This window comes from Musca autumnalis, unplaced genomic scaffold, assembly GCF_047663935.1.
Source record: "Musca autumnalis isolate F117 unplaced genomic scaffold, ASM4766393v1 scaffold_2, whole genome shotgun sequence".
Lineage (NCBI taxonomy): Eukaryota > Metazoa > Arthropoda > Insecta > Diptera > Muscidae > Musca > Musca autumnalis.
Genome location: NW_027411755.1, coordinates 134,837,861 through 134,901,933, shown reverse-complemented (window position 1 = coordinate 134,901,933; position 64,073 = coordinate 134,837,861). Strand labels below are relative to the sequence as shown.

The 64,073-nt window shown below is 32.1% G+C and overlaps 1 protein-coding gene across 1 annotated transcript; it reads right to left on the bottom strand.

Moving 5' to 3' along the window:
- Positions 1-31,596: 31,596 nt before the first annotated feature.
- On the bottom strand, positions 31,597-55,194 carry chinmo (Chronologically inappropriate morphogenesis). Its single transcript, XM_073969413.1, is given in 7 exon segments — positions 31,597-32,683; positions 32,836-33,070; positions 33,702-33,855; positions 33,937-34,607; positions 34,671-34,888; positions 54,284-54,458; positions 55,130-55,194. Coding segments are annotated over 6 exon segments (2,313 nt in total). The 5' UTR covers positions 54,402-54,458; positions 55,130-55,194; the 3' UTR covers positions 31,597-31,766.
- Positions 55,195-64,073: the final 8,879 nt, after the last annotated feature.

Sequence of the window (64,073 nt, the reverse complement as noted above, 5' to 3'; positions counted from 1 at the left end):
AAAAACGATAGCTTATGCTGACGACGTGGTCATAGCGAACTGCGGGAAGTTGCCACAGACACGATCGGAACTCGTGCACAGAGCTCTATTGTGATAGGAACACCACAATTGCCTTGGAGTGAACCCACTACTCCTAATCACCGGAGCCATAAAAAGCACTCTACAGGCTGCCCTCAATGTACTATTTGACCCTCACCCGTTGAATCTTGTACTGCAGGAGCTGGCAGCCAAGAGTGCTCTCCGACTTAAGAAGATAAAATCATGGCGCAAATCCAAGTATGGTCATGCTTCAATTTTACGACGATCGGGGCTACCAGTGGGACAGGATGTAATCAGTGTTTATATATAACCACAATTACATTTCGATGAGATTAATGTACAAATACCCCAACGAAGTGCCTCTACCCGGTATAGAGATATATAGCGACTGCTCCAATATGGAAATGGGAACAGGAGCAGGCGTCAACTTACGTCTGTCATACAAGTAAAAGGAAAATTGTAGTGTCTTCCAAAATGCGTACTTTTCAATAAAAAAAAAACAGCAGAGTTGATAAGTAACATGAAAAGGGCTCTTAACTTGCTTAGACGCGGCTCTTAAATCGCTTAAATCCCACTTTATCAGCTCTGCAGCGGACAACTCATCAAAGCCACCTATGTACCATTTCATGCGGCAGTTGGAACAAAGATATCGAGGCAATGCTAGCCAGATTTGGTTCAACGAACCTAGCTGTAAGGTATCCAAGGCTATCTGGCCCATCTTCAAACGAAGAAATACATTTGTGCTTTTCATGAAGAAGTCCGACCTGAAATTAACGTTGGGAATAATCACAGGTCACTGCAGAATAAGATCAATGTCTTGCAAATGCGAAAGTGATGATACTGTTGACTACTGCCGGTTATGCGCTATCCACTCCTCACGACCCGGATACTGCGAATCATGGGCGAACATACGATTCAATCTCTGACAACCTTCTGCCAAACCGAGCCAACAAGTCAGCATTGCAAAGGTTCTGAAGTGGCTTTAGGAAGAACAAAATAATGTGCCATAAAATGGCGAACTCTCTATCTCTCTCTTCTCTACACCTAAAATCTACAATATATTGTAAATATCTCTCAAATCTCTGTTATATATCCTTCATCAGGATAAATACAATGGAATACAAGGTCTCCCATTGAAGCAATCGTCTTCTATGACATCTTCACCCACTTTAACCTAAGTTAAACTATGGTCTGTGGATCTACATTTAGAATGACAAGTCACTATATAGAAAATTTATGATCAGTCAGTTATTGAGTCACTCATCACCAAAGAATTTTATAGATATAGATATTTAAGGCTGTTTAGTGTCCTTCCAGTTCGAATTTCCCAAAACAGAGCACTTCGTACCAACAGTTACCCTTACGAGAAATTTCAAAATCTTAGCTTCAGCAGTTTTTTCTGGCATTTATGATCAGTCAGTTATTGAGTCACTCATCACCAAAGAATTTTATAGATATAGATATTTAAGGCTGTTTAGTGCCCTTCCAGGTCGAATTACCCAACACACTGCACTTCGTACTAACAGTGACCCTCAAAATAGATTAAGCATTTTTCCTTGGGGTCGATAATTAATTGGTCAGTCATTGAGTCACTCATCCCCAAAAGAATTTATAAATATAGATGTTTATGGTCATCAGGTACCTAGCCAATTTCAAAATTCCAGCTTGAACCATCTTTTCCTGTGCGTTGGTGATTAGCCAATGATTTCATAACCAAACATATTATATGTTGATATTTTTAATTATTTCTTATCCTTTCAGGATGTATGTATTTTCAGAAACACCTTGTGTGACACTTTCGCACAGTGACGCTTATGAGAAATTTTAAGATTCTATTTTCATGCAAACAGTGAATCACTCATCACCAAACAATTTTACAGATATATGAATATTATATTGAGCAATGTTGTGCCAATATATATATATATATATATATATATATATATATATATATATATATATATATATATATATATATATATATATATATAAATAGATAAAATATATTTTAAAAACTATTAGTAATTGTTTTATTAAAAATATTTTTCACAAATGTTTTGTATAAAAGCAATGTTTTTATAAGAGATGTTATAAAAAATATTAATAAAAACTTAAGAGATGTGTTTCAAATTAAAACTCACTACTTACTTTTTATACTGACCAACTGACTTTTTTGTCTCTCTGGCTTTCAGTTTTTTTTATAACCATACATTTGCCTTTTATTTTATTACTTGTTATTACATACATATGAACTTTCCTTTCTGGAGTTGTTTTGTTTTACGGTTGACCGGCTCTGATTTTTGTTTTTCTGTCATACAAACATTAGTTGCTATTTACGTATATTTTGTTTTATTTTATTTTGTAATATATTGCACAATTATCGAAAAATGTTATTTCAATTTTTTTCTTATTTTTTAATATTTATTTGTTTGCTTGATAGAAATTTTATTTCTATTTGTTATTACTATTTTATTTTTATTTTGTTCTAAAATTTAATACCTGAGAAGTTCATATTCGTTTTATATATTAATTATTTTTTAATATAAAAATTAAAAAAAAAAAAAAAACAGATAAACAATAACTGAAGGAAAAGAAAAAGGAAATAATATAAATTTATAAATGCTTGTATATAAGTGTTGTTGTGTATTTGTTGTGGTTTTTTAGATTATTTAATTATTATTATATTTATTTATTATTCTTATGAGTCTTTAATATGCCCTGAGTTTGCAATATTATAGAATATTTTATATGTATTTTGTAAGAAAAAAATATATAAATTTAAAACAAATAATGTAAAAAAAGAATATTTAATAGGGTGCCACGAATATCAAAGAAACATGTATTTAGGCAATGATTTCAAATTCATTTCCAATATTTACCCCATATGGAAAGTAAAAATTTTATCTAAGGGTGTATCCCATTCAGAAATAGAATTTTATTGTTATCTGGTAACATCAGTTCCTCCTCTAGATATTTAAATACATGTTTCTAGTTTAACGTGGCACCTTTAAATTATAAAACAAAACAATTAATCCTTTTATTATATTCCCATTCTTCATATGTATTTTTTTATATGCCAACTTCCTGTTTGTTTTTTCTTCTGGTAAATTTTGTTTACTCAGCAGTTCAGAACATTCTTGTAATTGAAATAAATTTATTTAATTTTACTCTGATAGCAATGTGTAACTCAAGTTCCTTTGGTCTAATATATTGGACATAATAGTATATAAATTATAACTAATAATATAGAAAAGAAGAAAAATAATTAAAAATTAATCTTTCTTATAGTATATTCCTTTTTTGGCGGCGTATCATTGTAATTCTATTTAAAACAGTCACACTCTTAAAAATTACTATATTGATTGGATGTATCGTAGTAGTAGTAATTCACAATGGTATATACACTCGAAATGAGATGTGTTTTAGGTATAAATTTAGATACATTTAAAAAAATTGATGTTACTTGTATTCCTGAAAATTTTGTACTCATTTTAATCCGAAAATTGTGTTGCATGGTAAATGTTTTATTTTTCGTTATACCTTAATATTTTAGTGCGTGTGTGACTTAAAATTAAAAACAAAAATTATCAATTTAATTAAAATGTAATGTAATGCCATATTAATAGTTTTGGGTAGTTTTTATAAGCCAATATATTTGTAAATTACAAATCAAAAAATTTGTACTTTTTCATGGGGTTGTATATTATTAAATATTTAAGGATTTACACACAACTTGATTTACACATTTTGGGGGTTTATTATCGTTTATCTTTATTTAAACCAATATTAAATTTAATTAATTATTAAAATTTTTTTTTGTATTTAAATTTAATTGCTATAAAAATTGTTCTGAACTCTTCGTAATTGTTTAGGCCTAAAAGTTGTAGTTTCTTTATTTTATTTTTTAATAATTATATAAGGGCTATAAAGAAATGATATTCTAGGTCCGGGCCAATATTATTGTTATTCTTTATTACATTTTTGTTGTGTCATTGTCATCACCAGGGGAATAGATGGTAAAAAATTAAATATAAATGATGGCAATAAGCTACCAAAAATGTAACAAGAGTGATTGCTTGGTTTGGCCTTTCTCTTCAACATAAATAATTATTAAAATGATTATTACTTGTCTTTATATAATACTTTTTTTTTTAAATAATACTGAGGAAGAATAACACAAAAGGCTAAGTAAAGATGATAACATGGAATTCGTGGATTTCTTTCTTCTATCTACAGAAGGACATGAAAATGGTACTGAAACACCGAACATGCTTGGAGTTTAGAATCGAAAATTCTCTAGAAGCAAGTCCCTAGCCGAAGATCATTGTAGCCTAAGATATATCATTGGTCGTTTGCAATTTCCTTCTTTCCTGAATGTTTAAATCACACCTACGTATACACACAGAGAAAAGATATAATAGTGTATTTTAAAAATCTAAAAATATATATTGTTGGTGCAACAATATACTTCGTGAAATTATGTTTCCTGACACAAAATATATTTTTGAAACCACAATATATATTTTTTAGACTTTTAAAATACAGAATATGATTGCTCCCTAAAAAAAGGAAAAGTTATCGTACTAAAAATTAGTAGCTTCTTGCGGGTTCTGAAACAGACGTGATGATAAACTATCGATATACGCATCATTAGAGAGTTACGATATTTCCATTTTAAACTATCGAAACTATCGCTCATGTATGTACAATTGACTTAATTTTTACAGTGTCTTATTATCTTACTTTGTTTCATGCCTGTTTAGTTCAAATCTACTAGTAACAGTTGCAGTTGGCCAATCGAACTAAAACTTTGCACACTATTCAGATTTGGATGACAATACACGAACATGAAACCAAAGCCAATGTGGGTCAATTTGTTCCTATAGCTCAACATATAACGGTACCACCCGATTTTAGGTATTTTGAGGATTTTATCTTCTTTCTTAGCCCAAATTGGCTGTAACTTGGACATAGGCCCATGTTTTGGTACAGCCCCCATATAACGGTACCACCCGATTTCAGGCATTTTAACGTTTTTATCTACATTTTCAAGCCAACATTGGCTGTATTTGGTTGTGGTAAACTGTATTTACTATAAAGTAAAAAATATACAAGTAGGAAAAGCGTTAAGTTCGGTCGGGCGGAACTTTTTATACCCTCCACCACAAATTTTAGCCATTTCGGTGGATTAATGTGGCCACAACCTTCAAAATACCGAATATCGGAAGGTACTGTTTTATGGGAGCTATATGATGGCGTGGACCTATACCTACAAATTTCTGGGGGAAAGTTTTATACCCCCAACGAAGACAAAATACCAAATTTCAGCCATCTCGGTGTGATAATGAGGCCAAAACCTTCAAAATACCGAAAATCGGGAGATATCGTCCTATGTTGTCAAATGGGACTAATACATTCAAAATATATTAAAATGACGCGTACTTTATATGGGGCGTTATATGGGGGCTATACCATAACGTGGACCTATATAAACCTTTTTGGCCTCTGGAGACACAAAATACCAAATTACAACTAATTCGGTAGTAAAATAGGACAAATATCTTAAAAATTCCCTAAAACGACGACGCGTCACGCGTCATTTTGTATGGGGGCTATACGAAAGCGTGGACCTACATAGCCCGCTTTCAATACCAAAAGTCCTACGTACATACAACAGATTTTCCCAAAATTTCATCCACCTACGTCAATCCGTTCGGACGCTAGAGTGATTTCCACAGAAGGACATAAGGACGGACATGGCTATATCGATGTAGAATTGCACGCTGATCAATAATATACATATGTATATAGTTTGTGGGATCTACAATGATTATTTCGAGTAGTTACAAACGGAATGACAAACTTAATATACCCCCATCCTATTAAGCTACAGTGTTTTATTTATAAATGCACTAAACGCTAGAAAGTTCAATATTCTTCCTCATGATGGAATCTTTCAAATAAAACGCTTAAAAATGAAGACAAAAGCGTTTTATTTCAGTGAATCCATGATGAAGAAAACTATACTACTTTATGCTATGCAAAAAATTCTTTTCTATCCTTTAGTGCATTTATACATAAAACACTGTAGCTTAATTTTTAAATTATTTTTTTTTTCTCACAGTCAATCGCAGTTGGGCTGATGTCAAAAGGACAGTGACAAAAATAATAAGATACAGAGGGTTGGGCGATCTGACTCCGACACGATTCTTTAATGTGATGTTGTGGAGCCGACAGAAATCAAACTTTTCCGATTAACTACCAGTAGTGCGATTCTCTAAAGGCTGCCTCGCCTGCTTTCCTTGCTTTTCTGCTTCATTTCAGACATAACAAAAATAAAAGAATAAAGAAGGCCGAGCCAATATCGGACTAGATTGCCCTTTTCTTTTCAATTCTTTTATCAGAAGCAAGCAAGGCAAGCAGGCGAGGCAGCTTATGTACCCACACCTTTACTCATTTTTTTAGTTACCGACAATTGTCGGTAAAATTAAAATGCTTATAATTTCGGTAATTGGTAATTTTAGTTTAACCGATTTTTGTTGGTAACTCAAAAAATGTGTTAGAGAATCGCACTAGAGAAGGCAATGCCAAATGAGCAACCACGCCGGATCCTGAACCCAGATAGGAACCCAAACAATTTACTATTTTCACTTAGAGATCCGGTCAAGGCAGCCTGGTCCTAGTAATAAGTTGTCATCCCGACCTATTTACGGATGAAATATCACAGACAAGCCATAAAGCAGAATTCCAATTTAAAATCTGTGAACTGGGTAATAGTTAGCTCTATCACCAAGAATGAAGGTCTGACCATCAGAGTATCAGCAGACCCAGAATTACACGCTTTGTTCAATCTAATTAATTCCTTTGAAAAAAGTGAAGTGACTGTATCTTATCTGCCATAAAATCGTGTGAATGACTAAAGATTAATTGAAATAAACCAGCTAACATGAGCTGAGGAGTTTGTATTGAAAAAGAAAAAATGTTGACGAATTCACTTTTTCAACACAAACTCCTCAGTTCATGTTAGCTCGATTAATTCAATTAATTAAAAACTTTCAAATTTGCTATAATGTCCGCATGAATAGAAGTTATCAAACTCCGCCTTTGTCTTCTTGCTATTCACATCCGATTTGCCTGATGAGCTGAATAGCCACCAGCGAAACGGTCGTGGATATTAGTTGGGTGTGTGGGACTTTCCTAGAATTCACTTTTTCAATACAAACTCCTCAGGTCATGTTAGCTCGATTAATTCAATTAATTAAAAACTTTCATAAATAATGGCCTTCGTCCTAATAAGACAACACTAAATAAAAGACTAAAGTTTAAGGTCAATGAAAAACTGGGTCATATTACCGCTGTTTTAAACCTGGCAAATCCAACGTTGACCGGATATTCACCTTCTGAAAAATCACATATATTACCTTATTGTTGGGTAGTCAAAAATATTCATTGTCTGTATTTGATATTCCCGCAAAGCTCATTCAAAGATATCATTAACTGACACGCGGTGCTTAGTGAAAATAGAAAAGAATCACGCCAACAATAAGATAATCTGCTGAAAAAAGTTATTCGAGATGCGAAAGTTAAAAAAAAATGTCGCAATATACACACAAATTCACATATTAGCCGGACCATAGAGGATTAATTCGATAAATAAAGAGGGTCTAGGATTCTGTAAGATGGAAATACGAGGAGGCTGTTTAGTGATGTGTGGGTGGATATTAGGGTTAGACTTTTTTTTTATTACAATCTTATATCCCTGTATCATAGCGTGATGAGTTTCTACATAAGATTACATAAAATCTTAATTATAAAGTGATTCGCCAAAAAAGCTTCCGCATAAAAAGCTTTTAAAGTTTTTATTTTTCAGAAATTTTGTCCCTTTTTTTGAAGTTACTATAAGCAGATATTTAACTGAAAACAAGGTATAGGAGCACACGAAATAACCGAAATGACATAACCGCTGGTTTTTCACTATTTTATCGTCGTATTATTACCCTTTTCAATATTTATGTGAAATAAAAGTTATTTTAGTCATTAATAGGCAAAAGGTCATTCATTCATTCGTGCAGAAGGAAATAATTTTTTGAGAAAGTTTTTGTTTCATTTCATAGTATTGAAAAAAAAAAACATTTTTTCAAAGTGGTTTGTGTGGAACCTTTTTTATAATAAAATGGAATGAATGTTATTTTAGGCATTAGTAGGCAAAAGTTCATTCATTCACACTACACGAAATCATTTTTAAGAAAACAAATGTCAAAAAGTCATAACCCTAGTGGATATTTCACTTCGTGGAATGTAGTATTATAAAACAACAAGTTAGAGAGGGCTATAGCCGGACGGGGCCGACCATGGGCAATGTTTTCTAGGGAAGTTATTTTATACGATTGCGACGCGTTGTGTTATTGATATAATTAATTGATATTTTTGCATCATTTATTATTGATATAATTTGCACCAAAGGAGAGGTGAAGAGTTGAATTTCAAGTATTGTGTTCGTAATTTGTCGGAATATGGCCCCAGAATTAAAAATTTGGACCAATAATTTAATTTGAACATATTTTTCCACAATGGTACATTTTAACCGCTAAATACTATCCGATCATTTTTAAAAATTATTAACATTTTCCATGACCAAACCTCTTACTACGTGCAAAAAACTTGTCAGTATTTAAATATAACAGCGACCCCTAGCGTGATTATGGTTACACTACATACAATTAAAACTGTGGGATCCCTGTATATACTAGGCTATCTACATCAGCATAATTGGCATCAATGGAAATCCTCTTTCAAATATAATAATATATATACATAATTGTTCCACAAACATCCCTGAAGGGACGAGGGAGACTTCTCTCATATCAATGAATGCACCCCGATTCATATTGGCTCAATGATATGGGACCTACTTTTTATTGCCGAGTCCGAACGGCGTGTCTTAAAACACCACTTGTAGAGAAATTTTTCATGGCTTAAATACTCAGGAAAATGTCGCCAACATTACTGAGGGGTATTTTGCCACCGTTGAAAATTTGATGTTGCCTGGCCTGGGAATCGAACCGCAGACCTTAAGCGTGCAAGGCGGGTGTGCATACCATTGCACCACGGTGGCACCCTTTTTCAAATATAAATTTTAAAAATTTTCACACAAAAGTTTTGGGCCATTTCACCTGTCAAATATCTGGGGGGTTACTCTCTATTGCGATGCGTAAGAAAAATGCGATGCGTAAGGAAATTAAATGCGTCTCTAATTCCTTTTCGTATGTCCTTTCGCAGCTATTTTTGTTCCTTTTTCCTTTCTGGCATCGCCGCAATCTGTAATACAAAAGCGTATGTCAAAATCGTGCGTTAATGCAAATATCTTGCGTTAACAAAATACCAAACGCAAACGCGTCGCAATACAGAGTAACCCCCCTGTAGTACGATTCTGCAATTCATTTTTTGGTTACCGACAAAAATTGGTAAAATTTAAACGCAAAATTATGAATGAAGTTTGATTAAAAGTTGACACTGTTGCTATTGGTAGACCTTAGCGACTACTTTATTTTCGTCGCTAACTTACCGAAAAATTTCGGTAAAATTATAAGTTATTGACATAAAAATTTTGTTTTGGTCCATTTCACCATCACCACCAAAGAACTTATCGTTTTTTTGACCCAAATCGACTACTTTATTTTCGTCGCTAACTTACCGAAAAAATTCGGTAAAATTATAAGTTATTAACATAAAAATTTTGTTTTGGTCCATTTCACCATCACCACCAAAGAACTTATCGTTTTTTGACCCAAATCAGTTGATCCCTTCAAAATTTATTGTGTGCACCATTTTATAGAGAAATTTGTTGTGGGGGATGTACCGAAAGGAGTAGACTAATATGGCAAATCTTCGAACTTGATGTAAGTTTGGACAAAATATTACGAGGTTGGTCCGTTCGAGAGACGGACGAGCAAGGTTAAGTGGAATCGAAATGGCCTGAAACGGATTTCATCAAACATACTTGGGATCAAAAACTATACAAAAGTGAGCATATGAAATAAATTTTATACCTTGCCTTTCCCAAAATTATTATTTTTAAGTTAAAGTATGTATGTAGTTGAAATGAATTCATCTAATTTTTACTAAGCAAAAATTTGTAGATTCTTACAGGTCCGGGAAAAAACCAAATAATAAAAATAAACAGGTTATTTTTAATGTTTGCCTTATTAAGGAGAAGGTTTTTAAGATAATTTAAAGATTTTTAATTAATTTAATTAATTGAGCTATACGACCTAAGGAGTTTTTATTGAAAAATTATATCTAGGGTCCCATACATCAACCTCTATGCTACGATCGTTTACGATCAGATGTGGCTAGAGAATTTTCGACATTTGGAACTCCTACTTATATGTACATATAGTATTTAAATTATGCATTTGCGAATTGAAATTAAAGCATTTTCTTCCCAAAGTTAAAGAATTCCAAGTCTCGAAAAATGCCCTGACGGAATCTCCATGGTAATGCTGAAACAGCTTTATGTGCCGGGAGTGGAGTATCTCACTAAAGTTCTCAACCTGTCGCTAGCCATCCTCATTGTTACCGAAGTCTGGAAAATGGGCAGGGTGATCCCGCTACTAAAAGAAAGCCAGGATCCCGGCAAAAGTGCATCTACAGACCGATTTAGCTTTTGTCGCCAGTAGCAAAGACCCATGAGACCTAAGTCCTGCCCAGGGTTAGGAATAGCTATCCGATTGCCGATCATCAGCATGGATTCCGTAAGCAGCACAGCACGACAACAGCGCTGTACGTCATCTCCACATGTATTTTTCGAGGATTCAACCAGGATAAACCGAGTGATAGAACAGTGATGGTGGCGCTTGATATATCGAAAGCCTTTGACACTGTCAGGAACTCCACGCTGTTTGAGGACATTGAGCAGATGTTGAATAATCGTATAGCCGTTTCTGATGTTAAACTAACCAGTTAACAAAACAATCGTCGGAAAATACCCATGGTATTCCCATGGGATTCGAAAATTATACCATGGAAATACCGATACCAATGTCACTATGATTGATATAGTTACAAGTTATATTCGTCAAAGCAAAATTGAAACATCCTGTGGCTACATTGTTGTAATTTGCACTATTTTACTTAATGAAGAGTTACCAGTGGACGGGATCGTAATTTGATTGATAGTGAGTATTGATTAGTCCCGTTCCACACTAGAGTGATTTTCATTAAGAAATTTTATGAAATTAGGCGTTCTTAGATTGAATTCCTCACTACAGCAATTTCATTATTTTACTCTACTATGGAATTCGATCTAGAAACGCATAATTTCATGAATCTTTTTCAATGAACAAACTCTAGTGTGGACCGGGACTTTTTGGAACTGATTAAAATTTTGTAGCTTTGAAAATTTTGAAAAAATAAATTAAATGCCAATTGGGTTTATTTTAAATAATCGTTTATTTCCATTTTATTTTTTAATCACATACATTTAGAACTAAACTAAAAAAAACTTGTATTTAAAAAGAATAAAATCTGGTGGTTTGGTATAAATATTTTCTTGAACAAACACACTAATATATTTATTTAAAGTTATTTTAAATAACTGAATACAACAAAAAAAGAAATACACTTGAAACTAATTGCAAATTTAATTAAATTGAAAACGAAAATATAAACTCTTTCTTTATTAAGTTTTTTATTTTATTATTTTTTTAATCTATGGTTCACCTGAGATTGTTGGGTTTATATTTCTAATTATTTTATTTATGAGCTATTTCTGTATGAATGTGTTTATATGCATGTCTATATGTATGTTTATGGACCGAATTTATATTATTTTACATGGTACGTATTATTCATCAGCAAGGATTCCCAAAAAAGAAAGTGTTATCAATGTCAAAAGGTCAAATAATAAATGCAATCTTTAGACATTGACAATTTTAATCTGGGTCCATGCAATAGAGTAACTTTGTGCAAATGTATGTATGTATGGCATTGTAGAAGTATCTTTTATTTATATGTATGTATGCCTTGGTGTGATGTAATGATGTCATGGAGTGATATTTGAATTAATACCAATAACAGCTTTGTCTATTCTTTTTGGACAAAAAATGAATTGTACCATTTCATATACGAGTATTACACTATGCAACATATTCAAGACATTTTTGTGCAAACAACTTCTAATCCGGTTTTGTTTCCTTAGATCAGGTTCGGCTTTTATGGCCTCATCTAAACATGGCTGAATATTGACTTTTTAGAGCAAATCGGAGCAAATCGGAGCAAAATCTCCGAAACCAATTGAAAACTTGTTTATACCTCTGAAGTAAACTTGTAGATAAGAGCATGAAGAACATATTTGCAAAAATAATCAATTCCAAAAACTGAATTTTTGCCTCAAAATGCATAATATATCTTAAAATTCCATACATAGCATATATTTCACACCATATCTCCAAAACTGATTTTTTTTTTTTATATATCCGCTGGAATGTAATACACCACTTTTCAGAACATTCCATTCGTGCAAAATGCTTCTATCACGCATTTTCTAGCATATTTTCCAAAAACAATTTGCTAAATATATCAACAATGCATTAAAATCCCAAATATAAGAATAAATAGCCTGTGTAAACATTGTTTGAAATAGGTTTTGTAGAAAGTATCAAAGCCTAAGTACCCATTACACGATATGTTTTTTTACATATGAGTTGCCACTTTGCATATACATTTTGTATGGGAGAAGTGACAACTCATATGTAAAAACAAACTGTGTAAAGTACCCATAAAGAAGATCGGCCATTCAGAGTTCTGTTAACAAATTTTGACAACAAACGTAATAGATTGTTTATTATTGTGATTTGATTTCCTTTGTATTTTACGTCACAATAATGTAAGCTTCGTTCCCGTACTTTTTAATAGTAAAACTCGCAAAAGAGAAAACTACAAAAAATTTGTTTTCACACACAAGTTTTTTGAAATAGTTCGGGAACGGAAAAATGGAAAATACGTCAAAAAAACTGGAACAAATGTCAAAGTCGGCGTATCAGCCAATCAGAATTTGTCGTGTAAAAAGTTTTTAAAGAGAGCGTCATTCAGCGCCATTTTTTGTTTAAAGAGAAGTGAACATTTTACAACTTTTTTGTGTACGGGAACGCTTTTTCGAGTAAAATGTGTAAAAGTCGTAAAAATTGTAAAAACTTTTTAGTTCTGGAACACAGCTGTAAATAGTCAGGGCTAACCAGATAGTCAGGGCTAACTAGTTTGGGCTGTGTCCGACTGTATAGACTGTGGAATGTATGATATGGAATAGCGCCTTACAGTAAGTTTACATTTTCGAAATCTACTCGATTTCAACTGTCAATTCCATTGCTTAAACGTCAAATGAAATCCAATGGATTTTAGATGAGTTTTCATTTGACGTTTACGCAAAGGAATTGACAGTTCACATAGAGTGGATTTCGTAAATGTAAACCAAGCATTAACAACATGAAACAAGTATTTTTGAGTTTAATAATTGGTCTGTTCCAGAACTGCAAGAATCTACTAATTTGTACTATTTTTCCCGATGACATAAAGGAAAAAATGTTATCGTAGTAAAAAATAGTAGATTCTTGCAGGTTCTGGAACAGAGCAAATGTTTTGAAGAATTGCTGAGCTTATTATTTGAAAAATGTTTTGAAAGGTTACTTGCTTCAACTCCCAATAATTTAGCTGGTACTGACCATGATTCCAAAAATGATGTAATCTGTCTTAACCCGATCTAATAAAAAGAAACCCAACTAGGGGTTTTGCAGGCTCAATATGTACTTTCAGAAAATGCCCACTAGTAGTTGTTTGCATTTTTAGTGTTGCACAGTGTTATTAAGCCTTTATCGAATTTTTCAAATAATTTGATTTTAATTTAGAATTTTCCGATCTCAGGGCACTTCGTCTAGGTAATTGTCATTTTTTAAAGCCATCTGTTGTCTTCAAACGAGGAAATTTAAAAATACCGATTTATTGAAAAAATTTACTGATCATTTAATTAGTATTTTTTCAATTGAAACATTTAAATTCCCTCGTTTAAAGCTAACATTTTTAGAAACTTCAAGGCTAAGAAATGCTGATCTGACAACAAATGAGAAAATAGAATCAGTTGAAGAGCATAAAAGAACTGTGGGTAACACTATGCAACACTGAAAATGCAAACAACTTCTAGTATGCATTTTTTGAAAGTACATATTTAGACTATAAAAACCCTAGTAGGGTTTCGGATTTTATGGCCTCATCTAAACCGGGCTAAATCAACACTTTTTTGCATTTATCAGGCCTTTATCTCAGAAACGAATAGGAATTTGGCCTTGCTGTCTTTAGCCATATTGTAGCCCTAAACTAGTAGAACTTATCTTTTGAAAAAACCACATAAGAAAAACTCCATCTAGGGCATCAAAATCTATAAAATATAGAAAATTTTACATAATTGCTGAAATTCTGGTCCGTATCGGCAAAACTATTGGGAGTTGAACGAAGTAGTCTTTAGCAAAAATCTTCCAAATAAAGTTCTCAACAATTCTTTAGAACATTCTGAAACTCTAAAATGCTTACTTAATGTTGTTTCAGTGGTAGTTTGCATCATATATTTTACAGCACGCATTTCAAACACAGTTCACACCAACAGTTTATTCTCGCATTTCGGATTTCACTACTTTATTGACATTTCTATTAAATCGTCATTTAAAAATTTAATGAAAACAACGGGATGGAGGCATTTTGCAACAATGACATGTTCTGAAGAGATGTGTATTACATTCCAGGGAATATTTTTCCAAAAGAAAATACGCAGAAAAATCTAACGGTTTTGGAGATACGGTGCGAAATGTATAAACATTTTTTAATTTTTGCATATATTGTGAAATTTGAGGCAATAAATGTAGTTTTTCGAGTTCATTACTTCTCCAAATATTTTATTCTTGTCCTAACCTACAAATTTGCTTCAGAGGTCAGAAGAAGATTCGCATTGGTTTCAGAGATATAGCCCCGAATTTCTTTAAAAACTCAATATTTAACCATGTTTAGATGGGGCCATAAAATCCGAGCTGGATCTGACACAACAAAACCCAACTAGGGTTTCTTGTCGTTTGGGTCTGTACTTTCAAAAAATCCTCAGTTCGAATTGTTTGCACAAGATCACCTTAAAAATGTTGCACAGTGTAATCTGGCGAACATTCCCTTTGATGTCATAATGATTCCTGCCTACTGACCTACTCAGGGTAAGAAATCCCAATCGGTATGGTGGACCAAGAAACTTGTCGAACTGAATCAGAGAACACGTGGGCGGACACTGTACAGACTTGAGACTCTAAACCTCTTAACGGGGACTGCCTTCCTAGATTGCAAGATCGTTTTTGATGAAGTGTCTGAGAATCGTGAACTACGATGCAATGTGTCCAAAAATCATTTGGTCAACTTCGGCAAGGAATAGAACAAAATCACTTAACTTCTGCAAACCAGAAATTAGGCTGATGATAGAAGTCTTGACCGGGCAAAACCAGCTGATTATCATTTTAGTTGTCAAAATGCATTATTGTGAATAATAGTACGTTTTATATAAGCGGATTTAACAAACCCACTGGGTTTCAAATGTCAATTCCTTTACGTATACGTTAAGTAAATCCTTACTAAGAAGATTAACCCTGCAAAAGGCTATAATATAAACATGGCCTAAAATCACATAAAAAACGTAAACATGCTATTCACAGTAGCTTTGTTCCTTTACGTTAAAGTTTCTTCAAGTTTTACCATTTTTACCCTTTTTAACTGAGAAAGTGTTACTTAACCTCTAAAAGGTGTAAAACTGGAAGCAATTTTTAAGAGAGTGAGAGAGGAGAGAAGGCCAAAATTGCTTTCTCTTTTACTATTTTCTGCTCGACAAATTTCGTTGTGTAAAAAGTGGAAAATCTGTCAAACTGCTGATTTGAAATTTATCTGACAATTAAGGAAAAAGGAAAAAATAAAACTAAAGCGCGTAGTCAAAGCAAAATAAAAAGAAATAAAATAAAATAATAAAAATTAAGCCAGTGAAATAAAAAAATAAAAAACAGTGGAATTTATTTTGTTTGTTATTTTTTTTTAAGCAGCCATGTTTGTTTTTTTGTCATTGCTGCCAGATCTACTATTTTTCCGTTTCATTACTTTTGTGCAAAACTTGTTACGTGAGAGCAATTTCCACAGTTTTCTGAGAGAAGAGAGAACTTCTCTCTTTTGCTACTTTTACTATTAAAAAAGTAAAGGAACAAAGCTAGTAATGCGTTATCGTGAACAAATTTTGACGTTTGGTGTGATTTTGACCATTCCATTATGGCTCAAGTCTCACCTTTTACTCAATCATGGATCCCGTTACCATTAACCATATTATCATGAATTCGACATGGCTGGGACGGCGTAACCTGGAAATGTGAACTGCTTCTCTAATGGATGTATACTAGCACTACTCCTATGTACTTTCAATACCCTTCCTTTTTCTATGTTTTCTTCTCTGTTTCTTCTATTTTTTATTAACAGATACCCAGTTTATTTCCTTTCTCAATATGGATGAATGGACCGAAAAGTTTCTGAGTGTAGTCACATAAGTGACAACACATTCATCCTAAGTTAACATACTTATTGAGCTCACGAAAATGAATGATGTTTGATGCATCTGTTTCTCATGTCGATTTAACCAACTTACGCCACAAAAAATGGTTGCAGAAATTGATGTAAATCTCGGGTATTTTCGCATATTTTTGTGTGGTTTTTAGCATTTTGTTATAGCATTGACTGTTATCTATCATTCCACGCTTATAAAGCTTTATTCGGTCCATGCATTTCCACCCAATTAGCCTAAGACGCAAGCAATTTAGAAAAATCTACTTTTTTGTAATTTTCGACTTTTGATGAAAAATTTAAATATGCATTAAAAATTTAATCATAAATATTACATTCATATAAATTCAGGGATTTGTTAGAAATATAGTAAGAGTATTTTCTTCATCAAAGACCAAGGGATTGTCATGTAAGAATGCACAGATATTACCCTTCCTAGTTTTCGGCATTTTTAAAAGAAGCCCCATGGCAGGAAAACTTTGTTTTAGAAAAAAATATATATTTTAAAAAATGCTTAGTTAGAAAGCCTCAAAATATTCAGGTATGTGATGAAAATCGACTTCGATTTCAAAACGAGTCGAAAACGATTGTAGTTGTGATGCATGTACATTTTTCGATCTCGAATTGTTTTCGATATCGGTTTCATATTCCATTGTGTTCTATGGAAATTTGATCAAAAAAGGGTGTGATGAAATCCGATAATCGTTTGTTTTTCTCGTTTTGAAAACGGTCATATTTTTGTGGTCGATTTATAAACGATGTAATGATATTTGAGAGATTTTTAGGAGAAAAGGATTGAAATGTAAACTCGTTTAGAGAATAGATAAATTTCGATTTATTTTCCCTACTTTTGGCATATTTTTTTGAGTAAATTTTTGATATTTTGATAAAAAAAAAAACATAGAACAAAAAAAGTTCTTTTAACATCTGTGTTTTCTCCAAATTGGTGAAGGCACCAGCTTAATATGTTGTTATGCACTGTTTGTAGTTCTCATCATGTAATAGCACAAGAATTCCCTCACTAAGCTTCCATATAGGCCCATTTAAATAAGAACACACATTTATCTTATTTTTCAGTAAATTTATTTCGGTTTTTGCTTTCGCCACAACAAAAAAAAAGTATGCCGCTTTCATCTGAGGATTTGGGGTCACTAGTCTGTTTTTTGTTTGGGGGAATTTAATAAAATTGAAACAATGTGAAATTGAAATTCCATGCAGTTTCCGTCACATCTAAATACGATTCACTCGTTTTGTGCAAATCGTTTTTATCCCAAATCGATTCGGAATTCATCACATACCTGATTATTTTCATATAAAATTTTACGTTTTCACGCAAAACAATTTCGGCGCTATGTGGGTTAATAAAAATATGGTTTCATAGATGGGCATTTACCTCAAAGCTATGCCCCTTCTAAACGGAAAAATAGATTTAATGAAATTATACGCTCTTAGATCGAGTTCCATACTACAGTAATTTATTAAATTGGGAATGTTTTTAGTGCAATGTTCAGCGTGTGACAAACTATTAAGGGGTGAGTACATAAGCTGCCTTGCCTGCTTACCTTGCTTGCTTCTGATAAAAGGCAACCCAGTTCGAAATTTGCTCGGCCTTCTTCTATTTTTGTAATGTCAGAAATGAAGCAGAAAAGCAAGGCAACCAGGCAAGGCAGCTTATATACCCAGGCCTTTAGTCTGTGTTTATACATTCAAACTGGAATTGCAAATTTTCTTCTCAATTTCTTTTAAAATTTCCGTGCAGTTTAGACACCCAAATAATGTTTTTGTCAATTTTCTGATTCTTCACACTCATGTTCTCATTTGATCATTCAAAGGCAATACTAAGGCGATATTTCTTATAGAAATTAATGGGCCGATTCCGTACAGCGAGGCGAGTCGTGTCGCGTTGCCAGTTGCAATTTTTCCATTACGTATGGCAAAAGTAGCACGACGACGTCAAATTTTGTCGCCGTAATGTTCATTTTCCGGCGACAACAAATTAGCTGTTGCCGTTCATTTTTACTAACGAATAAAAATAAAATAAAAAAAAAAAAAATAACTTGTTATCGACGATTATTTTCTATCGCTGTACGTAGTGCATTTTTTAAATTTTGTCGCAGAGACGATAGACGACGCGACATGACTCGCCTCGCTGTACGGAATCGGCCCATAAATTAAATTTAATTAAAAATTAAATAAATACATATGTATGTATATTAGGCCGGGGCGATTTGTGTGGAAGGAAAAAACCTTAATAGGCCCTTCGCGTTTCTGATTCCTGGGATTAAACTGAGCAAAAAAGTTTACTGGACCATATGTCTACGATGAAAATCGAGCCTCCCGATTTTGACTTTAAGTTTTTTATCTACGTTTTTTGACCTCTTGGCATATAACAGCCAAACCATACACAGCCAAACCATTGTGTTCCATTGCCAACACAAAGGCAAAAATTGTAGCCAAGACAGTAATTAAGATCTCTCTAATACATCGCAAAAGCATTGGAACGCTTTTTCAGGCAGTTTTGGTATTAAGAAGGTGCAAACTTTTCGGAAAATGTGAATAAATGGCACTGTACTACAAAAGTTGACTAGAAAAATATTCAAGCGTTCTGATGCAAAATTCCATCGTGTTGGGATCCTTGGCGAACGAAAATGCCTTTAGTTCGTTTGGGTGACTTCGTTTTATTTTTTTATAACGGTAAAAGTAGTGAAAATCTGTGTTTTTTACATTTTCAAATTTAAACGGACACATCTTATTTTTTCCACAACGGATTTCTTTTGACCCTTCTTCCTTTTAAAGGGGTGAATAATATCTTGAATGAAAAAAAAACTATGTACTATAAAGTTTAGTAGTTTAAGTTAGCTTTTTATCGTCTAGTCTGAATGGCGTATCCAAAGACATCAATTGAAGAGAAGCTTTCCATGGCTGAAAAATAATCAACTATATGCCTTACTGGGAGATTTTTCATTACCAATGTTTAATAATTTTTAGTTTGTCTTTCCTAAGAATCGATCCTAACGGGCAAGGCGGCATGCTAAGCATTGAAATTCTATAGCTTCATATCGGAAGCATAAAAAACTTTATCCTATATTGATTCATTTTTGCGCATTGATATTTTCTATCCAGCGAGAGACCAATCAATATGCGTTCTTAGATCGAGTTCCCGATGAAATGACTCTAGTGTGGACCGGGACTAAGATATCGTACTCCTCAGTTATTCAGTTGGTGGTGGCAAAATTTTTTAACGTCTGTGGGGGAGGTACTGCCCGAAGGTGTGGACCGATATGATCAGACAAAATATTACGAGGTGCAAAGTTTGAACCATGTAAGTTGATCCGTTCAAGAGATATAGTGTGATTCAGCCAGCCAAAAAACAGACGTATGAAGAGGGCTAAATCGACTACAAATTATCTAAACAGGATTTCGTGCAAACATAACCATTATTTCAAGGAGGAACATTTGCATAAATGCAGTGAAGGTTTCAATGTGTGTCCTTTACATCTTCCACTTAACATTAACGTTATATTATATAAAAATATTGAAATATCGAGCCAAAAAACCAGAATTCTTCAAGTTTATTAAAATCTGACTGTTTGATTTTAACTTGCGGGTAATTTTTCATTGGTTTTGGCGTAGCATATTCTCGGGGGCACTTTTAATTTTGAAAGGAACACAAAGTTCCTTTTTATCTGACACTTATTATTAGAGGAAACTTGTAAGAATAAAAACGGGTTATCTGCCCGACACCGGCCAACATTTAACTACATAAGGATGTAATAACGGGCCTTAATATTTACAAATCGATCTCGACTTTTGAGAAGATCAAAACATCGGTTATCGGCGTTTAGACTGATTTCGTACCCTAAGCATGTGAATAGAGCGAAACACAATCCAATACAGGTTTAAGGGTATTTCCTTGGATATTGTCTTCAAAGGAAACAGGATTTTTGTGGAATTATTTATAGGTAATTGAAGAATTATTTATTTATTTTAGCATTGATCTTAGCCAATCCAAATAGCTAAAAATTTAGGAATATGTATTTACGACAAAGGCAAAAATGGATTTCGTTTTTTATCCGATATCATATTTAAAATTGAAGCCAATTTAATGTTGCAATTAAGAACATCAGTTAAAAAAATAGACAAAGCTCTTGTTGGTGTATTTTTTTCTATGAAAATTTATTTAAAAAATAAACAAAAAATAATAATATTTGGGGTTTTGTATTTATTTCTTTTTCATTTTAACAAATATTCAGCATGATAAAATTTCATGTTTACACTGGGTTTTTTTTTTGAATTTTCAATATAGTTTTAAATTAACAAAAATGTTGCTTAAATTTTATTTAAATTTTGTGGATTTTTGTTTTTAGTGTTTGTAATTTTGTAAGTTTTTTTATTTTGAAAAATTTTTAATTTTATTTTGTACGTATCTTGTTTGTGTTTCTATGTTATAATATATGTTTTGTTTTAATTTTTTTAGATAAGAGTTTTAACAAAAATATATATAATTACTTAAAATTAAAAAAAATAAACAAAAAAATCATATATATATATAGATTAAAATTAATTAAAAACTAATTTTTACAACATATAAACATGGTAAATATAATATATATAAACAATTATTATTTAAGATAAAAATTAGCGTATTGAAAGGAAAAAAGAATATTTAATAATAATTATAAAAAAATAAACATTTACAAAAGTAATGGTTGTTGGTTGGTAGGAAGAATAGTGTGTGGTTAAATTCTTAAAAACAAAAAAATTAGTTTTACTATATTTATGTATATATTTTTGTATATGTTATGAAGAACTTAAAATAAAAAAACTAAATTATTGAATTTTGTTGTTCAATTAATGGGGGAGGAGGTGGTGGGTATTTTTTTTTTTGTAATTTTTCTTATAGAGTTTTTCGGTAGTTGTTATAAGCAAAATGGCGACATTTTTTCTTTTGCTGTTTGTTTTTTAAATGGTTGTTATTTTTTATTGTTTTACAAAGAAATTATTTTTAAGCCTTACAAAAAGAAAGAGTTTTGTTGTTTTTTTCTAAACACATTAATTTTGTATTATAATTTTGTTTTTTTTTTTGTTTTATTTTTTTGTATGGGATTTTTATACTTAGATTTGTTGTGTATTTTTGTTTAAATTTTACATTTAATGCCTAAATTTATATATCGTTTTTTGTTGGTTTTTGTGTTATACGTATATATATTTTTGTTTGTGGTAAGTTCTTGTTTTTTTTTAAGTAGATTTCCCATTTTAATGTTGTGTATAATAATATTTTTTATTATTTTTCGCCATTATTTATTTGTTGTTGTTTTTTTTAACCAATTTAGGTCGTTTTTTTATTATGTTTACTAAGGTTTAGAGCCTAAACATTTAAATTACTTTAAGATTTTAACTATTATTTATTTAAATTTTTGTTAAGTTATTTTCAATAAAAAATTTTGTTATAAACTTTCTTCAGGTCTGAAAATGTAAAGTAAATCTTTAACATCTGTAAGCCTAGAAAGTTTATAAAGATTAAAGAGCCAAAAATGTTGTTTGAGGAGGTTGTATAAAGAGTGTCAAAGAAATTGTTGTGGGTTTGTGTAAGAAAAAATATTTGTTTCACACAAGCATTTCAAAATTGGTTTGTTAGGGTTTGAATTCCCAAATTAAGGTTACATTGAGCCTTACTGTTTAAAATGTTAAAACTTGTATTTCTAAATATTTGTTATTTACACAAACTTCCATCAATTTCTTTTGGTTTTCGGTAAAATTTTGGAAATTTTGTTTAAAATTTTGCTATGGTTTCTTTGTAAACTTGCAACCTTTATTTTTAGTTTTCTTTTTGTTTTAGAAAATAAAAAATTGTAAAAAAAACTTATTACATGCTTTTTTGCATATAGCGTTAGTATACTTGATTTTTTGTTTGTTTTTAAACCGTATATTATAAATCATTAAATATTGGATTTTTACAAAAATGTTTGTCAACATTTGTTTTGTTTAATTTTTTAGGTTATGCTTAAATAATTTCTTTGTATGCTCCTTGAAATAGAAATGGTTTTGCTGTTATACCACTAAGGGGAGCTTTTGTTTATAACTGTATTATATATTTGTATTTGTTGTTTTTTTTTTTAGAAAAAAAGGGCCGGTCTAAGTGTTTAGTTTTCTTTTTCATCATTTCTTTTGAAATTAAAAATTTTGCCAAAAATATTTACAAAAACCTATCTAAATAAAACGCCTTTCTCTTGTCTGCCTAAACTGGGTATAGCCGAAATAATGTTTTTTTGTTTTTTTTTTCTTCTTTAGCTTAATTGTATTTTGTTGTTGTTTATACAATATTTTTTCTTTTTAATTTTTTTGTGTTTTAAATTAATTTTTGTTTTGTTTTTAATGTTATGCCTAAATATGTTTTGTAATTTTGTTTAAATGTTTAAATTTTTTGTTTTGTTGTTGTTTTAGCCAAAATGTTTTTTGTTTTTTAATAATTTTGTATAAAATCCAAAAATGTTTTTTTTATAAATGTCCAAAGTTTTTTAATTTTGTTTTAGCGATTTTCTTTACATTAGATCTTTGTAAATATTGTTGTTTAGTGTCAAGCCTAAAAGTTTTGGGGGGAGAGGGGTTGATTTTGGTTAGCAGTTGTAAGTTTTAAATTCAAAATTAGCATTTTTTCTTTTCTGGCCAAAATAAATGTTTTTGTTGGGGGGGTTTCTTCTTCTTTTCTTTTGAGTTTGTTGGGAAAGTTGTTTTTTTAGGTCACCACTTTACTGGGAAATTAAGAAAAAATATAATTAATTTTTAATTAAAAATGTTAAATTAATAAAAATCATTATTTTTATTTCAATAAAATTTTTTTAATTATTTTTTTATTTTTATTGTTGTTTTAGTCTCAACTATTGCATTGCATTTCTTTTTCCTGAGGTAGTTTAGTTACTATTGCAGTTTTTTTCTTTGTTTCTCTTTTAAAGAATTTCTTCTTTTTGTTGTCTTTTGTTTACTTTTTTGTTGTTGTTCTGGTTGTATTGTAATTATGCTATTGTATTAATAAATATTTGATGTTGTTGTAATATTGCTATTGTTTGTTTGATTTCGTTATATAATATTCATTGTTTTGATTTTGTAGATGTGTGAAGGAGGGGAGAATGTGTGGCGTTTCAATGAAAAGAAGAAATTATAAACAAATTAAATATTGTTAATAAAAAAAACAAACAAGTAGAACTAATCCAAAACTGACTCAGTTTGTGTGTGGGTGGATGGGAAAGTTGAAATTCACTTCTTATGATAACTTATTTTGTGTTGTTGATTACCATCTAAACAACTGTACAAGCCATGCTATGCCGTGTGACATCAATGACAAGTCAAATAAGTATTTATTTTAAAAATGTTCAAGACATAAAAGTCATAATCTGCTAATGGAAATACTGACTGGTGTGCTTGGCACATCTGAACGGGTGTATGCGAATTGTGTTTTATTTGACAATGTCTTGGTAAAGCCTTGGTGTCATTCAAGCTTAGGCAAATCCCAAGCGAAACACACAGTGTCTTACTTAGTACTTTTTTTTAATTTAAGAGCTAGAACACTCCTTGGCCCACTTTAGTTCTAGTACTTATTGCAAAGACTTTGTCATTTACCATTAGCTTTCAGGGCATTAGTGTAAACCATATTTCCTGTTGCATACTTTAGGGAGCTGTTACTGTTTATGACATAAACACATAAACTTTATGTGCATGGCTTGCATGGCTTTTAAATCAGCGTCAGGCACCATACTTTTCTATTGCATACTTTACGGGGCGTCATTGTGTGAGTGCATGTTTTTCAATGGGTTGAATTGTGTGTGTGGAGAGAGCAACGTTAAATGAGCGCACACGGGCTTGCCTGACCTGGTTTTAAATGAGTTAAATTGTGTGTGTTGGAGAGAGAAACTCACTCTCAGAGCACTTGTGGTTTTTTGCCGTATACATTTGACTAGTTAATTCCAACCAGTTCCATTTGTGCCTATGGTGAAATGTATGGAGTTTTTTGGGGTTTTTGTAATTAATACGAATTTTTATTAGCCTCTATATTATTTTTGTTGTAAATTCAAGTCAGTTGGATTAAGTTCTAATTTTTGTAGGACTTTTCTTCTTATTTTTTTGCAACTAAAATCTATTTAAAAATAATTATACTTAAATAAAATTATAAGCTAATAACATGCGTCTGAGGTATATGAGTTCCTGTGTGCGTATTCTTTTCTTTAATTAGGAAAAAAATAATAGTTTTGATTTGTTTTAAACAAAAAGTAAATCGTATAACTAAACTTAGTATTATAAAAAAAAAACTGTAACTAAATATAACAAATTATAAAGAAACAAAATTAACAAAATTAATGGTTATTTTAAAACAAATTTTTTAGATATTTTCTACAAAATCAAATTTTATTTATATTTTTAACTGTTTTGAATTGAAATACTGCAATATTATCTTAAAAATAATAAAAAATTCAGACTCCATTAACAACATTACAATACTACAATGGCAAAACAGTTTGAAAATATAAACAAACATTTTTAAGTAAAAAAAATCTAAAAAATATTTTTTAAGACGGAAATATGATGTGCAGTGAAAATTCTATTCCACTACACAAAATATTAAAATCAAGGAGGTAATTTAGCGGTTTTGTTGTTGGTGTTATTTTTTGGGATAAAAAATATTGCATTTAAAACAAATTCGAGTAAAACATAAATTAAATATGAAAAAATATTTGCGGTTTTGGGGGGGATTATTTGTTGCTAGTAGTGGTGTTGTAGGGGTTAAGGAAATTATTATTATTGATATTTTGTTTATAGCCTTGTTTGTATTCATAATTTTAAAATTAAAAAGTGTTACATTATATATAAAATTTAAAAATTATAATTTTTTTAGTAATGTATATATTTAAAAATAATAAAATATGCAAAATTATCAATAATAATTTTCGTTTCTTTTCTTTTTTTTTGTTTTCTGAATAAAAAATTATCAAATTCGAAATTTTAATAATTTTTTAATGAGAAAAAAAATTAAGAAAAGTAAAGAAATTTGTTATTGATATTTTGCTGATCACAGAACAAATGGTTTATAGTTTTTTGTTTATATTTTTTTAATTCATAAAGCAATGATATATATGAAAATAATGCGGATGTGTTTCTGGATAAAAAAAAATATTTCACTCAAACCTCAATATACATTTTCAAGATGTCTTGTAAACTTCAATAGCAAAACATTTGTTCAAACTATTAGCTACGTTCGACTTTGAGGTCTTAAGGTTTTAGCCTCATTTTGATGTAAAACAACCAGCCATTGTCGGACTAGGCTGACTGTGTGATACTCCACACTACTTCCGGAGCGAATTAGTTCCAAGGAACTATTTCGAACAAGGAACTATATTCAGCACTTGTGTCCATATAGTTCCATTCGTTCCTCTCGTTCCTTTAATAACACTTACGCAGACATTTCTTCGTTGGGTTCATTTTTTGGGATTAGGGAAACAAAAAGAACGATGAATGAGAAAAATTCATTGAACTATATAGGTCTCGGAACTTTGAAACTAGTTCCTCTTGGGAAAAGGAACTAGAAAGATCGATACGCTCCGGGTACTAGATTGCCCAACTCTACTCTACACCACAGTTGAATAACTACTGTGTGTCGTGGGGGCTTTGTTGCGATGGTGGTCTTGCTTCGAGGGCCATGAGCAATGCGTTCTCTGTGTAGGAATTGATAAACCTACACCACAATTGAACGAGTTTACCTTGGAAGAATCCGAAAAACTATCCAAGAATGAGAAGTTTTTGGCGTCATTGTAAGACATTCAAGTATTTCTAGTCTTAAGTTTGAGTGAAGTATTTTTTTTAAATTCTATTTGATTGTGGTTTCAATATTATATCCAGTGAAATTGAATAAATATTACAAGCGAAATTAAGATAAAAAAATTAACAACTATGGGCCACCATATCAGAAAAAAGGTTGAATTGCAAAACAAAGGTACTTTTCTGCTCCTACATTCATATAAAACATATATTAATTTTATACATCTTTTTATAAGAAAATTGAAGCTAAATACCTTATCTTTAATTCCCTTAATTCTGTTGGCATGGTTGAGGGTTTTGTTAGATCATGATGTAGTGTGGTTGAGGGAAAAAACATTTACAGGATTTAACTATTTTGGCTATTTTTTGTTGGTTTGTATAAAATATTTTTTGTTTAATTCTTTTTCATGATATTTTAGTTTTAAATATTTCTTCGTATATATCAGAGTTTTGAAAGGCTTCTTTAAGGTTCACAGAAACATAACATGTGGTTGGTTGATTTGAATTAATAATATTTTTTCGTTTATCTTTAAATTTGGGGTTTTGTTTTATGTTTGTTTTTAATAAGAATTATAATATTATTATAAAATATTTATAATGCTATAAGTTATATATTGTTGTTTCGTTTAATTAAATTATAAACTACTACATATGTATGTATTTGTTTTATAATTATTATATATTATTTATAATATAATTTCTTCTTTAAAAGAAATAGAAAAAAATAAAAGCGCAATTTTATTATTTTACAAAATTTTAGTGTTCTAATAAAATATTGCTTTTTAAAAATTAAAAAAAGAAAAGAAAATTTACTCAAAATATTTTTTTTTACTTTCGAGAAAATCATATTTTATGTGGTAAGCCAAAAATGCAATTTTGAATTTTGTTAAGTTTGGGGTTTTGTAGGTTAATGTACTTGTTTTACAGAAAGGCTCACAAGTCTCAAGGCCCTAAGGCCCTGGACTTTTCAGCCTATCTGCCATACATTAATTTTTCTCATTTTCATTAATTTTTGAAAAACGTTTTTCAAAGGGTGTGCCAAAAGGAATTTTGTTGGTTTAAATGTTTGTTTTGATTTTTAGAAAAAAAAACTTAAAATGTGAAATTATTTTTTTTCCTTTAAACAAAAAATTATTTATTTCTTTTTTAAACAAGTTTTATACGAACGTTTTTGAATTGCCTTGTGTTGGTTGTTGTTGTTGTTTTTTGTTTATGTAGTAGTTTTTTTGTTTTATCTTTTTCTTTTTTTGTTGTTGTTGCTGTCCATGATGTTCTTTCTTATTGTTTTTTTAACATTTTTGTAATCTGTGTCTGTATGTTGTTGTTTTTGTGTTTGTATTTATTTATTATTTTTTACTTCTTATTATTTTTTTAATATTTGATTTAATAAAAAATTTAACTACATTTTAAATACTTTATTTATTTATATTAATTATAGGCACCCAATTTACCGATTTCTTATTTTTTGTTTATTTGTTGTTTACAATTAGTGTTTTTTGTTCTTCTTGTTGTGGTTGGTGGTTCTTTTGATGTTTTTGTTGTAAGAGAAATTAAAGAAAATCGATTTTCTTACGTACCGTTACTATTATCAGTTTGTCTTTCTTTTTTATTTGAATTTTGAATGCCGAAAAGGGTATTTTGAGTTTTCATTGTTGTTAATGTTTTTAAAGAAAGCAGAGATAGACTACAGTGGGCGAATCAATGATGACGTCATGTGTGTCCAGTCAAATAGCTTTGAATGAGATCGAAATTTAGACAGATTGGAGTAGACAAGAACTACATGATCAATGATGATCTCTTGCATTGCTAGCCAAATAGCTATGAATGAATCCGATATTTTGGCATAACGGATTAATCAAGGACTCTGAATATTTTACTGTAGGAAACGCGTTTGCTTCCTGGGATTAAGAGACAAAATGTTGTCTTAAAACCCCGTCTACAAAAATGAATATTTTTTATTAGTATAGGTCATTGAGGTTCATTCTGCCATTGACTTTAGGGAACTATTAAACTTTTTAGGTTTAGATCAACTACAGACAATATTTACTTAAGAAATTTTACATTCGCCTCTTGTCCATATTCTACTTTCTATTTCGGATACTTTACGCGATTTGAAAATCGTTTGGAAGGCAATTTTAAGAACAAAACTGGTGGTGTTCAGCGTCACTTTCATTGAAACGTTTCAAGGACAAAATTAATAAAAATCTCATTCTAAGGTTTGAAATCTATCCCATAATATTGAATGTTCTATCATTCGCTTACTAAAAGCCCAAGGGATTGATCAAGGAAATCTGTTGCTATCTCTGCCCTTTAAATAATAATAATTCAAAATTAAAAAAAATATTGATTTTCTTTAAAACGGTTAAATTTAATGTAGCCAAAGAGAGTGGTTGGTTGGTGTTTGTAGTTTGGATTTGTTGTTTTGTGGTTGAATGTTGTAAAGCAAGAAAAAATGGCTTAAACTAAGCTTTGTGTGGCGTAAAAAACAGACTACTAAACAAAGCTCCAGAGTTGGGAAGTCTCATTTAAAGGGGGAATAAGAGGGGATAAATATTGTAAGGATTTGAACGGCTTGAAACTTCTTGGCAACTCTGATTCTGGTTGTTTTTGTTATTGGTTTATAGTTTTAATCATATTTATTGCAGGTACTTGTGGTTACTATTTCCATGTTTATTTGTTTGTTGGTATCCATTACTATTATTTACTATTGTTTGTTTTGTTGTATAATGACACTTGTGGTATATACGAAAAAACTTAAAATAAAAAAAACTAAAATACTTTAAAGAGGGGTTTTTGTACAACTTAAAAAAAAAACAACAAAAAGACTTAAAAGCTTTGTTCTTCTAGGATAGTTTGGTTGTACTATGGGAAAACTAAAAAGGATATTAAGAGGTTCACACATGGACTGCAATGTTGGGAAATTTCAACAGAACTTCATTAGCATGTAAATCATTGTGCTAATGATGTTTTTGAGAATCCCAAAGATACAATGGAAGACTTTCATAAGACTGGCCATTTCTAATCTTGGCTCATTATCAGGGACCATCACATAAGAAACAATGGGAGACAAGCTGATGACACAGCATGTTCTTCGATTCTAATTCAACGATAGGTAGTTCTTTCTTGGCTTATTATCTTTGAATTCTAACATTGGCAGTATACGGCACACTCCTAAGGATCATCACATAAGAAACACTGGGAGACAACTTTTATGACACATAATGTTTTCTGATTCTAATTTTGGTTCATCGATAGGTTCATCTTTGCTCGACTTCGATTCGTGTGTCTGCGGAACCACTCCTAGAAAAACATACCCAGAAAGTATAGCCGATATTAGGCTGACAATTTAGGCATCAATTTTCGGTGTAAAAGTCATACTAAATTATTGCTTTACAATGTCTTTAAAATATTAGCTTCGATTTTTTAGATTTTGATTCCAAAAATATAAGATTTTAAATATGGCAATAGCCACCTCCTGATTTCCGCAAACTACTGCCTACTTTTAAGCAAAATAGTAATCGTTTCATATGAATCCTTACATTGTGCGTTTGCGTGGCGACTGTGAAAGACCAGCTGCCAACTTCATTATAATTGTGAATTATTCGTCTGACAACGTAACTATTTATTTTGAAAGCTTTAAGGCATTAATTTCATTGTTTTGTTATACTTCACCTTGCAATAAAATAAAATAGCTTTCATTCAACAAAGAATTCTATCTCTGAATTTGCTCGCTCAATTGTCGTTCTCTGATCTACAAAAAATTACGAAACTCTAGCATACTTTTGGGCACCAAATTGTATATATTTTCCTAAGACATTACTTTCTAGGAACACCATCAAATGATAACAGTTTCTAAACTTCATTACAAAACAATCTGTGATTCTGAGTTTCAACTGCTTATGTCGATTTATTTTTCCATACCATTGCTTTCTAAGAACGGCATTGAAGGATAACAAGTTGTGGAATAACCACAACATAACTACTAATGGCGATAAGTTTCATAAATAGTCGTTTCATTTCCAATTTTCTACAAATTTGTAGACTATTTTTAGGCTTCAAATTTGATCGTAAAACAGAGCTTTCATTTCCGGTTTTCCATTACAGTTCATGTGCGTTATTTTTGTGTGTATGGAGGGAGAGGGAGTTGAAAATAATGAATAATTAAGCAATTTGAAATTAAAATCGTTAAATTCTTTAACTAGTAAAATGTTAAAACTATTATATTAAATATTTAAAAATAGTTAATGTTGTTGTTTGTTGACTTATTATTGGCTATTGCAAAAAATGGCTTAGTCTTGAATTTGTTGTTGTTCTTGTTTATTTTGATTATTTCAGTTGCAGTTGTAGTGATTTTTTGTTGTTTTAAGGTACTTTTGTAATATTGCATTTTGAATATTGCTATTGTTGTAGTAGTGTAGTTAAATGGCTCGTTACAGTGTGTTGTTGTGTATATAAATAAATAAAAAATTATAATAAAAAACAAATATAATTTTTTTTGTTATTCAATCCAAAAACGTTCAAACTTTGTTGTTAATTATTTCCATTTAATTTCTTTTGTGAATTTTAACTATTTTGTTGTTTGTTTAATTTAAGGCTTTGTTTGTTTCTCTTTCAATTTTATTCATAGTTTCTTTTTTAAATAACTTTCAATATGTAAATTCATGTTATTTGTTTGTTTTTCTTTTCTTTTTTTGGTTTTGATTTGTTTTTTTTTCTTTGTTTTCAATCATTTTTTTATTAAAAATTAAGATCATCAACAAAAAGAAATTAAGAAATTCTTTTCTTTTATTAGCACCCTGAAAACGATTTTCAGTTCGGATTCGTATTATGTTGATTTGCTTGATTGTTTGGTTTGTTTTGTAATTCATTCACATTTAGTTAGTCTTTTGCTATAAACAAAAAAGAAATTTGCATTTTAACGACGATTTTGTTTTTGTAACAATGAGAAAATCGTACTATTTGTTTTTAACAACAATGAACACGGAAAATAATAATTATTAAAAAACACAAAATACTATGTAACTGAAAAATTCTTGGCAAACTAAACAATTACAAAAACAAATTATTATTTTCTTTTTTTAGCTCTGTACATTCATAATACATAAAGAAAAAATTAGTTTAACGCTTTTAGGCTTTTGTTTGTTTAGGTTAAGAACATAAGTTTGGCGTAGGTTATGTTCTCTGGGTTTTGTTTAATTTGTTCCACTTCCCTGCAACAGCAGTTGCAACAGTAGTTAGTTTTGAATATTTAGGCGTATTTTTTTCAAATGAGTGCAGCTGACATTTTAAGAAAAATCATCGATTTATTCACTTTTTGTTGGTGTTGTTGAGGCTAGGGTTTCTTTAACATTGTTGTCATCATTGTTATCGTTGTTGTTATTTTTCTCCATTACTTGCGTGGCTGGTGTCTGCTCCTTGTTTACATTGCGCTCCTCCTCCTTGTTTTGCTCCTTATTTCCTGCATTTGTGTAATCTAAAGGTTTATCATCTGAAGAATCTGTGATAATTTCTTCTTTGGTTAAATATTGACAATTAACAGAAGATTCTGCAGATGTTAAATCTTCATCATCTGCTTCATCTTGTGATGGTTCAACTCTAGATTGTGTTAGGTCAGAATTGGCCATCTCAGCGGAAGTATCCACTGAAGTTTCAGTTTCTGTGGTATCCATTTCATGACTGTGATTTTTGTCTTCTGCTTCTTCTTCCACTCGCATAGCCTTTGACGAAAGATCTAACGATGACTCTAATTGAGCTTTGATTGGTGTTGATGTTGCTGTTTGTAAAGCAGGAGCTGGAGCTGTCATGGTTGGAGAAGTAATTACCACTGGTTGTTGTTGCGGATCACCAACAGCATCTCTGCGCTGCATACATTTCTCCAATGCCATTTTCAATGACTTACGTTTACGTTGTTTATTAGCCTCTTTTTGTGCACTCATAACTACTGCTGCCGCCGCTGTTGCGGCCGCATCCTATTGTGAATGATTGGCGGCCGCTGCTGCAGCGGCAACGGAAGCCGGTGCAATTGTGGCGCCAGCACTTAAACCAATTTCCTGTTTATGTTCTCTTGCAATGTGACGGCGTACGGTATTGTTACGGGTAAATGTGCGTGAACAGAACGGACATGGAACTCGAATACCTTGATGGCGTTGTCGTATGTGGGCTCGTAGATTTGTCTCATAACCATACAAACGATCGCAGTACAAACATTTAAGTTTTTTGCCTAAAATTTTGTTTGTGTTTTTAACCCAAATTATAAATGGTTAATGTGGGTAAGGAGGGGGAGGAGAAAATAAAACACAATTTTTAATTTTTTTTGTAATGCCAATTTTTGCGAGAAATGGAAAGTAATGGGGAATGTTTTGTTTTACTCACCATCAGCTGTATTTACCATGCCACTGTTTTTATTATTCAACTTTGTGGCATTCCATACATTTAACATATCGGCGGGTGGTATTGAGGCCGCTAAACTACCGGATAAGGAGCCATCAGCATTTTTCAGGCTCTCCAATAAAGCGGTTGGTGTGGTGGGTGAGGTATTTGAGGTGGGTGGTGGTGGCGGTGAATAATTGGAATTTTCCAATTTGACACGTAAATCTTCAGCACAGTTCTGGAATTGAAAACAACAATATTTACTCACAGGAAATAACGATTTGGTGTAGGAAAAAAACCTGTTTTATCTATAGGGAACATATATAGATTCGAATTTAATTTGACCGTAGTAGGGTATTTGTAAGAGAGCAGGCAAAAGCCAATTACAATTTTCAGATATCCCAGACACAAGCCAATATATCAAACTAAACGCCTATAAGTATGCCTGGTTTGTGTTCAAACGCGTTTGACACATTTATGTGGTGAATGGTTTCTTCATAACGAATTAACAGCCTGTTTCTGTATGTCGAAATATTTTTACATTTGCTTTTGCTTCAAAACAAGAAACAAATTTGAAAAACACACAAAAGTTTGGGCGTTTTTCATTCGCACACATTTTCGTTTCGAAATACAGAAACAGGCTGAAAGTTTCATAGTAGTTTTCAGAAAATATTTAATAAAATATCTTCCGAATGGCGATAGGACTCATATTTCATACACATATCAGAGTTCTTTTCATGGAAAGTATCCGATATCCATATTGTTTATCTCATTAAAGTCAATTTTGTCGTATCACAAAATCTCGAGTGATGATGATGTATGTCACTTTTTTAAAACATAATTCAATTTCTTTCATTCTAAACACCCACCTCTCTGGGATCATCTAAATCTTCATGATCATCCTCATTGTTAGCCTCTTTTGTACTGCCATTGTTACGTTCCATTTTCACTGATCTATCCAATGTTCCACTATTTGCTGTACCATTGCCTCCTGTAGTGCTGGGACTGTGATTATCATAACGACTGAAAACAAACAACAACAAGAATTATCTCAATAAAATGTTTACTCTTTTCACAAAATGGGGTTTTCTCTCAAAAAATCACCTTGACTGTGGCGAAGCTCTTTCCGAATGCATTGTATCTGCCTCTGTTGGTGCTGTCGATGATGCACTGGACGATGGTCTATGATAGGGAGGTTTACTTATTGGACTTGGACATTCTGATGGAGCTTTAGAACCGTCTCTGAGCACACTACCACGTACTTCCTGTTCGGCATAAGGGCTGCGGAGGGCACGTTTTCTCAGTGGTTCATATGAAATGGGTCTATACATGGGGGGCACATATGAGGACATATTTCCCAATGTTGAGCTACTGGGATGCATTAGTGAATCGCATTCTTGTTTTAAACTACCCGTGGAGCTACCGAGATGGTGAGCAGCGCCAGCGCCGCTACCTAGACCAGCGGCAGAGCTACCACCAGCAGAATTATTGTTACCCGATGGAGTGCCACTAATAATACCTCCGGTACTGGGACAACGTTCTGGCAAACCTAAATTGCCACCTCCACCGCCGCCCGGCGCATTAATACCGCCAGCGGAACTGTTTATATTACCCGAACCTAAACTGGAAACACCGCTTAGGCCATTGTTGCCAACACCGCTAATGCTGTTGCGTATGCTGCGTCGGCTGGGTGAATCCAGCAGCGATGAGGATTCAATATGTTGTTGAGCCTGTTGGGCTGCCAAACGCCCTGTTTCTGTGGACAAGCCTTTGACCTGTAGTTTGTTAAGGTGGATTAGTTGTCTTCATGTTCACTTTCCGGATGTGCAAATACTTACCTGTAAATTTTCGGCAGATTTGAGGAAACTGTTGAGAGCCTCTTGTGAGACATGTACTTCACCTTTGTACATAAATTCAAGCAATGCAGCCATATTATCGGAGGATGTTGCCTCCAATATAACAACACATTGTCCATTTGTGGGTGTTGTCTCAAAGAGATCGGCAAATTTTTTCGAACAAGCAGCCAATATTAACTTGTGTGCCTTAAAAACAGTGCCTAAAATAAAAGAAATGAAAATAAATTTTTAATAATAATCTTAATGAAAAGTAAGGATGGCCTAAAAATATGCTTTACATTATTACTTAGAGACTAAAATTGTGCCTTAACAAAAACCACTTGTCGTGTTTAAGAGTTTTTCCATAGAAAATCTCATAAAAATAGAAGTGACAGAAACTTCATCATCTCCCTTTCTCTTTAGCAACAACAAAAATAGTACACAGTTTCCTTGTTGGCCAAAAAGTGAGATGGAGAGGGAGGCTTCTTTAAAAACAATTACTTTAGCAGCAGGAGAAATAAAAATGCCACACTTGCTATACCCCACTGCAACACGCTTTAACACTACGCTAGGTAAGACATTCTGCGATTTGACAGCTGTTCAATTTTCCCACAAATGTTTTCTGGTGCCAAAAAAAATGACAGAAACCCAAAAGTGTTCTGGTTGGGGTTCTGTTGCTTTTTTGGGAGAAGGAGACATAAAATATTTCACTTTTACTTTGAGTGCATGACACAAAGATGTTTGCTGCTTATATTTCCCCCATTTATTGCTGGTTGGGGTACTTTCAATAGCATAACAGACAAAGAGAGAGGCAGAGCATAACGGGCAAGAGGGTGCATGCGATGCGATATTGGTTGTCAAAAAAAGTTGACTGCTGGCAAACTGTCTTTTCAAATTTCTTTAAGTACAAAGTTTCTGAGATACAACAAGTGCCCCATAAACAATCACGTCGTCTATGGAGCAGAATAATAAAGAGAATAAAACGCAACAGCACGCATACATACATAAGAAAAATGGGTGTTTGCCGTTTTCGGTTCTGCATAAATAAAGGTGTATTGAAATGTTTTGTAATAAAAATGCCAAACAAGGAGGAAACTTTCCTCGTTTCGTTTTTCGAAAATAAATAAATAACTAGTGTTGAAGCAAGCCTACCATTAGGCGCGTGTAAATGACATTTTGCCTAAAGGCATATTGGAATGAAAATATGGTGTGTGAGGAAGATTGTTGAATGTTAGAATATTAAGACCCTCCCCTGTGACAGAATTTTTTTATCTTGGGATTACAAATCGAAGGGTTCCGATACATATTAAAACGTTGGGGATAGTAAATACCAGGTATCGGCAGTCTATTTTTTGTTGCATACTTTAAGGAGCTTTAATTGTTTAAGTGCATGGTTTTTCAGTGGGTTGATTTGTGTGAGTGGAGCGAGAAATTCTCTTTGCTTGCTCGCGTCTAAAGGGAATGCCTATACCTTTTACATACCCAATTTAATCACTCGGAGAACTCTATCAGGTTATAAAACCATGTGGAACGGGAAATCAGATTCAAATATGTGTTGTTTGTATTATTTTGTATTACTTTTTCCCTTTTTAGACTACAAAAGGTTATATCAGCTTGATTTCCTCCCTATTCTATTCAACTACTAATTGAAGCTAGGGTACTTTCCAAAAGCCTGGAAAAAAGGTATGGTGATACCCATTTTCAAAAACGGTTCACCATCCAGCGATTGTGGTAGCTATCGTAACATTTCTTTACTTCCAGTTTTTGGAAAGCTATACAAATCGCAAACGCCTTAAAAATACTGTTTGGTTTCAGTCCGGGACACGTCCCATTTCCTTACGGTCTTCTCCCCTTTTGTGATCAAGGGGTTTGATAGCAGTTGTGGAACTATAGACGTAAGGCTTGAATCATTGTGGCATGACGGGATCTTGTTCAATCCTAAAGGACTGCCGTTCTGATTTCAGTCCGGCAGATTCTACGCACCATGCGTAGACCGTAAGGCTTCTCCTTTATTGTGATCAAGGGGTTTGATAGCAGATGTTGAACTATAGCCATAGGACTTGACTTGCCTGAGCCGCCCGAGGATGCCTGCTACTCCGGTATACGAACGATGTGGCTTCTCGCCTTAACGCTTGGCTTGAAGATCTACATGGATATTTTACTAGGTGGGGCCTGAAGCTGAACTTGGGCAAATGTTCAGCCATCGTGTTAAGAGATAAACCTCGGGTCGTAGGCGGTGAAGTTATTCAAATCAAAGATAATATCAAGTAATCTAGAATAAAACTCATGATCTACAAACAGGTGATCAGACCAATTGTCTCCTATGCCTTTCCGGTCTGGTTCCTTATATTTTCGTGTCAGATAGAAATGTTTAGGAGAAGGGAAAGATCGATACTCAACTACTGCTTGAGGCTACGACTAACGGTTCGACGGGATGGGTCATGTGTGCGGATAATATTTCCAATTCATCCATAGATGTAATATAACACAATATTTACATTAGAGCTTTTTAATGGGTACGTTTTTATATTACATTTTCATATAACATTAAATAATCTGCATAAAAAAGATTAAGGTTATCTTCGTGTCAGATAGAAATGTTTAAGAGATGGGAAAAATCGATACTGAACTACTGCTTGAGGCTTACACCAACAGTTCAGCGAGATTGGTCATGTATGTGGATAATATTTCCAATTCATCCATAGATGTAATAGAATACAATATATACATTAGAGCTTTTTGATGGGTACGTTTTGATAGTACGTTTTCATACAACATTAAATAATCTGCATAAAGAAGGTTAATCCGGTAAAAAGCCTCAATGTAAACAAAGCTTAAACTTCGTTTATTTGACATATAGGCATAAGTATGTATACTTAAATCTACTGTCATTTACTAAATCCAGTTATATGTAAACGTACTATAAGTTAAAAAAAAAATATATATATTTAATAACCTGTTTATATTATAGCATTTTGTCGGGTTAGCCTTCTTCATGAGAATTTATTTGACGTTTACCCAATGGAATTGACATTTGAAACCCAGTTGTTTTATTAAATCCGGTTAAATGTAAATGTACTATAAGACTCCAAAAGACCTTAAACCCCACTCGCTGTACCTTAAATTTTCTTTATCCTAACACTTTGTACATAGTTTTTCGTGCAGAATAACAATTATTCTTGTTTAAGATTTGGCGCGTTTACATTTTGAGTTATTTTTCTTGTACACATTATTGTGATTCTAGTCAAAAACAAGATGGGTGGTTGGCTCTAGGCCACTAATGGGTGGTGGTGGTTCTTTATTTACTACAAGTCATCTTCATTGTTGTTGTAGTTGTTATTGTTCATTTCCTTTGATGTTGTTCATGGTTCAAGACCAAGGAAATTATTTATTTCTTTATGTACATACATACCTACCTATTTACTTGGCCTTATTTTCCTCGTTTTATTTGTTAAACACCCACTCCCAAACTGAATGCCTGATTCCCTTCTTCCAATTTCTTCTCTAACTCTCTGTATGTAGTTATGTACATCTTCTCCCATTGCATGTAGGGTGGTGGCTCATAGATACATACATATGTATGTATGTATATACTTTTGGAAAAGTTGGTAGGTATGTATGCAGCAGGAAAAATCAAAGTATGTGTATCATCTTATGTTATTTCTATTAAATATATGTTGAAGACAGCATCGCAGCGCGTATTGTAATGTATGTATATTTGAAAAAAAAAAACAACTTTCTATGTGTATATGACATGATTTTTATGGGTTCAAGGTCTTTTTTGTTCATAAAAAAGGATAACTTTCAATTTTATTCATATTCTTTTATTATCTGTTTTGATTTTGTTTGTTTTCCTTTTCTTCGCTTCGTTTTGAAATATTTAACATATATTTATATGAAAGGAATGTTTATGTTTTTTCTTGGACAGAGAAAAAACTCAACAACAACAAAACATTTTAATAATGTATGTCACAATGCCGGTTATATATTTTTTGTTTTTGTGGATTTGTGTTTTTTCCATGTTTAGCAGAGAGAAAAAAACGAGAGTAAATCAAAGACAATACCATGGTACAAAAGTAAGTGTAAACCTAACATAAGTTAGGTTATGCTAAATAATTCCATCTTAAAAGTCTGGTTTCACAAAGTCACATTGTTTCTGTCTTTAAAATAATAAATATACGTTTATTCTTTATGTATCATCCGCCACGTGAGTTGGAATAGGCCCATTAAGAGCCATATTATGAGCCAATTTATTTATCAAGAATTTTTCTTCCGTTTGTAGCCAAGTGTAATGTTTACAATGCCACAGGTGTATTAAAGCAACTTTTCATTTGAAAAGAGCCTAAAAGTATGCTGTGAAATTTGTAAAAAGCCAGCTAATTAAGACATTAGAAGGAGACAAACAAATTAAGGGTTTATTTTTGAGAAGAAACTTGCCTTTTTAAATGATTTACTACTAAAAAGTGAAAATTTAAATAAAATACTTGAACGTTTACACTATAAATAAAGAATAAATAAACAGATGTAACAAGATTTAATAAAACTTATTGATATTCTATTTCATTCCTTATATAGCGATTTCCAATTGAAAAAAATACAAAGTCATGCTACTACCATACAACTGGTGAACATTCATATGTATAAATGCAGCATATTCCTGTACTTATATATAAAGCATCAAAGAAATAAATAACCTTAACTATTCGACATCACAAATTATTTTCACACTTTTCTCTGTTGTTGTTGTTGTCCAACCTAACTGATAAGCGTTGGCACTAGCATAGTGGCGTTTCATTTCTCCTCTCTCACAACAAATGCACGCGCTGCAAAATAGCACTGAATTTAGGCCACTTAAAAAATAAACTTAAATAAATAAAAACAACAAACAAAAAATATTCAGAAATTTTATTTTTGTTTGTTTCTTATTTGACGTTGTTTTATATACATACATATGCCTGCAAATGGAGTAGTGTGGTGCAAAATTCATCAAACAACAACACAGAAGAAAGCAGAGGACATGATTCATCATCATAATCATCATCCATAGGGCAGTAGTAATTGTAGAAAACAGTGTGAAAGTGATTAGAAATTAATCAAATATAAAATGTTCTTTGAATTGTAAATTATGCTATTAGATTTTTTTAAATATTGGAAATAAACATTGCGGAAGCAAAGCGACTTTCTCGGTTTCTTTTCTAGAAAGTGCATTGACAGACATTCAAAATCGAAAAAATCGTTCAAAAGCTCATATCTTTAAAGTTGGATGTCTGAATAGCACCAAGTGGTGGCTACGAGTTTTAAAGCTTTAAAATAATTTTTGTAATTTGTTAATTTTATTGTAGATTTTAATAACCGGATTTAATAAATCCACTGGGGTTCAAGTGTGAATTCCATAGCGCAAACGTAAAAAAAATCCTCATAAAGAAGGTTAACCCGGTAAAACGCCCTAATGCAAACGCCGTTTAACACGTTTGTCCCCAAACATTTGTTCTTTCTTAATCAGCTGACTGAATGTAAATATGTAGGGTTTTACAGACGAACTTTAAAGCGTATTTACATCATATGAGACCCATTGCATGTATGTCTAATAAATCTCGTATTTACCTAAAACTGGAATTTTAGTTGCCAGTGTGAATATGATTGTATTAGTTCTGTTTCGTTTAATAAGCAATTTGCCCATGGCATAATAAATAAGGTAAATCGATAAAGCCAGCTGATTGCACCCAATCTGTCAAATTCGTTTTTATTGTGAATTCATTATATGAATTTTGACAGTTTGAAGGACTTTCAATCAAAATAGTCTTGTTGTTGTAACTACTGGATCAAGTAAGGTGATTGCATCACTCTCTATTTTGGCTTTGATCAAGACTGTTTAGTGCCGGTCCACACTAGCGTGAATTTCATTAAAAAATTTCATGAAATTAGGCGTTCTTAAATCGAATTTCCCACTACAGCAATTTTATGATTTTACTCTACTATGGAAGTCGATCTAGAGACGCATAATTTCATGCAATTTTTTCGATGAAATCACTCTGTGGACCGAGACTTACAAATCTATACTATCAGCGGCATCAGCTGTAATTAAAAAATGAAAAGTAACGCTAGGTTTACATTTACGAAGTCCACTCGATTTCAACTGTCAATTCCATTGCTTAAACGTCAAATGAAATCCAATGGATTTCGGATGAATTTTCATTTGACGTATACGCAAAGGAATTGACAGTTGGAATCCACTCGATTTCGTAAATATAAACGTACTATTACAATCTAAGACAGCGCCAATCATAGGAATACAAGCAAAACGAATGCATGTGTGAATGTATGAGTGAAAAAAGCAACAACCAAATTATGTTTTTGTTTGTTCTTGTTCACGCATAGTGTTCGTGAGGGAGAAAAGCAAATGCAAAGACAACTTAGTGGGATCGCGTATACTGTCTTCGCAAAGAAGAGCAGCTCTGATCTAAATGTTTTACATGTTTTTGCCGGGTTACCCTACTTTATGAGTAAAGTTGCGATATCACTAGATGGTTTTTCTTAATGGAGTGCTGTTGTCTGCATTTTACAATATTCGATAGATAGTTTCCATTATTATTGGCTTCTAGACATCCCTTTATCATTAATGCTATGATTTGGCACTCTCGTTACGTATACACTACCTCTCTTGCATCTGTTATTCTCTACTATAATATTCCTATATTAGTATTTTATTGGCACGTGTATGAAATTTTGTTATTTGCCTAAAGTGTATTTGTGTGTGACCTACTAAGCAAAAACATATATACAAATAAATTCGGCATTTTTTTGTTTATCCCCTGCCAGCAATTGGAAGTGAGTTTCGCACTCCCTCGCCTAAGAGGTCACTCCGGAGACACGCCAAGGAAGATCGTTGGTGAATTACACAAACAATTTCTATAGCCTTATTGTGATTACGTTTTATCGCGTATGCCGACACTTCGGAGTGACTTCTGAGTGACTTCCAAGGCGATTGTTTACATTTATTTAATGATTCAACACATTTGAACAAATATAGAACATTTTCTTTCTGATGATTATATGAAACGGTGGTGCAGTGGTAAGCACACTCGCTTTGCACTCTGAAGGTCCGGGTTCGCTTCCTAAGTCAGGCAACAAAACATCATATTTTTAAAATGACAAAATTAATGTAGGCGGAATTTGCAAAGAATAATTTCTCTAAAAGAGAAGAGAAATGAAAAATAAATAAAAATAAAAAATTAAAAAAAAAAAAATAATAAAAATTAAAAAATAAATAAAAATAAACAGAAAAACAAATTAAAAAATATTATTTTTTTAATTTCTAGAACTATCGCGGAAATGATCTTCTAGAAGTGTCTCTGGGGTGACTTCCAAGACGACACGCCGGCGTGGTTCATTTCTTCACAACGGAAGTCACTTCAGGGTGACTTCTGCGACTATCGCCGCGACTGTTTTCATCGCCCTGGGCGACACGCCTAAGTCACTTCCGAGATAGTTTTTGCTTGCAGGGTCAAGTTCTATATGTAGGTATGATTGTATTACTATGCGGTTATTATCAAATTCATACTGTATGCGAAATCGTCATCACAACAACTGCCATCACAGCCACAGCAAGTGCAGTTGGTTGCTTCGTCTTCGTCGATATGAAAACGAAAAAAATATGAATAAAAAACAACAATAACAAATTCATCTAATCAATTTTATACTCTGACAGTCAGTCACTCACTCATTTACTCTTCCACTCTCCATCCATCCGCCTCTTCGTGGTATAGTAAACAAAACGACCTATTTTTAATGACAAAAAGAATCAGCTTCTGTAGATTGCGGATTCAACTACCATACGACGATCCTTACTCTTTACCCCTAAGAAATGACAACTGTCAACAACTGCGATCATCACACCTAACTACATACATGCATACGAACATTTGAATTCACAAAAATTAGGAATCAAATAAAAATATTCAAACAGCCGGTTAAATAGAAAAAAATATAAACAAACAAAGAAGAATAATACCAAAAATAAAAATGTAAATAAAACGAAAAGTATGAATGACGCTATACCCGGAGAGAGAAAGACAAACAAATGAAATTGTTGAATTGAGGAGATAAACAGCGTAGAATGTGTTGGTTGGTACTCAACTTTTTTTTTACAATCGCATTGGATGGCATTTTTCGATACTCCTCTGTTTCATTCATTCATTCAAATTTTGCACATTTCCAACGGTTCCAATGCTCAACGTAAAAATAGTTGTCACAGGAGTGGAGTTAAAAGAACAGTGTTTCCAACATATTGAAGATATATTATTTTGCAATTTAAAGCCTTAGTTTATGGCACAATAATACAGGTACTACACCAAAAACAACTGATCATCGTTCTTGTTGTTTTTAAGAATAAAATCACATACAATCTTCTTATTCCACCATGCCTTAATTATTTGCGACAAATACGTCATTTATTTGACAGCTATTCTATGGAATCGATAACCCAAAAGCTTGTAAAAATTTTTTCAAACATTTACAAAATGCTGTTCGATAACAAATTTCTTCAGTAAACGAGATATGAGAAGTAGTTGCAAGTACTTTTTACTTGCAAAGTCATCGAACAGACCTATTGACGACTTAAATGACGAACGTTTTCTAAAACCAGTTAGATGTAAATGCGGCTTTAGTGGGTAGAATGTTGTAAATTTGCATTTTCTGGCTTCTGAAATGATTTCTCCTTAAAATGTTTTAATTTTTTGTCGTTTTCATATTATTTTCCTATAAAACATATCATATTTGCCCGATTTTCTTAAACAACGCCCGTTTAATTTCACTGTGTATATGTTGGCAAAGAACCACACCTACTATCTCAACAATAACAACACTCAATTGTGAGAATTTTTTTGGAAGTTATTTGAGATTATTTTGCGAAACGTCATCATCATTTTCTGAGAAGGTTCTTTGCCCAAAAAAATATTTATTGCTTCTTTCCAAAAATTTGAAATTTTATGTACTCGCAGTTGTTTGTTAGAACAAATGGCATTTCCGTATTGTGCATCTACACATTTCTGAGCATGAAATAATAAGAGAGAGAAAATGAGTAGATACGATTTAGAGAGCCAATCAGCAGAGTTAATTATTTTTTGCTTGCATTTGATAAACTTTCTGGGGAATAAACTATATTTCTTGCAAATAACAAAATGCTGTGCATAGATCAAAGTCCACAAGAATTGATTTGGGAAAGACAAAATGTGGAGAATTAAGGCCTGGGTACATAAGCTGCCTTTGCTGATTGCCTTGCTTTCCTGCTTCATTTCTGACATAATAAAAATAAAAGAATAAAGAAGGCCGAGCAAATTTCGAACTGGGCAAGGGCAACCCTTTTCTTTTATATTCTTTTACATATTAGAAGCAAGCAAGGTAAGCAGGCAAGGCAGCTTATGTACTCAGCCCCATGGTGGAATAAGAAGGAGTTACATCAAATCATACTAAACGTCAAATTTGATCACAATTATGCATTGTTGTGAATTGCTTGTTTACATTTTGTATGAGATTTTATTCACAATAATACATTTTGACAACTAGTCTGAAAATCAGCTGTTTTTGGTGCTGTACCTTATTATTGTGCATTGCTCAGGCCTTAAAGGCTTGGGTACATAAGCAGCCTCGCTTGTTTGCCTGCTTCATTTCTGACACAATACAAATAAATGAATGAGAACGCCGACCCAATTTCGAACTAGGTTACCCTTTTCTTCTTTATTTTTTTCTTGCCTTGCTTCGATTCTAATGCTTGGTTTACATTTACGAAATCCACTCGATTTCAACTGTCAAATCCATAGGTTAAACGTCAAATGAAATCCAGTTGAGATTTCATTTGACGTTTGAGCTATGGAATTGACAGTTGAAATCGAGTGGATTTCGTAAATGTAAACTTAGCATAACATAAAGAAGCAAGGCAAGAAAGCCAGGAGACGAGGTTGCTTATGTAACCAGGGCTTAAGGCCGAAAACACATCCACATGTTTTCGGCTTAATGGCCTCGGTAAATAAGCAGCATTGCATTCTTGGTTAATAGTACTCGTACCATTAGATTTGTAAATCAACCCAATTTCAAATGTCAATATAAATCCACCGGATTTTATTTGGTGTATACGCTATGGAATTGACATTTGAAATCGAGTGGATTTCGAAAATCTAAACGTACTATAAATCATTTCTGGTAAACGAATAAAAAATGGCCCAGCCAAATTCAAACTAGAGTGCCCTTTGTCATTTATTATTTTATAGTACGTTTACATATAACCGGATTTAATAAATCCATTTGATGTCAAATGTCAAATCCATTGCGTACACGTCAAATAAATCTTCATAAAGAAGGTTTTCCAGGCAAAAACTCTAATGGGTATGGCGTTTTAAGCAAAAAGCCAGCCTTTTATGTACCGAGACCTCATAGGTCATTTAGATATGAGTTCATTATACGGATAAGGGGCAGTATCGGCATATATTTGTTAAATCCGGACATAATCAGCCCTACTTAACGGATTTTAAATTAATTCCTAGTATTGATTGGATTTGCTTTCAATCCAGCTAAAATGCTCGTATCAAAAAATCCTCGTACCAAAAAAATCAAAGTGTTCCTACAAATGTACCAAAAGTTGCAAGTTGGAGTGCAGAATATGTGAGTAGCGTAAACCAGCTATTAAACAAGTTTTGAGAATGCATTTCCTTAATAAACATAGTTCATGAAAAGAGCGAACGACAATGCCCCACAAGATCCTAATCTCGTTCAATTTCGTTTAAAAGAACACTTTCAGCCATGTCAACATTCCCTTACTTTTTCAACAATATTTGACAGTTCGCTCTTTTAATAGTTTTACTATTAAAGGTAATGAAATTAATTCAAATTATCTTTTAAATGATGACACTTAAAGGACAACTGACCGGCAGAGCTTAATGACCATCCATGATGGTGGGACAGTAATAGCTCATTTAGACTAGCCATAAATCCTAATGGATTTAATATATCCAGTACAAATCTCATTGCATGTAGATATGCCTTTGGAGGATTTAAATGGCAGTCAGCTGATTTTTGTGCATAGGAAAATTACCAAGGTAGATACATCAGCCCATCTGATCGAATTTGAAACGTCAAAAGAAGTTGTTTTAAATTGAATTCGTCTCAAAGAACATACGGCAAATTACAAATTTATTGTTTAATATTGGAAATGTTAGCACATTATGCTACTAATGCTAATTAATGAGCAAATAATTAATTATTTTATCGTTAGACATCGTAAATATTAGTCTTGGTTGATTAAAATCAACTTTGTATATCAAAGAAAATTTAATTCTTTCGCCTTGTTAACAAATTTTGATATTTTTAGCAATTCACCAATGCATCTACCTTGTTTCTTGTGCCAAATTGCAACTTTTTGTATTTTCTAGCAACACATTGCAAAAAAAGGAGTTGTATATCAGGATTTATACCGGATTTAAAATAAATCCACTCAATACGATAATTTATTTTTGTATGGGGAAATCTGGTAGATTATCGCCGGATTTAGCAAATAAATCCTGATAATGCACTAAATCCGGCTAATGAGGTCATATCTAAATGGCCTATAAGACCAGCTAATTTTACCCAACTTGTCAAATTCATTGTTATTGTGAATTAGTCGTATGAAATCGTAAACAAACACTTTGACAGCTTGAAGGACTTTTAATCGAAATAGACTTGTTGTTGTAGTTTCTGGTTCACCTTGTTAATTCCATCATGATGACCAACTACAAAACTCCCAATGCCTCCTACAATAATTATTAAAAATCTTGAAATATTACAAATATGATTTAAATTCAAAATAAAAAAGTACAAAAGGAAAGGTAAAAAGTTTTCACCTTTTTTGGTCTACAGAATGCGTGAGAAAAAAACAAGGTTTTTTGCAGGAACTACCAAACCCATTAATGTGATTTGTTCCTGTCTGCCAATAGCCAAATTTGTATTGTAAAGGTATTGCAAACAAAAATGTATTTAGGTATCTACGCACGAGGAAGGCATGGTTTGGTGATGTCTATGATGATGGTTTTCAATATCATAACAAACATTCAATACATATCCATATGATACACACATGAAAGATATGAAGTACACATGGAATGGAAAGTAGGAGTAGTTACTCAAATCCATTTTTCAATATCCTTTGGTTTGATAACTAAAGTAACAGTCATGTGTATGTTATCAAAATCCTTTGCTGGTTTGGTTAAACAAATCTTGTGTCAAGAAAGAGGAAGGGTTAACAAGTTTGAGGGTAAAAGTTAAGTTTTGGATGACAGTTAACGCACTTTTAAAGCAGTTTTCTGGAAACTAAAAGCGTTTCTTTAGCTAAAAAATTTCGAAATTCGGTTATTTAACTGGACTTTCGTATTAGCGAAATGCACCTGTCCCTGGCTGTCGTTCATGTTCAGTTTTGAATGACAGCCAATGCACTATTAGGGCAGCTTTCTCAAAAATTAAAGAGTTTATATCAATACTCAAGTATTAACGGTATATACATACTTTGTTTATTTCCAAAAAAATTTTAAATTCCATCTTTTAAAACAACGAACACCCTTTAAGCAGTATAAACACCTAACCAAAAAAACCAGTCAAATGAATATAAAACAGTAAACCTTTATAACTAAAATACAATTGAATTTACAATAATATGCAAACATAACAAAAGCATTTTTTTCTTGGTTTGTGTTGCGACAGTTACTGATATAGTCGCAAATATGCGGATATTTTGTGTAAAAATAAAGAACTTCAACCATACAGTGGCCCTTGTGTTTTCTTCAATACGCCTCACCAATAGAGAAAAAATTGGTTACAAAAATTTATATTCATTTCGTTCATGTTTTGAATCAATCAAGCAAGTAAAAATGAATGTTACCGCTACCGTCATCCTGCTGCTGTTACTATATTTTTTGATTAAAAATTTGCCATCCAATGAAAAACAAATCATAAAACCCCCCCCACACACCTATCCGCCATAAGCGTACGTCATCATTCTCACATGAGCGGGCTTGCTGCCTGGCTGACTGTCCTCGTTCTCTTTCTTATTTAATCCCTTGGCCAGTTCGAAAATCCTTTTGAAAATCCATAAATGAAAGTAGTCACTCGCCCATACAATTTATTGAACAAGAAATGGGGTTTTGAACTTTTTTTAAGAAAAAAAAAATACAAAAAACCGAGTTGGGGGCAAAAATGCATTGCGAGTGAGTGGGAGATTGCTGTATTTTTGTTGATGGAGACACATTTGTAAAAATTGTGGTTTTTAATATGCACATATTTCTATTTGAAACCCCCTCAATCTCCAAAAAAATGTATTTTGTAATGAAAACAAAACAAATCAAAAATATATTTATTCCACGACAAGTGTGTATGGGGAGCAACGAATGTGAGTTTTGTGTGATATGGATTTTTGTTTGATGATGACAATTCATCTGGGCATGCTTTGGACCCTTCCATATACATATTTGTATATCGAGGATTGTGGTAGGCTTCTTCCCCCATTTTTTTTATTTCAGTTTTGCAATCCTCCAATGAAGCGCATTACACAGTTTTCGAATTTTTTGCTAGACGAAGATGATTTTTGGCATCGCAAAACAATAACACATTCTTATATTAATATTCATCATATACAAACATTTTGTTTTTATTTTTTAGTGTACAAAAAATGTTTTATATTTGTCCATCTTCTCTAGCAACCAAAAAATATGAATTGTAATGCCCATAATGAAAGTGTAATTATAGAGAATGTAATGTGGGGTAAAGAGAAAAAGAGGAAGAGAGTAGAATATACATATCTGCACTTATTTTATTAATATTCTTCATATGAGAAATATAGCCCTGGGCGATTGGAATTGTTATTTATGTTAGCCCTTTTTCATGAAATCAAGCGAAAGTATTCCAGTTTGTGGTGAAGAAGGCGGAAAATCCGAGATGCATTATATTCATTATAATAATATAGTGGAGAAATACTCCAATAATGATGATTGAATGACTGGCTGATCCTTAAGCCCCAGATCCACCGGATTTTTTTTTTTAATTTTTCCAAAAAAAAATTTCAAAATGTATTAAATTTCTTGTTTTTGTACTACGTATAAATTTAATCCAATCTAGGTGCAATGGAATGCACATCAACCTTGCACGCTGAAGGTCGTGGGTTCGATTCCCCGGCCAGGCAAAATCAAATTTTCAACGGTGGCAATATACGCCTCAGTAATGTTGGCGACATTTCCTAAGTATTTCAGACAATAGGTCCCATATCATTGAGCGAATATGAATCGGGGTGCACTCGTTGATATGTGAGAAGTCTCTCTTGTCCCGTCTGGGATGTTTTTTGGAACAATTATATAATATTATGTTTCAATTTTAAGTGTTGAATTTAAAGCTGAGTACACATTGCCAGTTTTGAATGACAGCTTTGTTGGTGCTTGCTAGTGTGGCCGTTCATTTTTGTCATTCATCATGCAACCACAAAATGTTTTGTGGTTGCTGGACGGTTGGACAGTTATCGATAACTGCAAAATATCGACATTCAAAACTGACAATGTGTACTGCTCTTAAAGATCTATGTTGTAAAACATTTTAGCTAACACCATCTATATTTCAATATTAAGATTTCCAGGTTGTTCCACTGAATTTTAAAAGTGGAATTTGGAATATTAAAAGTGGAATATTAAATTTTTTAACGAATCCCATCTATATTTATATATTAACTTTTAAAGGTAGTTCCATGGGAAAATATGTAAATTGATTGTGCTTATGATGTCTGCATTTTTCTTTACTTTTTTCAAAACCTTTAAAATTCCTTGCTATTGTACTATGTGTTACCTAAACCCTATCTAGTCTTCAATTGTAAGAGTGGAATTTGGAGATCTATATTGTAATAAACTTTTTAAAGAAAGCATAATTTAATTGATTTCAGAATTTTATTAGCGTTAAATTCTAGAGAATATTTATTTTGTGATAAATAACCTTTTAGCGAACACCATCTATATATCAATATCTCTCAGAAAAACAAAATGATTGTAGGTGCCTTAAAATCTATGGAATATTTAATCTTTCACAAATATTGGACAACCTGGTGTTGGCTAACGGTCTGGTCTGATACTAGGGGTTTAATAAAGCACTTTTATATGTGAAATAATGCGGAGTAGCATTTATTATATTTATTTATTAATGATTCATGTGGATTGTGGCTATATGTGGGCATACCTAATCTAGTTCAATATGATTTGTGCGCAGTCGTATATAATTCACTATTATTCAAATCATTCGCTTGACAACTCATCAGACCATAGAAAGCCTCTTAACTTAAAGAAAAAACATATTGGGTGAACGGATATTGTCTGAGAACGACAAATTATTGCAACTGCTTTTAGGCGCCTAAAAATACAAAATATTTAAATAATAATGAATATTGGAATACTGTTTCAAAAAACTCAAGCTGGGTATCAGTACCAAGCAGTAGCAAATTGTAATGCGGAAGAAAGTTATCGAAAATCAAAGACATAGGAGAAAATAGTTTTAAGAAGAACCTAAGTGCAATCAGTGCTATTTTTTTGATTTTTACAAGGTCTTTGTTAGAAGGCCTCTTCGTCTGCTGACTGGTCAGTATAAATCCTCTGCCACTCCTCATTTATCTTAAACGGTCTTTTGAAGGTTTTGAATCCTACAATATTTCAAAGAGGTAAAATTCAAACTCAGGACTTTGGTACGAGTAGAAGAGCAAAATATATAGATACATGAGAATTTTATGCATAGGATAGAACGAACTAGTTCAATTGTACGATTCACTGAGATTATCAACTGAACTATATCAGTCAAAGTCTTCATTTTTTAATGCAAACGAAAGATTTACAGTCGGATAAACGTTTCAACTGGTTACCAGACAAATAATTTGTGGTGACATTTTGAAGACCCATTAGTGTGTTTCTTGTACAATAGTGCAGTTCACGAACAAACTAGTTCAATTTGAACGATTCACTAAGAAGTTCAACTGAACTACATATATCCTACGAATTATCAAATTTTGAAGATCGATTTACTCGCCTTATCGCAAATGTAGAGCGCTAATTTTTAAATCAGGAATTCTTAACTATATATGGAACGCGTCTACAAAGATTTAGGTCTATTGTCATCGAGGGGCTGAGCTATGGATGCCTAAATTATTACGAATATAGACAAACGAATAAAAATTAATTAGTCTTTAATTGTTTTTTGGGCAAACGAAAGGTCTACTTGCCAATGTATGCACATATGAACTTTAATAAAACCGCGAAGGCAATACGAACAAAATAAAATACGAATAAAACAATCAGATAAAACATATGGCAACACTGAAATTACGACTGTTTGAAGTTAAAGCTCGATAAATAATGGTATTTATTCAAATAACACAGCGAATACAATAACCGAATGACAGCTTGAGTTTAAGTATACATAAATTAATATTGAGTACAACAACCATGTAACAGATTGATCTTTACGGTAATGGTGAATTTTCGAACTATAGGTAAGATCACACTTATGTTTGCAATGATAAAATCTAATGCCCAATGGATTTTAAAGAAAATAACAAATTAAACTAGCGAATTTAACAACCATCTTACCATTACTAAATTAGCAAAAGTTTGAACCTAAGGCTCCATTAAAAGAAATAACTTGAGAACAATGAAACCAAACGGAAAGTAGAAACGGCGAGAGGCGGAACCATGAGTTAGCTGCGTGTTGTTAAATGACATTGAAGCTTTGACATTTGAGCCACCAGCTTCATTGAAGGCTTGGCTGACTTCCGAAACGTCAGTTGCTTTATATTCGTGCATGGAACTAGGGGTTCTTAGATCGAGTTCAATACTAGAGTAATTTTATGAAATTGCAGTAGTGGGGAACTCGATCTAAGAACCCCTAGTTTCATGCACGAATACAAAGCAACTGACATTTCGGAAGTCAGCCCTTATAAGCTTCTACTTGTTTGTTGATGGAATAACAAGAAAAAGATCAATGATGAAATTCAACAGAAAATTGAGATTGTGAGTGTACAGCTCCATAAAGTATGCTATAGTTTAGTATCTTGCTTTTCGCTGATTTAGTCATTTTCCAATTTGGTTCGGTATATCCCCAACGGTTATGAATGAAAAATTTTACGTATGTACATATGTAAACCGAAATTTCCAGCACGCGTTTTCTTTTTTATTATAAACATATATAATGTTTGTTTAACTGCTGATTTTAATAACATGGGCTATATTCTTTTAAAATAATACATTCCAGTTTTAAAAACCTCCTTTATAACGTTTCAAATACCTTGATTTTGTTAAAAAGTCTCAAAAAAACATAAATTTAAACTGATTTAGTCATACAAATAATCGAAAAATATTATGTTGGAAAATTATTGCATAATTTTAGGAGCACGACTAATAAATTACCTCGTAGACCGACTAAAAACCTCAGACAATTTTTTCAAAATATTTAATTATGGAAAAAGTTTCGTAAGAAAATCTTAGAATAGACATTCCCATATCAAAGAGTTTCGTCCGATGCTATGATATAGGCACTCTTTGTCGTCGTATCCGATTGGCGTGTCGAACATAGTAAAACAGTAACGTGTAGAAGTTATACTTGACTAAAATGAAGACCGCACTTTAACATCTTTAATTTAATTTTCACAACATTGTTGTTGAATCACGGTGTAGTCAAGGCATATTAACTACTGGAAAACTAGTGCATAGTTTTAGTATATAAATTTTAATATAGTGCATAATTTTAGGTGTTATACTGTAAAATTCATGTATTCTTAATTTGATTTTCATATTTTTGACCATAACCTGGAAATGTCCCTTAAAGGCTTAAAAAATTTCCAAATAATATTATATTTTAGTATAACATGCTAAACCCATATTTAAATATCTTATACACACCTATATATACAAATGTATATCTGTATTTGTCATTGTTTCAATATATTTCCTTTCGTTTGCATAGATTTTTTGTTTGAGTTTCTTGCCATCCTCTGTTTCTGCTTCGAAAGGCGATGTAGTAAAAGTGTTCCAAGTATACGCTTTATGTTTGTCTTTATATTATGTTCCATTGACTGTCTTTTTGCCGGCATTTGTTTTTGGGTTCTTTTATTATTATTTTTATTAGCATTTCATAAAATTGAAGAAAATCATAACAATAATAAAACAGAAAAGTGAAACGTGTTTAATCATCCCTTCAAACATTTTTTGTATTTTCTTTCAACCACCTTTGAAACGCGGCAAAAAAGGACAATGATGATTTCAAGGGAAAATTATATCAAACATCACATCATCACCAAATCCAAAAAGGAATAGACACACACAATGGAAGAGGGTCTTCTTTACTTTCTCTTAATGATTTTTCCAAATTCTAATATAATCTTATGTTAGGTCAGGTATTTTTTTGTGGAGATTTTCTTGTTGGGGTTTCAAAAACATTTGTGAAGTGTATCATAGACATGAATTTAGAGCAGTGCCGAACAGCCATTTGTCGCTGGTTACGACGATCCGATCCGAACGCAAAGAAAGAGCGAGCGAATACATTCACATTTGTGGCTTCGCTCTTCTTGGTCGGCACTGATTTAGAGCAAACAATTTGTAATCACTTTTGGTTTTATTTTATTTAATTTCTCATCTCGAGATTTTTTTGATTTGTGTCACAGATATGAATATCTTTTGATAATTTCTATTTATTTATTTTCTCATATTAACTGTCCTAGAAGTATGCTGCTAATAGTTTGAAGGGCGATAATTATTTAAAGATTTCCTCTAACAAATTTGCTCACCTGTGAAATATAAATGGCGCTTTAGAAAATTGGAATCTTTCTATTTTAGAGGTATACCTAAATACGTCCTTATTCCCAAAGCGTTTGTGGTGAAAAAAGTAGGACACATGTATTCTTATGAATACTACCGAAATACGTCGAGCGTATTTTATTCAAAGTTGAAAAAAATCAACGACCCAAGAGCGCTTTTGTGGTAGAATGGAGAATTATTTTAGTACGTCGCATTGAATATAATAATTTTCCGTGGGACTATTGTCAGTTTGATGTAGATAGTGCTGATACATATGGGAAACCTTCGCCTCTCAACATCCTGAATAACGCACACGCAATTATTTGCGTAAGCTCCTATAAGGGAAAAATTGTCAAAATTTCAAAACTAGACTCTTGCAGGTTCTGGAACAGAGAAATAACTTGAAAAAATATTATCCCAAGACTATAAAGTTTCTTTTTAACGAGGCTGGATTTTTGCTTATTCCTATGCCTTATTTCAGTTCACCAAATCAATTGGCCTAAATATAGTTTCAAGTATCCATTAAAAACTAGTACCTCAACACTTATTTATATATTCCGCCTAAAAGTATTCCCATTGTTTTACGTATCTCAAACAAGTCGTAAAGCAGTAATGTGAACCATGATATATAGGTGGCGCATGGTGCGTCATATCTTCATAAGAAACATATTTAAGTGATTCCTAATAATATGCTAAACGTTGGAATTTTACTTTAATATTTATGTATATGTTTTTTTCTGTTATGTTTTTAAGAAAAAAGAAAAACTCATCTTCACTACTTACCATCACATGATAGTGTTACATCTGCCAGCAAATCCGATTTGAATAAATTTGAAAATGTTATTGCCAAATTTGATGAATATGAATTCCATTTTAAACAAAACTGTTGTTGGGGATCCATGTTGATGACGTTGTGTGTGTGCGTTGCGTGTTGTCGGACGACTTAGATGAAGATCACCTTATTGAAGATTTAACAAATAATAAACAAAACTAACTCCAAATTGTTTTCAGTTAACAGAAAAAAGAACTGCCGTTTAGTTAGCCAAAATTGTAAAATGATGTTATTTTGTTGTTGCTGTTGTAAGATTTTTGAATTTTGTATAAATGTGTTGATGATTTCTTTTTGTTTTACATGAGAAAACCAAATGTCACATAAACCAAAATGTTGTTGTTGTTTCTTCTGCTGTACTAGATGTATCACTTGATGACATTCAAAGAAAAAAACAGAATTGTGTGATGATACAGGGTTTTAAGATATTTTGTTGTGATTGTTGTTGTTGGGATTATTGTTAATAACGTTAGAAAAGCCAAACCATGAATTTTGAATTTTTCTTCTTTTTCTTAAACAGCGACACTTTTTCCAAATGGCTACTGTTTTTATTGTTGCTGATGATTTTCTTGTTGTTGTTATTTTGCTTTGCAAATATTTTTGTTGACAGCAATTGTTGTTGATGATGAAATGAATTTGTTGTTGTTGCCAAACCGATTTTTTTGTTATTTTTATAATCCCAATAATATGCGTTTTTAGCATTTATTTTGTTGTTAATGTTGTAATTGAGGATGTTCAATGCAATGATGATTATTGCTTGCTGATATTTGAATCCGTTCTTGCGTTGCTTTCAAGCTTACTTTTTCAGGATGAATGTGTACGCGGTCTCCTGGTTGGTGATGGGTTTTTAATATGGAGATGTGCTGCAATGAAATTAAAACGAAAACAGAAAATTATAAATAAATTGAATTGTCTTTCAATGCATATTGGATGAAAACAAATTGTTTATATGTTAACTGAGTTTGGATTTGAAAAAATAATAAACATTCAATTGCATTCAAAGAAGTGACAAAGTAGTTTTTGAAGTTTTTTTGGAAAGCATAATTATGCGGGGCATACACTATACTGCCAAACTGCACTGCCAAATGAACCCTTGTGTACGTGTGTGATTGAATAGTGTGTGGCATTCCTTCAATCCATATTCCAAAAATGATGAATTTTCCTCCAAAACTCGATTTTGGGTTGAAGTTTTCCAATTTTTTTAATTTCCTCACAAATAATATTTGTTGTTTTCAAAAATTATTTGTTGGTTACTTGGAAAATAAACAAAATTCATCGGATTGAAAGGGGTTCATTTACAAAATCAAAACTATTTTGATTTCAATCCTGCCAAAACTACTCCCAAATACATTGACAAAAACTTCAAAATTTACTAATACTATTACAAATGCTGTCCTGCATGCCCATAGTGTATGCCCGGCATTACACTAGGCTACAAAAATTTCAAATTTAATTTTCGAGGTAAATTGAAAAAAAAAAATATTTTATATTTGATGACAAAACTTCCTATTAAGGGACATTTTTAAAATTATTTTTTAATTTAAAAATCTCACCTTGAAATACCTGTTTATTAAAAATATTTATTTTCCAAACTGTTTTTGATAAATTTCGAGCAAAATGAAAGACATCTGTTTTTATTATAAGTCAAATGACTTTGGATTTCAAAAAGTAAAAATAAACATTTAATTGCATTCAAAGAGGTGGTAAATTAGTTTTTGTGAAGTTTTTTTATGATACAAAAAATTTCAAATTTTATATTTAAGATAAATTTAAAAAGGATTTCATATTTAAAAGACTATCCATTAAGGGAAATTTTTAAAATATTTTTTATTTGGGGACAGTAATAAGTTTTATTAAAGAAAAATAAATTTTTTTTAATTTTTTCTCTCTTTGTTTCCAGGAGAAAAATAATAAATTTCGAGAAACACAAATTCCACTTTAATAAACTTTAGTTTTTAATTGAAATCTATATTTTCCCATTTTAAGAAATTTTTGTTGTCAATTAAATCAAAATTTTTATGGAACTTGGAGGACATATAATTAGAAAATGAAAACAAATAAAAATTAATTAATAAAGTAATTTGTAGAAAATTAGGAGGGTTGGCGTTTTTTATTTGGGATGACGACTTCTATTTTGTTTTTCAAAATAGTCAGGCTTAATCCCATAGTCGTTGTTTTAATAAAATATTAAAACAACGACTATGGGATTAAGACTGACTATTTTGAAAAACAAAATTTTTAGAAAATCTTAAAATACAAATTAAATTTTTTGGGGAAATTTAAGTTTATATAATCCATATTTTTATTAATACGAAGAAAATTTTGAATTTTTTAAATTGCAAATAAATAAAAATGTAATTTCAAGAAGATTTGTTCATCTGTAAGAAAACCTAAGATAATTTTATCAATTATTATTTATATTTTTTTGTTGTCAAAGAAATAATGCAATATTTTCTTTGGAAGAGCTCTTCTGAATTGTGAAATTTTTTATGCATTAGTTCGAAAACTTTTCGATTTCTTCTTATTTTTTTCCAATTCCTATTTGCATAATTTCATTGCCTATAGATTTCATACACACCCATAACCATGGTATTGACTGCCTGACATAATGAAATGGTGTCATATATCACCCTTGTGTTGCACAAATTTCTTGTGAATGTAATTTTATATTTAACAAATATTGATATTTATAACAAAAAAATAGAATGTTCGTTTTTTCTGCTCCAAATTTCCAGAAAAAAATTGTAGAATGCATTCAACATATAACATATTGGCTTCATCGCTTTGTTTTTTTTTTTTTGGCTTTGTATGACGAGAGAGGCATGCATACACCCCAAATGAAGCAAAAAAAAAAAAAATATACAACAACATATTGGCTGTATGTATATTTTGCAAGCACTGGTGGGGTATACAATTTAATTCCTGGAATTGAACTAAACACACTAAACTAAATCAAATAAAATATTGTTTGCCGCCAATGATGCCGCCGCCAATAACCTTGAAATACAAGTAACCAAACTGAAGCAAACACAACAACAACTAGCAGCATACGACAATATCATCAAGAACAAACAGCAACAACAACAATAATCATATGAGCAGCAGCAACAGCAAACGCAAAAGGCAACAGTAAGCAATGAATGGGTCACAACAAGCTTTGAGCAAATGCATCTTCTTCAAGTGCCTTCTCAATGAGTAAAGATGCTGTTGACGCCAGTTAGGGGATGCTGTCAATATAAAGTACTGCAAAAACTTTATGTTGTTGTTTTTGTAGCGTTTGCGTTTTTATTTTGTGTGTGAAATATATATTATCGGAGATGTTTAAATTCCTAGCAGCAGCTACACCATTTCCCAAAATCAGGGGAGAACATTTTATAGAAATACATTTACTGGTAAAGAAATGAGTAGTTGATTGACGGATCAGGAAAAAGACTGATGCGCGATTTCTTTAAAGCTACAAAATATATTTTGATCTTTTAGAATTTCTTTCTGGAAGGTTATGAATTAGCGAAAAATATCCGTCACAACGCCATCTGTTTAAAAAAATTAAAATTTTTATTGGGCGAGTGAATTGAAATTAGAGCATTCTTGTGGCGAAATGTTTAGAAGCAAGATCTATATTAAGAATCATTGAAGTAGTGTTTCCAATATCTCTCTAACTCCAGACAATAAATTTTATATTCAGCTAAACAAGCAGCAACAATACAACAACGACAACAATCTACGAATCAAGTGACGAAAAGAGATAACATAAATTCTTAATATTGATTAAATTTTATAGCGCCATCTATATTTAAAATTATTATTAGAAGAATTGTGGTAGAAAAACAAATTCAAGAGCATAGTTTCAGGCGGAATAATTATTGACTAGAATTAAATCTTATTTTTTAGAAACAAGTCTTTCTATCTGATAAGGAACCAAAGAGATAAGAGACAATAGCTGCGTTCCAAAACTAAAAAGTTTTTACACATTTAACACATTCTGAACATTTTTCCCCGAAATGCGTTCCCGTACACCAACAAAGTTGCAAAATGTTCACTTCTCTTTGAACAGAAATGGCGGTGAATGACTTTCTCTTTAGACACTTTTTACACGACAAATTTGAGCGAGCAAAAATGTGCAACATGTTTGCCGGCTTCCGATTCGCCGACTTTGACATTTGTTACAGATTTTTTGACGTTTCTGCCATTTTTCCGTTCCCGTACATTTTGGAAAAATGTGTGCGTTGAACTCATTTTTGACAGTTTTCTCTTTTGAACATTTTACCATTAAAAAAGTACTGGAACGAAGCTAATGTTTTTGATCACCTTTTGGAAGATCAGAGAAGCTTTATTTAATTAGAAACACCATCACTATGCCAGAGGACACCATGGTAGACAAAAGAAACTCGATTTGCTCTTTTAAGGCTAACATTTTCACTGAACGCTACTTCCAAGTACTTCATTTTAACTTTAATTTGGTTAACTTCACTCCCTACTTTTAGAATCGGGTAGAATGATTTAAAATTCGGAATTACTACCCGAGGTTTGCCTTTGATGACGATGGCTGAACATTTGTCCTCACGCCAACAGTTAAGGCGAGAAGCTACAGTCTTTGCTCTTGCGCCAGACATCGCCAACATAACATCGTTGGCGTACAGCATTGGCTGGTCTCCTTGGGGCGGTTCAGGCATATTACTCACAAATAAGACTTTCAGTGGAAATATGGTCTCTAATTTTTTCTTTAAAGCTCATGTTCTTGAGGAAGCTTGCCACTAATCTGCATGTCTTGACATCAAAACCAGGTTGCTTCAGCTTAGACAAGATGCTGTCATGTCACACTGAGTCAAAAGCCTTGGCGAAGTCAAGCCCAACCGCTCTATAGTCCAATATCCAATATTTCCAGGCTTTTGAAAAGTACTCTAGGTATAGTGAGTGTTTGAATAGTATAATAAGGAAACCAAAAAAAAAAAAAAATGATCCAGCCTTTTCCAATGTTATGTCTGCTTGCAAGAGCTTCCCTTACACGGTTGGGTATAACATAAGAGCCTTGAATCCATCTACCCATGTTATCAATAGCCGAACCTCAAGCGGTAAAGGAACTTGAGAACGTTTTAGAGGGAGGCATATCATCCATTCCATTCCCTTCACGATTCTCGAAATATAACCGTGGAAAGAATGGTCAATTGATCCATCAGCGAACGCAAAGGTGTTCTGCAATTGATCAGCTAGAGCATCAAACGTCACAAGTATTCTCTCCGAACATCATAATGTAGTGGATAAGATTCAAAGAATATATATCTTCGAATGGGGATAAAATGTTGGATATTTAATGAATTGGCTACACCTTAAACATTTCTTTTTCTTATAGTAGCAAATCCATCGAAAACATTTTGAGTTATTGGACATTTTCCCCAGTTATATCTGAATTAAAATCAATTATACGCACTAAGGGCCATAACAATAAAAATTAACACCCTGTTTATGTATTTCGAAACGAAAATGTGTGCACATGAAACACACCCAAACTTTAGTTTTGGAAACATTATTTCCTTCGCTTTTGCTTCAAAGCAAAAAATAAATTTGAAAAAAACACCCTCAAATTTGGTAGTTTTTCTTACGCATTAATTTTCTATCGACATACATAAACAGACCCTAAATAAAAGTATTTGTCCCAACGGAAAAAAATTTAAATTAAAACTAGAAATTGTTTTCAAAACTACTTTCTTAATTTTCATCACAACATTATGTGTGTTCCAGAACCTGCAAGAATCTACAAAATTTTACTACGATAGCAATTTTTCCTTTATGCTATTGAGAAAATTAGTAAAAATTAGTAGATTCTTGCAGTTCTGGAACAGACCAATTATTTCTGATTTAATTCTTTTAAACGTGTTTCTTTTGAATCAGCCTTTCAATAATTTATGGAAACGGTGTAGTAGTAGTAACCTTGATAAAATTTCATCCATGTATAGCAAAAATAACAACAAACATAAAACATTTTACGTTTGGCCTCATTTCTAAGAAACTGCAGGTGATTTTTTGTTGTTGTCGTTTTATTTTTGTTTTCTTGTTTCATTCTTGGCCGGCTATGCAATCTCAGTTTGGGACTTTTTTTGTTGTTTTTCGATGTTTCTAATCGATGTTTGTTGTTTTGGTGCATGGATGCGTGTTTGTTGTGCGTTTCCGCGAATTAGTTGTGCTCTTTTGCGGATCGTTAGAAAGAACCGGCACAAAGTAACTTTATGCAGAGGTTTAGATATGCTGTCCAGTACCCTCCTTGTACACCCTCACATTAAAAAATGTTGTGGATGTTATTCAATATGCAAGACAGGCAGCCAGCCAGCCAGGCAGTTAGTCAGTCATATATTGCGTTATAATGCATGGTTTCCAAAAAAAAGTTGCAGATGAAAAGAAAAAAGAAACAACCAATGAATAAAGAAGAGTAAACGGTTTATTTTTGTGCAAGGATCCGTTCTTTAAATAAATGTTCGTTCGTTTTTTTTAAGTGAGAAATTCTTAAGAATTTTTGTTTGTTTCTGCTCTATGTTTTGTGTTTCCTCTTGGCTTGGCCGCACGAAACTGGAATTCCTTTGCCTGGTTGGCTTCTTGTGCATTCAAAATAGTGGCATAATCCTCTTAAGGGCATTTATATATTTTTTTTCTTGCATTAAAATGCTTGGTCTAATGAAAAGGTTTCAATGGTAAGCATCTTTCAGATACCGTTAGAAATACGCCTACATTACCTTTTTTTATTTTGCTCCAAGGGTTGTGCATTTTTGTTGGTGAATTTATTGCCTTTAGTATGCAGTGCAGCCTATATTTATAATTTTTATAAAACATGAGAGAGAATCGTGTGATTCATTTCAGAAAGAAATAATCGAGAATTTTTAGATGCGCTGTATTTAAAAATTCTCAATACATGCATTGTTTTTAAATTTGATGATTTTAGAAATCTTATAAAAATTTTAACTTTATGGAGTTGGCTGCTCAAGAGCATTTTTTTTAATTTGAAATACGTAGGACATTGAGTCTTTCCGATTTAGAACTGACTTTGATTAATTCTATTTGAATTCATAAAAAATCTTGTAATATGAGAGATATAACGGCTATTATGGAAACTAATTTGTTTTGATTTGTCATATTAAATAAATATTTATATTGATTGTATGAAATGATGAATATCAGATTTTTTGCATGGAATAGAGTATCATTTAAAATTTAATAATAGTTAAAATAACCTAATTTTATTTAATAATCTTCAAATATAAAATATGTGGTATTTAATTTCAGTTAGTTAATTTCATATTTAGATCAATTTTATTTTGGATTATCTAAGATATCCAATAATTTTTTATTTTGTAGTTTATAGTAAATTTGTCCAAGATTATAAAACATTTTGAATTTTTAAAATCCATAGAAAACTTTCCAAGTTATGCGACATTTTCCCAAGTAATTTCGAAATTAATATCAATCATACGCTCTAATATCCATATAAATAAAATTTAAATAATTATAGTTTACTCAACGGAAAAATATAATTAAATGCACAAATTAAGAATAGTGTTTGCCTATTCTTCCTCCTCTCTTCTAAACGTACCAAAAATATGTCTACTTGCAATAATACATCGAAACAATTTGTCGTGAATTAATTTTGGTTGCATTCTTCTCATCAACATCATCATCCCTTATTGTCATTGTCCTATTTCTTTGTGTATTTACAATAAGTAAATGCTTAGCTTTGTAAAAATATATATTAATACTCATAGTATTTACCTATTTACTATGGAGGCAGACATACAAACAAAATTATTTATGTCTGTCATCTTGTCTGCACAACATTTGTTATTGACTTTCTTTTTACTATGTATTTCCTACGCACATACACACATTTTCTTTGTACTGGTGGTACTTTTCGTGAAAGTTGAAGCGGTTGACATTGTAACTATATTTTTTGGGCTATTTACTTTTTGAAAAGTTTCTATTTTAGGGGAGGTTTTACGATTTAATGTAAATTTAACTTTTATATAGTAGTTTCAATCGGGCTCGGAAAAATTCTGTCAATGCACAATTTTTGTGTGTGGTGCAAGTGAGTGTGTGTGAGAAGAAGGGGGATGGGATTTGTTATTTGTCTGTTTATCTCGGAAAATGTGAAGAGGGTCTTAGTGTAGATTGTAAAATTGAAATTTTTGAATTGAGATTTTGATTATCTTTTTATGTAAAAGAGTTAGGTAATCAGTAACTAAAAAAATCGGGAATATTTCTATATTTTTAAAGAGGTATGGTGTTAGTGGTGCGCGTTAACTCGTGCTTCGGAAAATTCGAAATTTTGCCATTGGTTATAACGCCATCTATACTCCAAATTTAAGAGCCAGCTATTTCAAACAAATAAATTTACTAGCATACATCAAGGCAAAATTATATAAGTTATTATTTCTTCATTTCAGAATTTTAAATGCCACCTAAGGTGCACGCAAAGACGTTCTTATTGAAAATGAGTTCTACTATTTTTATACTACTTTTTGTTGTAACGCCATATATACTCCATATTTTATATTATTATCAAGTAATAATATTAATCGAGGAGCAAACTATTTCGCCAAAAGTCGTCTTATTTTAAGACCTGTAGTGGAATTTTGTAACTCATTTTCGAGTCACCGACAAATATCAGTAAAATTAAAATGGTTATAATTTCGGTAATAAACGAAATTTGTCGCTAAGTTAACAAACAAAATAAAACTGCTGCTAAATACAATTGATAGCAATAGTGCTGTCAACTTTTAGTGATACTTTTCATTCATAATTTTGCGTTTTAATGTTATCGATTTTTGTCGGTAACTCAAAAAATGAATTACAGAATTCCACTACTATACGCACAAATACGTAAAAGTTGTAATTTTTGAAATCTAAATAAGAGATTGGAGACCATTTTCATATTTTATATCCAATTTTCATAGTTTTGACGTGCATATGGCAGTTCTGATATGAAATCCAAATATTATACTGTCACCTATACGTCAAAATTAAAACTAACATTGAGAGACTTGCCTAAGAGAAACAAATCAATGAGTATACTTTTAGGCTCGTTACGGTGAAACTAGACCTATGTTTATTTCTTTGAAGAGACGAAATATGGTGGATTACAGACTGCTAGATCACTGAACGAATGGGGGTTATATTGACGGATATCTTATGCTGCCATCTATACGTGAAATTTAAATATTGGAAGATGTCTTTGAGAAAAAAATTTATGAGTTTACTTTTAGACTTGTCAAGATGAAGCTAGTCCTAGTTTTATTACTGTGGAAAGACGAAATAGGGTGAATTTTTCAGTTGTAATAATTATATCCTTTGGCACTAGATTAAATATGAAGGTCAAATTCACGAAATCAATTCTTCGGACTCAGATACAGTCTCTTTAAGACAATGCAAGGGTTGACAAAATGAGAACGAAGGGGTTGGTTATATAGACGGATATCTTACGCTGCCATCTATACGTGAAATTTAAATATTGGAAGTTGTCTTAGAAAAACAAATGTATGAGTATACTTTTAGAATTGTCATGATGAAAATAGTCCTAGTTTTATTACTGTGGTGATAATTATATCCTTTGCCACTAGATTAAATATAAGTTAGATTTTCACTTAAAGCTTCTACTAAATTTGTAATAAAATTATATTCCACAAGGCCACAACTTATAGTGAGGACCCAATCCACGAAATTAATTCTTTTGACCTAGATAGAGTCTTTTTAAGAGTTAAAGAG